The 72,089-nt window shown below is 41.0% G+C and overlaps 3 protein-coding genes across 5 annotated transcripts in view; all 3 read right to left on the bottom strand.

Annotated features, from left to right (window-relative positions):
* Positions 1–17,765: 17,765 nt before the first annotated feature.
* Positions 17,766–27,350, bottom strand: dok3 (docking protein 3). The gene is made up of 6 exons (XM_084085605.1): positions 27,078–27,350; positions 24,462–24,770; positions 22,842–22,929; positions 21,856–22,043; positions 19,934–20,300; positions 17,766–19,426 (listed from the first exon to the last, which is right to left on the bottom strand). Exons 1-6 carry the CDS (start codon positions 27,132–27,134, stop codon positions 18,879–18,881), a joined length of 1,557 nt encoding a protein of 518 aa, XP_083941731.1. The 5' UTR covers positions 27,135–27,350; the 3' UTR covers positions 17,766–18,878.
* Positions 27,351–27,482: 132 nt separating this feature from the next.
* On the bottom strand, positions 27,483–45,473 carry ddx41 (DEAD (Asp-Glu-Ala-Asp) box polypeptide 41). Its single transcript, XM_084085604.1, has 17 exons — positions 45,312–45,473; positions 43,541–43,636; positions 42,009–42,159; positions 41,107–41,181; positions 40,831–40,891; positions 40,602–40,738; positions 40,013–40,085; positions 38,209–38,362; positions 37,510–37,646; positions 36,372–36,534; positions 35,925–36,056; positions 34,081–34,152; positions 33,558–33,654; positions 31,903–32,052; positions 31,714–31,785; positions 31,316–31,426; positions 27,483–28,125 (listed from the first exon to the last, which is right to left on the bottom strand). Exons 1-17 carry the CDS (start codon positions 45,348–45,350, stop codon positions 27,989–27,991), a joined length of 1,857 nt encoding a protein of 618 aa, XP_083941730.1. The 5' UTR covers positions 45,351–45,473; the 3' UTR covers positions 27,483–27,988.
* A 7,251-nt stretch (positions 45,474–52,724) lies between these two features.
* The window catches only part of LOC311065351 (uncharacterized protein), a 22,136-nt gene continuing 2,771 nt past the window's right edge, over positions 52,725–72,089 (bottom strand). The window contains exons 2-9 of one of the 3 annotated variants that reach the window (XR_014602826.1): positions 68,768–68,927; positions 67,278–67,421; positions 66,078–66,182; positions 63,452–63,655; positions 60,809–60,934; positions 57,353–57,611; positions 54,198–54,344; positions 52,725–52,740 (exon numbers count right to left, since the gene is read on the bottom strand). Coding sequence is in view for 2 of the 3 variants with exons in the window: in XM_084085653.1 (XP_083941779.1) it covers positions 57,372–57,611; positions 60,809–60,934; positions 63,452–63,655; positions 66,078–66,182; positions 67,278–67,421; positions 68,768–68,927 (979 nt within the window). In the remaining variant the exon portion in view is untranslated. Of the gene's footprint in view, positions 52,741–54,066; positions 54,345–57,333; positions 57,612–60,808; positions 60,935–63,451; positions 63,656–66,077; positions 66,183–67,277; positions 67,422–68,767; positions 68,928–72,089 lie in introns of those variants that run through there. The other 2 variants (XM_084085653.1, XM_084085652.1) reach the window with 2 other exon arrangements.

Genomic DNA, 72,089 nt, shown 5'->3' with positions numbered 1-72,089 from the left:
AGCAGAGACAAAATAGCAGTTTCATGCTTTTGGTAAAAATGTACCTTTGAGAAAATTACGTGAACAAACACGGCTGTATTTGGGCAGGTTGTTGAACGTTAAATCTTTGTGTGGTACAGCTGAGATCCAAGCCATACTAGTCTCTTCTCTTTAATACATTGTTAGCCTCACACTGTATTCAATCTTGAAGGGGAGAGCTGCGACATGTGAACAGCTTTCTCATAGACCAGCCACACATGTACAGTGTGTACTGATCACTATGTAGTCGGCAAAGAAGTTAATGTTTACAAACACAAACCACCGTCATTCTCTAGTCTTAAGCACGTCTCTATGTACAGTTTGCCTCCCAAGGGGCTGGACCATCGGAAAAGGGGGCGTGGTTAACTTTTGGTGACGCAACGTTGTTACAGTCTATGGGCTCTGGAGCAGTGGTGGGAAAAGTACTCGCATTTTTTACCTAAGTAAAAGTATGTAGAAATACTTCTGTTATACTTGAGTAAAAGCACAAAAGTAGTGGTATCAAAATGTACTTAAAGTACCAAAAGTGATTCAGTCAATATGCAGAATGTCCCGTTTCAAGTTTTCAAATGAATACAAATATTTTGAAAATAGCAGATCTACAAGCTCACAAATAATGCCTCTTTCGATGCATTGTGAGCTTGAAGATCTGCTATTTTCAAATGGCCGAAATGAATAGGGCTAAAGTGGATGTAGGTGTTGTAATAATAATCAAGATATACAATGTAACCAGTAACTAAAGTTTTAAAATAATTGTAGTGGAGTAAAAGTACAATATTTGTCTCTGAGATGTAGTGGAGTAGAAGTAAAAGTTCTGAAAATTTGAAATACTCAGTTAAGTAAAAAGGAAATACCAAAAAATTGTACTTAAGTACAGTAATTGAGTAAATGTACTTAGTTACTTTACACCACTGCAGTGAACTGAGCAGGCTTCATTAATGTCGAGAGATGTCTTCACCCGCCCAACAAATAGCTGTCTGTTTGTCGACTGTTACAGGAAGGCTCTGGACGGGGTTATCTCAGGCGATTGTCTGTCAATTTCCTGCAGCCTTTATGCGTGGGGACGCCTTTTCCAAAGAACCCTGTCAGCCACTGCAAAGGTTCATTTAACGTGGTGTTGTGGCATTTGGCATCTCTGTATTCAGGACCAAATGACTTCAAACGGTGTTCTTTTGTCTCCATCTAGTGGTGTCCAGTGAAATGTCTGCATTTTACAGCTTTGCTTAGCTTGGTTAGGGTCCAGGGTCCTCATGACAGGGGTCTGCAACGTTTTCAGCCCAATGATCCCCTAGCTGAAAGAGAGATGAAGCAGGGACCCCCACTACATACTGTATGCCATTTGTATTTTCATAGATTTCATACACCAACACCAAAACTCTTTGCCAAAAATAACCGATCTACAAGCTCACAACGCCTTGCAGCGCCAGGCGTTGTGTGAGCTTGTAGATCTGCTATTTTGGCTTAAGTTCTCTCCAGAATATGGATAATAGGGTTCAAGGAGGCGTTGTGAGCTTGTAGATCTGCTATTTTTGGCTTAAGTTCTCTTCAGAATATGGATAATAGGGTTCAAGTGGTTAATGTAAAAAAAAAAAAATACAATCACGCAAAGATTTGGCAGCCCCCCTGTAGTAACTCTGAGGACCCCCTAGGGGTCCCGGACCCCCTGTTGAAGACCCCTGCTTTGAAATTAAATGACAGTCTTTTAATTGTGCATTTATTTATTTTTGAGTATGTCAGTTATGAGAATAACCCTCATAAAAGCTCTTAAAAGGCTTTTGACACCCTTAATCACTATTTTGATTGATAAACTAAAAGCATATCAGTGTTGATACATCAGTGAGCTGGATGCAATCCTATCTGGAGGGGCCTGCCCTAGGTTCCATTTTAGAAGCAAATCTTTCCAGTGATAAAATGGCAACTAAAGTAATAAAAAAAAGTCAACCATAGAACAAGATTTTTGTACAGGATCTCCTCTCTGGTCAGTAAGAATGCATTGAAGATTCTGACAGGTCACTTCGACTGTGCATGCACCTCATGGTACCATACGACCACAAACTCAGGCCTTAAAAACAAGGATCCAGACATGGCTCAGGGTAGAGTAGCCTACAGAAACTTGCAATGGGCCTGGTCTACAAGATAAGCTACACCGCAAAGACAACCAAGTACCTGTCAAACTACTTAAAAAACGTCAATGAAGTCCATAATCACAACACCAGTGGGAGCGGCACTAATCACGTTCAACCCAGCTTTGGCTCAAACGAGGGGTTAAATTTGTTCTCCTGCTATGCCACAAAAAAAATTGGAACGCCCTACCAACAGTCGTAAAGGAGTGTAAATCCCTACTCTCCTTCTCACTTACAGATGGCTGCAATTTGAAAACTGGCCCCTGTAAAAGTCAAAGCCTATTTCGTATAATGACTATAGAGATACTGTGTACCGATTTGCGTGATATTTGGACAAAATCTGTAGGAGTACTGTCAAAAAAAGTGTTTTGTAAAAATCGGCCTCCTGGTGGCGCTATAACAGGCCCATGTGAAACATTTGGGCCAGAGGTTCTCCTCTGGCATCCAGGGAATGTGTGTGCCAAGGGGCAAACCCACTTAGCTGGAATTGAAGCTCACGTTCGGGTTCTCGTTCAGCCTGCTGTTCCTTTTAATGGCACAGCAGACATCACTATTTCACCTTTGGTGGTCAATACATTATAATCCCAATAGAGGTCTGAGGTTTTGGGTGAACTTCTCACTTGATTTTATTACCTTAGTAAACCTTTTCATAAACACTTTTTTATTTTAGAAAAATCTGAAAACTTTGGAATTATTGAAAAAATCTTCTATTATGGAGGTCCCTGGCACAAAAGCATGTTTGGGGGTTCTTTGCTTGAGAAACACTGCCCTGTTAAACTTACACTTAAGATTAAATATAGGCTTCTGTAGCCATTCTGGATTCAATGTAAAATGTTCTTCCACTTCTGACAGCTTCAAGGGGCCCTGGGGTCGACATGTCTGGGGGTGTTTATTCTTCTCTTGATGGCATCATGGGTCCCCACCAATGCACTGCCTATCTGCCATATGGTGTGCTAGTACAAAAAGAAACTCATTTCCACACGTATACTCTCAGCCTGTCATGCATATAGCAATAATAACACTAATAATGACTTTATTTATGAAGCACTTTTCAAAACGAGGGTTTACAAATGCTGTGCTCTGCTGACAGTTACAAACAAGCAAATAGCCTATAGGCTAAGCTACTGAAAAGGCACACGCTACAAAATACTAATAAAATATTCATGAAAACAATACAAACTGTTAAATAACTGTAGGCCTATACTGTTATATACCATCTGTGTCTTTAGACCACCATATGAGGGCATTAGATATAACTCTCCATAACATTCAAAGCCTAATATTTAAAAAGCCATAAAGTTACAACCTTGCATAACCCAGCTGAGCCAACAGGGGCTAATTCTTTAGGTATTTTTTAGCAAAATGTTCTCCTTGTAATAAGCAATGTTACAGCACAATATAGAGCAAGTATGACACACACCAGGGTAGCCAGGGTAGCACAGTAAAATAATCAGTGTTAATTTATCCATTTCTTACTTTGACAGTCTATAAAGGAGGACACCAAATTTGGTTAAATGTGTACACTCTTAGAGTTAAATTAACACTGAGGGTTTTACTAGTGACATTTTTGTTTCAAAAAGGTCAGTGACCCCACCCAGTGACCCCACCGGTCTCCCACAGAGCATAACAGGTCGCACACGAGTCCCTCAGACCCTCTGGGGAATTTAGAGATGACCCATGACTAGCATTGATTTGATTCCTCAAAGTGTAAAAGAAAGACAGGAACAAATAAAAAACACACCTGACAGATAGAGATATAGGCATAGCTGGCTACTACTCGAGTGAAGACATTTAAAACCACATTTTGAGTCAAACACAATAATAGCTGTCCTCACCCTCGAATGATAAGGGTCATGACTCATTGATTGGTTCTTTCTGGGGGTTCACCATTGTGAGCTTGTTCGGGCGTTTTGAAACGCATTCGATCGTTTAATGTAGGCTATGCAGTGGTGGAAAAAGTACTCACATTTTTTACTTAAGTAAAAGTATCAAAGCTGCAATGTGGCAATAGGCCTACAAGCAAAAGCTTACTTGAGTAAAAGTACAAAAGTATTGGTTGGTATCAAAATGTACTTAAAGTAAAAAAAAAAGTAGAAAGTACTCATTATGCAGAATGTCCCATTTCAAGTTTTCAAAAGTATAAACATCTTTTGAAAATAGCAGATCAGCAAGCTCACAATGCGTTGCATCTGATGCATTGTGAGCTTGTAGATCTGCTATTTTCAAATGGCCGAAATGTATATAGGGTTGAAGTAGTTAATGAATGTTTTGTAATAATAATCAAAATCTACAAAGTAGGCTAAGTTTTCAAATAATTGTAGTGGTGTGAAAAGTACAATATTTACCTCTGGGATGTAGTGGAGTAGAGGTAAAAGTACTGAAAACTGTAAATACTCCAGTAAAGTAAAAAATATCTCAGAATTGTACTTAAGTACAGTACTTGAGTAAATATACTTAGTTACTTTACTTAGGCTAAATGTGCCTAAAACATTAAGAGTTAAGGCTAAGTATCATTTTATGTCCCCCATAAGGGGCTATAATGCCCTTTCCACTTACCACACACGATCGTCAGAGCAATGCAATAGTTGGATCTCATTAGATAGCTATTTAAAAGTTCATCAATTAGCCTTAGTTTCCACGGCACAGACAGATAGGCCCTATAACCACGACTTACTGATCCGTTATTTTAACAAGAATATGACTCCCTTGCCCAAATTAATGAGGCCACTAATTTCCCCCATTTGAGTTTGAAACCCCAGCATTAAGCAGTGGTGGAAGAACCCATTTATAGGAGCGGCTGCGAAACAGCGAAAATGTCTTTCGCTGTACTGTGATTGGCTGATTGGCTGTGACGCCACTCACTTAAAAAAAAATACTTTTTTAAAAAAAGTGAGCTTCCATCACTGTGATGACCACTGTTGTTTTTGAGCACCGAGCGGTGCAAATATACAAGTGTCACAGTAAAGGGTCTGAATCTTTGCAGGATAAGTATTCAGGATAAGGATTGCTGTGATTGGCTAGCGAGACACATTATTTACCCTCTGGGAGTTCAATTAATGTTAATTACCTTGCTCCGTCAGAATTCAATAAACTTTCATAATGACAATGAAAAGTTAAAGGACAACTTTGGTTTTTTACAACCAAGGTTTATATTTTAGCTTGTAATTAAAGTAAATTAAAGATGAGTGTCATTTTTTTTTTCATTTACTGCTTTCTATAGTTTTGGCAATTTTCGTGATATTTTTTACAGTGGGCGGGGGCATTCTGTCCGGTGGCTAAATATGCCTTTTTTACACAATAAAAAAGGTCCTGTGGTCTTTGATGGCCAGATGTGAGTTATTGGGGGCTAGAAGAGCTACTGTAAATAATAATAAAGAAAACACCGGGTTATTGTGTAAAAAAATACATATTTAGCCACCGGACAGAATGCCCCCGCCCACTGTAAAAAAGATCGCAAAAATTGCTAAAACTATAGAAAGCAGTAAATTTAAAAAAATGTACACTCATATTTTATTTACTTTAATTACAATCTAAAATATAAGCCTTGGTTGTGAAAAACTAAAGTTGTCCTTTAATCCTACCAGACGTGACTGCCCTCAAGTTGTTGCAACATTGCCTTGTGAAAAAACAAAATCCAGCATGGCAGCCCAAACAAAGTTGGCCATGGAAGTAGATATGGACAACACTTGTTGTCGATGTAAGCATAACATTTTAGATCCCTTTACAGAGTTTAAAATGATCAATTCCACCGGAGTTTGGGGGTAGCAGTTAGCACATAGCAGTGACCGAAGGTACTTTTGTGCCTTGAATATACTTGAAAGGCAGAGAGTGACATGGTTTGTTTTTTTGCCTTGAAAACAATGAAAGCCAGACAATGTTGCCATACTGTCTGAATGAGAAAACACGTTCTTTATTTTATTAGGACTTTATTAGGGAATTTCCCTGGAATTATTAAGATTTTATTTTAAAGACATATTTTAGTTTGCTCAAGACAGGATATTTAAATTCAATATTTTGATTACATTACATTTTATGCTGCAGATAAAATGATCTGATCGGGGGCAAAATAAAAGCTTGCCGCAAGCTGGTATAATATCATTGTCTCGAAATAAATTTACTATAAATGTATTTATTTAAGTAAAGATTCCTCAAAAGTGTATAAGTATACTGTATAGTAATTGAGTAAATGTACTTAGTTACTTTATTACACCACTGCTCACAAGAAGAAGCACCACCGTTTAGCTTGGGGTGCAGGGTGAGGATAATTACAGGCCAACATCAAGGGGTTCCCTGTTCCTCCTACTGCATCAGTGTGCTGTCTATTGTGTAAAAAAAACATGGCACCGGGCCTATTGTTTCAAAATGAACATGTCTTTAATTAAAAGAGCACCAGGCACGGACAAGGTAAGCGTTGATGGAGCAAGGAAAGAACCCCTCATGTAGCCCTCGGTGAATAAGCCTACACTATAGGCTTTTATTATATAAGCCCCACCATGTGTCTATGCAGACCTTATGAAATAGATATCTTTAAACAGGTATCAAAATAGTTAAAGTTAAAGTACTTAAAGTAGGCTACCAAAAGTAAAAAGTATACTTATGCAGAATGTCCCATTTCACAAGTTTTCAAATATTTTGAAAATAGCAGATCTACAAGCTCACAATGCCTCATGAGCTTGTAGATCTGCTATTTTCAAATGTAGTAGGGCTGAAGTGGTTAATCAATGTATGTTTTGTATTATAATCGAAATCTACAACGTTTTCAAAGAATTGTAGTGGAGTAAATACAATATTTGAGATATAATGGTTATGGACGGTAAAGGGTAAATGGTGCATTTATATGGCGCTTTTATCCGCTTATATCCAAAGCGCTTCACATAGATTGTGCATTGGAGTAGTAGCCTAATGGTCTAATGGAGTAGCCTAGAAGTAAAAGTACTGAACATTGCAAATACTCAAGTAAAGTAAAATACCTCAATATCTTTGAATATATATATTTTTCTAAGTTAACATTTCTTTTCTTTTTTTCTGAGGGTCCCTGCACATGCACAAAACATTTTCAGAAGGGGGTCTTTGCGGGCAAATGTATATCAATTTAGGGGTCCTTAGGGCAAGAAAAAGGTTGAAAACCACTATAGTGCAGTGGTTTTCAACCAGTGGTCCTTGGGGGAGTACCAGGGGGTCCCCAGCAAAATTAGCAGTAATCATTTTAACTTCGTTTTGGCTATTCAAAAATAGCAGATATATACAAGCTCATAGCGCGGCACCGGAAAAAAATCTTCTCTTATGGGAGTCCCTGGCATATCTTTTCAAATGGGGGTCCGCAGGCTAATAAGTGTCCATTTGGGGGTCCTTGACATGAAAACGTTTGAGAACCACTGCTATAGTGGGATCTGAGGAGGGAGGGAGGGAGGGCGGTTGACCTTTGAAATGTTCCTCACACAGTCACACCTCCTCCTGCTCACACGCCCCTCCACACAGCAGATGGGGAGTGTGTCCCATGTCCTCCCCGGCACCGGGCTGTTGCGCTGCCTGGCAGAGGGATGAAATATTCATGCTCCCAAAAGCTAAATGAATGGGACGCCCCGCCACGAGGAGCGCGTGCCGATTTATATTCAACTAAAGACTAAGAGGGAGGCCTCATTAAACTGCTGACGGTGGCGAGGAGGGTCACGGTTGGTTGGCTCATATACACCAGCAGTGGCTGCTTTTTTTTTTTTCTTCTTTCCCCCAAGCGTGTGCGACTGTGCGCACAGGCACGCACGCACACACGCGCGCGCGCGCGCAGAGAGAGAGAGAGAGAGAGAGAGAGAGAGAGAGCGAGAGAGCTCTTATTAGAGGGATAGAGAGAGAGAGAGAGAGGGGGGGGGGTGGAGAAAGAGGGAGAGAGAGACAGACAGACAGACAGACAGACAGACAGACAGACAGACAGACAGACAGACAGACAGACAGACAGACAGAGGGAGAGAGAGAGAGACAGACAGACAGACAGACAGACAGACAGACAGACAGACAGACAGACAGACAGAGCGCGCGCAAGAGAGAGAGAGAGAGAGAGAGAGAGAGAGAGAGAGAGAGAGAGAGAGAGAGAGAGAGACAGACAGACAGACACACAGAGCAGAGACAGAGAGACAGAGAGAGAGAGAGGGATGGGGAGGGAGGGAGGGAGGGAGGGAGAGAAAGAGAGAGCAAGAGAGCGAGAGAGGGGGGGTGGGGAGGGAGAGAGAGAGAGAGAGAGAGAGAGAGAGAGAGAGAGAGAGAGAGAGAGAGAGAGAGAGAGAGAGACTTACGGCTGAATACGTCTGTGGGTGCCAGTTTGATCATGTCGACATTATCAGTCGTTGTGTCTTGTGTGGTTTGGGACAACCTTTCTCATAGTCATATACAGGATGATGTGTTCTAGCCTATAAAGGCTAATGAGTGATTAGTTCGCGTGTCACTTTATGCAGCGTGAAAGTTGAATTGTCCCAGAGAGGGACATATGGGAGACGAGAGCGTGACACGGCCTCTGAGAGGCAGCCAAGAGACTCAAGCAGAGAGACACTAAAGTTGGACGGTCAAAGTCATCATTTTAACATAATAGGCCTATAGCCTGCATCACTTTCTATTGGGGTTTTAACTAATTGCAACTTGATTTTTATTTTTGGAATATAGGGTAATTGATATAGGCTAATGGAATAATTTAAATAATTGATTAGGCTTACTGTTGGCTGACTGCTGTTGTTTTTGTTATCATTGAGGGAAACCATGATGCCCATGTTTTTCAGTTTCAAGGTGTTGTAACTTAAAGTGGGAGGCCTACTTTTAACTGATCTCCTTTTAACTGCCCCCCCCCCCCCCATTTTAATTTCCCTGAAAGCATCAAAGCATCTCATTGCAACACATTGAGAGCTTGTAGATCTGATATTTTCAAATAGCCCAGGTTGTGTAGGTTTAAAGTGGTTAAAGGGATATTTCACTTTCAAAAAAACTTTTGGTCATTTTATGGTCTACTCAGGCTTTAGTGAGCCCTCCAGACTGTTTTTAAATTGCTTTATTCAGTATTTAGATATTTGATATTCATTTTACCAGCCACACCCCCTTCCTATACAAACCCATTATAACTTAAAACTCAATTTTTAACCTGTTTAACCATCAAAAACACCCGTCCTTGGTTCTGGTGACTCACCATGCCCTCCTAATGCGTGAGGGGGCCGTGTTTTTTTGATTACTTTTTTCATTTATTTTTAATATTTCTTTTTGGAAAATGAAAAAATTAAATACAAAAAATATATATTAAAAATAAATGAAAAAAGTAATCAAAAAAACACGGCCCCCTCACGCATTAGGAGGGCAGGGTGAGTCACCAGAACCAAGGACGGGTGTTTTTGATGGTTAAACAGGTTAAAAATTGAGTTTTAAGTTATAATGGGTTTGTATAGGAAGGGGGCGTGGCTGGTAAAATGAATATCAAATATCTAAATACTGAATAAAGCAACTTAAAAACGGTCTGGAGGGCTCACTAAAGCCTGAGTAGACCATAAAATGACCAAAAGTTTTTTTGAAAGTGAAATATCCCTTTAAACTGATTTTGAGGCTTTATTAACTAACTTTGTTGGGGAAGCACCCTCAAGGACCCCTGAGGGGTCCCTGGTCCTCACTTTGAGAACCACTGCTATCAATGGTGTAAAGTAGCTAAGTACATTTACTCAAGTACTGTAATTAAGTACAATTTGATTTACTTTACTTGAGTATTTCCAATTTTCAATACTTTTACTTCTACTCCACAAGTCAAATATTGTGCTTTTACTCCACTTGAAAACTTTATTTACTAGTTACTTTGCAGATATAAATCATTACATTATAAAACATACATTAACCACTTCAGCCCTTTTTTTATACCTAGGCTATTTGAAAATAGACGATCTACAAGCTCACAACATGTTGAATCGCAACACTTTGTGAGCTTGTAGATTTACTATTTTCAAACATTTTAGCACTTTTACTTCCGGTACTTTAAGTATTTTGATGCCAATACTTTTGTACAAGTACACAGGCCTTTTACTTGTAACAGAGTATTTGTATATTGTGGTATTGCTACTTTTACTTAAAGGAGTAGTTCACCCAAAAAATGACATATTTCCTATCAATTACACACAAAGCATTGAATTCATGGAGATTTTTTTTTGTTTTTGTCGCAATCCTAAGCCAATAATTTGATGATAATAATAAAGTAGGAGACACAAAGAGTCTCCATTGTGTCTCCTACCGGTTACATTAGGGTCTTATTATTATATTGGCTTAGGATTGTGACAAAAAAAAACTCCATGAGTTCAATACTTCATAGGGTGTGTATACTTGATAGGAAATAAATCATTTTTTGGGTGAACTACTCCTTTAAGTAAAATATCTTCTTCCACCACTGACTGCTATTAGACGTTTTCTCATGTGGAGTGGCTTGGCTTCATTGCTAAATGATTCATAGATTGCCTGCAGACAACTTATCAGTTATCCGGGTTCTCCCACAGACAGGTGGATCCCATGCCTGGCCTCACACCTGTTGCTTTTATTATTCAGCAAATACTCCGCAAGAGGTTTACTGCTTGAGAGCAAACTTGAACTTGTATTTCCTTGCCAGGTCCAACTGCAATTAAAACCATATAGTCGTTTAATTTGCTCTATAAAGCCTATTGGAATTGGAACTCAATTTGTACCCAGTGGAGGTCTTTAGAAAATATAGAACTTTAAATTATTTTATAATGTATCCAATATGTGCCTATATTCCTAATAGCCACAGTCGTTGATTTTCTTTCAGTGTTTTTATTTGTATTTCATCTTTTTTTATATCTAAACAAACCAAAAGTCTGCTTCAGCATAGGCTCAGTGGTGGAGAGTAACTAAGTACATTTACTCAAGTACTGTACTTAAGTACAATTTTGTTCTTCCATTTGTTCAATGATTTTACTTCTACTCCACTTACTACATCTCAAAGGCAAATATTGTAATTTTACTCCACAATAATTATTTGAAAACTTTAGTTAGTTACTTTGTAGATTTTGATTATTATTATAACACATACATTAACCACTCAGACCTATATACTTTGGCAAAAAAAAAGTAGCTCACAGCGCATGAGCTTGTAGATCTGCTATTTTCAAATGTTTTTTATTTGAAAACTTGTTAAATGGGACTTTCTGCATAATGAGTACTTTTACTTTTGGTACTAAGTATATTTCAATGCTAATGTAAGTTGTACCTTTATTCAAGTACATAGTGAATACCGGACCTTTACTGGTAACAGAGTATTTCTATATTGCAGTATTGATACTTTTACTTAAGTAAAAAAAATGTGAGTACTTTTTCCACCACTCCACTGCATAGGCTATTTTATTGCATACAGACTGTATCATCTTCTGGTTAGGATAATATTATTAATATTACTGGTTAGGTTATATTATACATATAGTGTTCAGTTTTCTCTAAAAACGCCTATTCATACACTTTAATGAAATGTTCATTATTAGACTAATGTTCACCCTAAACAAAGCTTCAATAACATTGAGACACTTTTAAAACATGGACACCACACATTGGTCTAGGGCAGTGGTTCTCAAACTTTTTCATGTCAAGGACCCCCAACTTGACACTTAGTAGCCCGAGGACCCCCATTTGAAAAGATATGCCTCAGGGACCCCCATAAGAGAAGATTTCTACAGCTCTAGCAGTGATTCTCAACCATTTTAATTTCAAGGACCCCCAGTTTGACATGCATTAGGCTACGGACCCCCATTTACTGGCATTTCTATCTCTGGGACCCCAATTTATAGTAAAATAAATGTTAATTTAACTCTGAGAGTGTACACATGGAACCAAATGGACCCGTTAGGGTCCATTTGGTTCCATTTGGACACTCTCAGAGTTACAGACCCATAAGGGTCCATTTAGTTCCTAACTATCCATCATTTATCTGGGGACCCCCTGGAACTCCCTCAAGGACCCCTGGGGGTCCCCGGACCCCACTTTGAGAACCAATGGTCTAGGGGACGCGGCTAGATGTGTAACAATATTGTGATTGAGTTACAATGAATGCACAATGGACACAAAGCTTTGTGTCCAATTGTCTTCTGATGGGATCAAAGAGAAGTCAGTGATTGGCTTCCTATCCGTGCTAACAACCTGTGACGGTGCACTGAGACATGGCAGGGCCGCCCACAAGCACTGATGGAAGAAATACTCGGATATTTGTTTTACTTTAAGTAAAAAAGTATAAATGTAGACAACAGAAATAGCCTTACAAAGTGAAAGTCCGGTATTCAAAATGTAAAGTACAAACGTATGGGCATCTAAATGATTAGTCTTAAAGTATAGGCTAACAAAAAGTAAAAGTACTCATTATGCATATGAATGTCCCATTTTGCACGTTTTCAAAATGCATAGGCTACAAATCTTTGGAAAACCGCAGGTCTTGTGAGCTTGTAGATCGGATATTGTTTTTTCGTTTTTTTTTTAAAGCTAAAATATAGGGCTGAAGAGGTATTGCAAAAACATATTACATGTTTTGTAATAATAATCTAAATCTACAAAGTAACTATACTAAAGCAAATAATTGCACGGGTGTAAAAGTAATATTTGCCTTTGAGATGTGCAGTGGAGCTGAAGTAAAAGTGGTTCAAAATTGGAAATACTCAAATAAAGTTAAAAAGAATATACCTCAACATTTCACGTATAGGCTACAGTACTTGAGTACATGTACTCAGTTACTTTCCACAACTGGCCCAGAGTCACACACACTATAAAGGATGGGCACACTCGCACAACAGGACAGTTGGCAAATAGAACTTGGTGAAGAGAAGTGGTTGAAAAGAGGAATCAGCGAGCCTTCACTTTCTGTCTCATCTCTCAGACTTGATCGTTTCTTTTCTCCTCTTGCTGGACAACTGGTTCTAACTGACCATGATGACGGCCAAAACTCAACTCTCATGCTGGCCAGATTACCCGGAGGATTTCAGGCCAAGGTTATAATAGTTTTGCATCTTTATTATTATTATTTTTTTTTTTACATTTTTTAAATTCGTTTTTAAAACTGGTTTGCAAGTTTAGTTCGTTTTTATTTGGAGAAAATACTTAGTTTGCTTTATATTTTATTTTTAGTGTTAGTTTTTAACACTGAAAATGTAAAATGGATTATTGGTCAGCAAGTCAGACATGGCAAAAATAGCAGATCTACAAGCTCACCATGCATTGTGCTTGTAGATCTGCTATTTTTGAAGATTTTTTGACAAAGACAAAAACTAAGGACATGTTCTCTCTATGATTTAAGTAGCTCCAATCGGAACCTCTCCCTCCGCTGTATAGCTCCAAGATGAGGTCCCGGGCGACTGCCGGGACCGGCAGATGACGACACCGGCGAATATTGACCAATATGGTTAATTCTTACCTTTTCCCGCACATCGTATGCAAAAAGTAAAGGTATTTCCACCTGCTCTCAGATGTTTTACATGTTAGCGGTCAAGACATTAATACCGACGGGTTGAAACAAGCGTTCAAATCACTTTTTTTAGTCAGCCTGTGGCCAGTCAACCCCCGTCAGCATGCGCTGCACTGCTCCCGTTATTTGCATTGGGAAAACATGGCACAGGTGGACTAAAAAAGCCATTTAAACGCTTGTTTCAACCCGTCACTTAAAATGTCGTTACCGCTAAAATGTTAAACATCTGAGAGCAGGGGGGGAATATCTTAACTTTTTGGATAGATGTGGGGGGAAAGGTAAGAATCAACAATATTGGCCAATATTCACCGGTGTCGTCATCTGCCGGCACTTGACGCTGTGGAACCTCATCTCGGAGCAGTGGAGGGAGAGGTTCCGAATGGTTAATGGGGCCATGATTTTAGTATGGTTTCAGTTAGTTTTGTATCATTTTTCTGTGAGGCCTTGATTTAATATTCTTTTATTATTAAATCATTCCAGTTCTAGTTTTAGTCATTTCGTTGCTTCTAGTTCAGTGGTTCTCAAACTTTTTCATGTCAAGGACCCCCAAATTGACACTTAATAGCCCGCAGACCCGCATTTGAAAAGATATGCCCGGGACCCCCATACGAGAAGATTTTTACAGCTCTAGCAGTGATTCTCAATCATTTTAATTTCAAGGACCCCCAGTTTGGACATGCATTAGGCCACGGACCCCCATTTAATGGCATTTATATCTCTGGGACCCCAATTTATATCCTAAACTCAATGTTAATGTAACTCTGAGAGTGTACAAATGGAACCGGTTCCATTTGTACACTCTCAGAGTTACAAACCCATAAGGGTCCATTTGGTTCCTAACTATCTATCATTTAGCTGGGGACCCCCTGGAACTCCCTCAAGGACCCCTGGGGGTCCCCGAGCCCCACTTTGAGAACCAGTGTTCTAGTTAACTATAATAAACTTGTTTTCAGGCTCTTGGATCACGCGCAGAGCCTGGCGCACCACCAGCACGGCGACTCCAAGGCCTGGATCACCTCTCCGTCGGCGGCGCGCTCCACCATCAACGCGATCCGCGCGTATTCCTCCTCCAGGAGAGACGTCGTGACGCACGGATCCGTGTCCCTGAGCGGCATGAAGACGCCCTCCGGCGGCCTCCTCCTGACACCCATCATGTCCACCATGGAGGAGATGGAGGACGAAGAGGAGGAGGCGGACGCGGAGGAGGAGGACCATCATCATCATCATCATCATCATCCTCACGGTGCCAAGACGCACGGCCCGCCTCCCAAGAGACACCGGCGCGTCGCGGCGAACGCCCGGGAGAGACGCAGGATGCACGGCCTCAACAAAGCCTTCGACGAGCTCAGGTAGATTAGATCACAGTGGTTCTCTAACTTTTTCATGTCAAGGACCCCTAAATTGACACTTATTAGCCCGCGGACCCCCATTTGAAAAAGATATGCCGGACCCCATAGGAGAAGATTTTTACGGCTCTAGCAGTGCACAACCATTTTAATTTCAAGGACCCCCAGTTTGACATGCATTAGGGCTACAGACCCCCATTTAATGGCATTTATACCTCTGGGACCCCAATTCATATTGTAAAACCAATGTTAATTTAACTCTGAGAGTGTACAAATGGAACCAAATGGACCCGTTGGCGTCCATTTGGTTCCATTTGTACACTCTCAGAGTTACAGACCCATAAGGGTCCATTTGGTTCCTACCCATCATTTAGCTGGGGACCCCCTGGAACCCCCTCAAGTACCCCTGGTGGTCCCCGGACCCCACTTTGAGAACCAATGGATTAGATTACAGTGGTTCTTTAACTTTTTCATGTCAAGGACACCCAGAATGATATGTATTTGGCCACGGACCCCCATCTCAAAATATTTTGTTCGAGGGACCCCCCAGAAGCAAAGATTTGAGTTTGAAATGTTAGCTTTAAAAATATATATATGTTCAAAGATTTGCACACATGTTCACGATTTTTCAATATAGCAGATTTACAAGCTCATAAGCTCAATAGATCTGCTATTTTTGAATAGCCAGAGTATAAAATATGGATAAAGGGATTAAAATGACTGTTTAGCAGCTAATTTTGCAGGGGACCCCTGGTCTCTCTCTTTTTAAATTTTAAGTAATTAGTGGTTATTAATATGGCTCTTTTATTGCTACTTTTAACTTTTTAATGGATTCTATGTAAAGCCTGATAAAAGTGTCAAACTCCCAAAATCCACCAGAACACTGGAAATGACATCTACTCTGTTAAAAAAAATCCGGGGACCAGACCCCCCACTTCGGGGCGTGGTCTTGCCCCCCCTGAATAGAAAAAATCTCCTGTTATCTGACGGTCTGAGGTTGGCAGGCTGGGTAACACACACCCACCTTACCTATAAAACAAAGATGCGTAAAAGTTCTCCTTCTACAGCACTGCCACCCAAGTGTGGAATTCCCTGACACCATCCCTTTAAAACGGGCCTGAAAATCCACTTTTCAGGAGGCCAAAGGGGGAGGTAATGATCACTTCTCCCTTGGAAAGGTGTCCACCCTCCCCTTTTTTTCTACTCTGTGTAGGCTACATGTAGTGGTTTATATTTGCTATTATTGTTTATGTTATGTTGATGAATTGAATACATAGGACCACAATGGGAACAAGACCCAAGTGTTTGACTGTACTCGTGCTGTTTTGCATTTCTGTCTAATAAAACATTCAATCAATCAATCAAAAGGAGCGTCATCCCGGCCATGGAGAACGAGAAGAAGCTCTCCAAGTACGACACCCTGCAAATGGCGCAGATCTACATCAACGAGCTGTCGGAGATCCTGACCGGCGTGGTGCAGCAGCAGCAGCACCACCATCACCAGGAGTGCAGCAGAGGAGCATCTCCCCGGGAGCATCTCTCCGTCTCCTCCTCCTCCTCCTCCGTGGACAAGACGATAACCTCCACGAGAAGTTTGATCCAGAGCTTCTGTCCAACGGATCCTGACGTTTCCTTCTCCGCGGTGAACTCTCCGCAGCAGCAGATCCCCAGATCGATGCTCATGGAGTCCTCCTCCGCCTCTGTCGGACATCACCTCATCATCCTCACGTCGCCCACGCCATCCGACCTGGGGTCGGTTCGTAAGAACACCGCCTCGTTCTCGAACGGCAGCGACTCGGAGTCGTCGCATCTCAGCGACGCGGAGGACTGTCTGAATGGAAGACAGTGACCTATGACAGTGACACTGTAGTGGACTAGCCTGTTTATAATTAACAGTGGTGGACAAAGGATAGGATACTCAACCCCATGTATGTACACTTGAGTCAAAGATACTCCTCAGACAGGCAATTACTCAAGTGAAAGTTGCTCTGTCAAATTTTGCACCTGAGTTAATAGGCTTATTGCCTATACTTGCTTTTAAACTATCCAAAAGTACAAATGACAAAGTAGGCCTACATATTGTTTTTAATACCAATGCATTGCTGTAATGTAATATAATGTAGGACCCGCCCCCCCAAAAAAGAGCAAAAAAAACAACAAACAAAACATAATAAAATACAAATAAAATCTATTGAAGATATCCCAGATTAAAAAAAAAAAAATCAGTAATGGTGAAAATAACAGATCTACAAGCTCATAGCTCATAGACCCTCCCTAGAAATGTCAAAAGTACAATATGTGTCTTGAAATGTATAGTGGGGTGGAAGTCTCCAAAGTATCCAAAAATAACTCAACTAAAGTACAGATACTAAGACAAAAAAGTACTTCAGTAAAGTGCTCAAGTAAATGTACTTCGTTACTGTCCACCACTGATAATTAATGATGCCTTTTCAACAACATTGTCTGTGACTGTGCTAGATGTATAGGCTAACGCAGTGAAACCAAACTGTAGGCCCTATGCATAGTATAGTAGTAAAGTTGACCCATTGATTATGGCACTGGTTTTCAACATGGGGTCCGGGGACCACCAGGGGTCCAACTTGACCCTTACAGGCCTGTAACTGTGAGGAGTTTGCAGTGTAGATTGGGGATCCCAGAGTTTTTTTTTATTATCAAATGGGGCGGGGGGGGGGGGGGGGGGGGGGGTGGTCTAGTTTTGATAGAAATGATACACCAACAAAAGAAAAAGGTAATTTCAAAATTAATTTGCTGATGTACAGGTACATCATCCAGACATGAACCTTCAGAGCCCTCATTGCACTTTAAACCTTTTAATTATTACATAATTAAGTAATTATTATTATAGTAACTTGCTATGGCCCGCGGAGCCATTATGCTAATTGAAGTCAGTGAGAAAAACTAACTATTTTGATATTTATGTATATTTTATAATTTTATATGGACTGTTTTTGCTACAATAAAAGCTACACTTGAGTTTAGACATGGTTTCCATTTCTTTGTGTTCAAATGAGACACTGTATTTCAGTGGACACTGCATTGCATACTCTTTACTTTCACACTTGCAAGTGCACATTTATGAAACATATGAAGCCGCAGCAAGTTTGGACTTTTAAACAGCATCGTAAAGCTACACATCCACCTTCAGTTAACAATAATAATAAAAAATTAAAAACGTGTTCAAACTCCTGCTTTTGCTTTCACCTCCAAGTATAATGTGATATAATATAGCTATTAGCTAAAGAGAGTAGGCCTATTAGCCTTTTCAACACATTCATTTTTACAGGCAGATTTACAGGCAAACGGACATGTTCCTCATGAAATAGTAACATCAATTAACTCACAACTTATTAATTCACAAACATTTTGTATTGATTTCCTGCAGTTTTGGATTATCACTTCATGTCAAGTCTTCCATTAGTAATCATCAGTTCATTATGATGTTTAAGGCTGCATTTCAAAAGCAGCCATGTTATTTTACTATACACAATTAAAGATGGATACCAAATGTATACTTTCAGGCAGCACATTTTTCAGTTTGATGAATCACAGACATGACATTTTATGCCATAGAAATACAAATAACATTCAAATAAATAGCATTAATTTTGACTGATTTTGGTTCCTTAACTTTTTTTATGATTCAATTGATGATCAGTAGTGAAATCAACAGTAAGTGCTAAGATGTTAAAAAAAAAAAAAAAAGGACAAAAAAGAAGGAAAAAGATAATACTAATAATAATGCATTAAAATCCTCAGTGTTTATTTATCTCAGAGTGATATGTAGGTTCCAAATGTTTCATTTGGGTAGAAGTTAAAGTATTTCTTACTGTGTGTAGTCAGTTATAATGACAATATTTTACATTTACACTATGTCAAGACAATGAATTATTGTGGTCCATCTCGGGTTTAATAGCGAGGCAACATTGGCGGGTCATCCCCCCCAGAGGTCAGAGGTGGCTGGAGTTTTGCCAGGTCCTTAGAAATGAGTTGTGACAGCTTCTGTTTAAAACTAACAGAGATCTCTGCAGGGGTCACAGCAGAGGGCGAGACAGCCTCGTCTTCCTCCATCTCCTTTGTGTGATATTCCCCCAGAGGAGGTTGCGTCTGTTGGACCACGTCGTCCTGATCCTGGTGCTGCTGCTGATACCATGACGGCTGGACCTGGCTCTTTACCGGGGCCCGGCGCTGGGGCTTGGCCGGGCCCCTGGGACATGATGAGACAGCCTGGGGTTTGGGTTGAGACGAGAGGCAGGAGGAGACGGGAAGCTGTGAGCAGGGCTCAGGAAAAGTCACAACGGAATAGAGGTCTCCCTCGGACTGGGCGGGATCCTGTTGCATGGCTTGCTTCCCCCGTAGGTTGTAATAATCACTGTCCTCCTCGATGGTGTCCAGGTTTAGGGAGTGTACGGAATTCATGGAATCGCAGCGCTCGTCATCGTCACCGTTATCTATTTCTATACAAAGAAATGACTGACAATGATAAGTACCAATAATCAAAATAAATAATATGCTATGGCCAAATCAGACCATATCCTATTCAATTGTATACTTAAAGGAGCTGTTCACCCAAAAAAATACTTATTTTCTATCAATTACACACTCCATGAAGCCTTGAATTCATGGAGATTTTTTTTGTTTTTGTCGCATTCCTAAGCCAATAATTTGATTACCGGTAGGAGACTCAAAGGAGTCTCTTTGTGTCTCCTACCGGATATGCACCCGGTCATCAAATTATTGGCACAGGAATGCGTCAAAAACTAAAAACTCTTCATGAATTCAAGGCTTCATGGGGTGTGCATTTGATAGAAAATAAGTAATTTTTTGTCACATCGTGACATGTAGTGAGATTCTAGATTTTTCAACAGATGAATTAAAACGATTGGGACGATTATGCAAAATGAATTGTGATTATCTCAAATAACTGCGATCAGGCGATTATGTAATAATTGTGACAGGCTTACCGGTGAGATGAGGTGGTCTCTGCAGATCGGGGAGGGATGAGCTTCTGCGGGTCAACGCAGAATGCGGTCCAATTTGCTCTATGGTAGAATAATAGTCTGTCACAGGCTCAACAGCCCGGGGCTTGGCGCCCGGAGGGGGGTCAGGTCGGCTGTTGTTGGTCTTGTTTGGTGGAAGGACAGTAGTGGATCTAGTGTCTGGAACATTCTCATAAAACAAGCGTTTATGGATGTTGTCGCTGGCTGTCTTGTCCTTCACTAAGCAGTGCTCGGTTATAGCCTGATAGATCTGCACAGCATTCTGAGACAGGAAGGTGAACAGGCCTTCCCCTGAATCACAGCGGTGGCCTGCTTCAAAGCTGAATCCCCCCTGCAAGCAAGCATACACAATACATCATACACAGCGTTTCTTTTTTTTAACAACGCTGTTGCCAACAGCCCCCCCCCCCCCACCCCAAAGGTTAAGAATCACTGCAGTAGACTATCATATCTCCTTCGATACAAACAGAAACGAGTCACCAGACACTTCTCTTCACCTGACAGCGAGGAGTTTCACAGGGAGGGCGTAACACACGTGGATGTTCTTTGCCAGTTCCCCTCCACATTGAACAGGTAGGTACCCTAACCCAGTGGTTCCCAAACTGTGTGCTGAGGCTAACTGGTGTGCCGTTGGACAAGTACAGGTGTGCAAACACACAATGGTCCAATTCCAGGTGCGGAATGTTGTGACAATCATGCATTATTATTGCAATACATATATACACATTTACAAATTTATGAAATAGTTATAAATATTCTTTAACACATTGAACGCCAGAGGTTAATCTCATAATGTACTCACCAGTGCCAAGCTTTTATTGTTTTTTTTTGTTTTCTTCATGTCGCCATAGACCCCGCTAAATCCGGTAAAAGATCGCGTTCATTTGGTTCGACACAAACACGGGATCCGTGTGAAGCGAGCAGTGAAAACAGCGAGCCGATCCGTTCCTCCATTTTGAAGTTACAGCCTATAACGTTAGACCGGTGGATGCGGTGAGCAAAACCACAAAGGAGATAATCGACTTCAAAGTTGATTCCTAGACAGGAAACGGATGCGAGCGAAAAAAAACGGAACCAGTTTTATTTCGTTTCCGGTCGGCCCCCGGAATCCGGAAAGTGCACTTTTTCGAATTAACATGGGATTTCAATATGTAAACAGTTCGCGTAGATCTACGCGACTGGCACGCTGCGGCTTTAAATAGGTTCGCGTAGATCTACGCGATTGGCAGTCAATGTGTTAATTACTATATCAGTACTTTTTCCACTCTCATTTCCTAATACAGAGGTAAATTCCATACCCTAAAAAATATATTTTAAAAATTTTCAACCGTATTTCAATTAATAAATATTATTTTATTTTTTTCCTAGCTAATCTACGAGTTGTAGATAGTATTGTAGATAGCTTTTTCTGGTATGAATACACTGTGAGCCTTGAGATTTTGACTTGCCCATTGGAATATGCTGGGGCTGGACACACAAAAAAACACTACCCTTACCAACCAGTAGGAGTCACTAGTTCAGCATCAATGAACACAATGCCCTGCCAGCTTCCCACCCACAGAAACTGGTAAATGAGTTCACCAAGTGCCGAGCGCCCGGCCAAGCCGAAGGGAGGCATCTATGCCATCCCGGGAAAATCTTGCAAAATGCTGGACTGACAAATTTCTTGTGCACAATGCCTGGTCTGCACACTTTTTCTTTTTACATATCTTCGGGTGGAAACCATATATTTTTTGTTTTGGACATATATATATATGTCCAAAACCGTTACTTTTCAACACACGGCCCACCCATCTGAAACTGCATGAAAATGCTTTCAAGAACCACTGCTTTAAATCAATATGGACACACTTTATGTCGAGGTCAAGGGCATTGGAGACCTTTACCTTCACTGGTCCAAATCTGCGCAGGAATCTGTAGGGCCAGTGGTAGAGGACGTGGCCAGTGAGCGGGTTCAGTAACATGGCAGCGCTTTCGTCTGTGGCGAACACGTACACCCCAGATAACTTACACCTCCTGGACGCCTCCGTGGTCTGGACGATCACTTGGTACTGGCCTGGGGCAAGGGTCACATCTACAGCACACGAGAGGACAAAACTCTACCTCAGATGTAAACACAACCTTTACATATAATATAATTCTTAATTTTTTTTTTTTCAAAACAGCCCTGAACACTCATCTATCAGGAGACAACAAGGGGAGGTAAACACAATTTTCTCATAGAAAGGAGGTGACATTCACTGCCGACATTTTCCCTTTTCTCCTTTGTACATAGTGTTTAATATATGTTAATTATATACATTATTGTTATGCTATGTTGATGAATTGAATACATAGCAATGGAAACGCTCTTGTTTTTGAAAAGCAGCCCCACAATAGTGAAGAAAAGAAAACAGCTAAAAGTGCATTGAATATACAGATACAACAAGAGAGATTTAAGAATGTGTTGCATTAAGCTATTTTCCCACAGGAACTCAAACTGCTTGGGCTGTCTGGATTAACTTTTTGGAATTGTAATCTGCGTGCGAATATTAAAGAGAAACACATTTGGATAAGTCAGAGCTTGCTGACTAATACTTTGTGGCCTTCATGTTTGAATGAATCAATGGCTATAGCCACGGCCAGAAGCTGCTCACATTTTCTGCTGAAGTCACAATCGTTTGATGCTATGGCAGTTAATCCTTTTTGCCAAACATTTCCTTGCTCATTCTCCTGAAACAGGGTATTTATATTAAGTAACTGACGATAGCTTATCATCATAGGCAAAAAAGAATGAGTCTAGTTCAAAAAAGCATATTAGGACACAAATGTCCTGTTGTGAAAGTGCACATTGAGTGCCAGTGTTGACAGTTGTTCCGTCAAAACAACATACCTTCTTTCCAAGAGGAGTACAGGGAATTGTCCTCCATGGACAACCTATCCCCTCTCCCCTGAGTCCTTTTGTCTGTTTCTCTAGGACCCTACAGCAAACACAGCAAAGGGCATTGTAAACAAGACACGTCACACAGTATACTGTATTGCAGCCTTATCACTGGTTTATGGCATCAGTGTGGTTAGGAGCAAGCAAAACGGGGAGCTTGTGCAAGCAGAACAATTGGAGAAGTTAAAAGTAGATATGGTCTATCATAACTTCCTCATGGAGCTACCAACTTCTTGATGTTGGTTCACATACTGCCACCCACTCACACATGCAAACAGACAGACACACACACACACACACACACACACACACACAGAGGGACGACCAGGCCCCCCCCCCCCCCCACACACACACACACACACACACACACACACACGATACAGTTAGATTGGGCATCTGAGAGGTCTGGGGCCTGGGCATGTGGTGGAATTGGCAATTCTTTCCAAAATGTGAAAACAAATGGACTGTCTCTGCTCCACATGTAAAGTGTCTTGAGACAACTTGTTGTGATTTGACACTTTAATAAAATTGAATTGAAATGTATGCTTCTGCAAATGGTCTGAAATAATGTAAAGTATACATGATTTGAACATGCACGGTACATGATCATTATCAGACCTAAATTTCCTTTCCAACTTGCAATAATGACTGGCTATCCCCAGGTTTTGTAACAATTGTTGAAATATTAGGCCTTAATGTGTAGGGTAGGTAGGTAGTGTAAGTGATATTTTTAGGTATTATTATTTTGTTTGTTAAAAGGTTAAAGTACTATATTCTGATAGTAATCATTGCTCCAGAGTGTTTGTTCCGTCACAGAGGTCTCTCCAGCTCTTAGTAAACAGAATATAAATACATTTTCAGGTAGGTGACAACCTTTAAGCCAATCAGGAGAGAGCACTGAAAATGCATTTTCTGTTTAATAAAGAGCTGGTGAGACATGGGAGACTCCTTTTACTGAACAAACACTCTATAACAATGAGTACTATCAGAATATAGAGCTATTTAACACTTATTTTAGCCAAAGTAAATCACTTACCCTACCTTTAAATTACAAATGTTCAAGTATGTTCAAATCACATCCACTCTACCTTATTTCAGACCATTTTCCAAAGTATTCATTTATTCTTTATTTTGTTAGATTTTAGAAAGAAATGTGCAAATTTAACATTGAGGTGCCCAGACTTCTCAGGTGGCTACTCTTTCAGTTACCAGCACACACACACACACACACACACACACACACACACACACACACACACACACACACACACACACACACACACACACACACACACACACACACACACACACACACTGTACCCTCTGCACAATGCAGAAGCTGCACTACCCATTACTGTAGAATACACAAGATTAACATTCTTTGGTAACAGCAAACATAATGAGAAATGAAAAGAAAATTAAAGCGTTTCAGGAGCTTAATGCTCTTTCTGGTTTTCTTTCTCGTTCAAAAGCTTGACTGCCCGGGGGGCGACAGCTGTCTCACAGCCTACTGCCAGTGGTCTTGTGGCAAAATGTCATGTACTGTGCGTTAGTCAAACAAATGTGTAGTACCTGGAAGGCGACCTGACAGAGTGCAGAGAGCCAGTCCTGGCACGTCTCCGAGGCCAGGGTGTAGGTCCTCAGGGTGGTTCTCAGGTAGAGAGCGGTGCACCCTCGCGGACAGGCCTCCTCGGGAGCAGGGGTGACACTGGTGCAGTCACACAGACGCACCACTCTCCTCTCTGCTCGCTTCTGCTGGACAGTCATCATCTGATGGGAGATGATGTCACTGTTGGACGCGTTGAGGTCATACATCTCCAGGCGGCCGATGCCCGTGTTGCTAGGCTGGAAGAGCACCATCCAGGTTTTCTTCCACGTTTTCTTTAGCGGACAAAGAGCAGGTACAAGAGTAAAAACACAAAATCATAACCTCTCTGGGAGACCGCCAGTTTACTCCAATAGGATTACATTAAACCTTTAATACCTATGACTACATGGCTAAATAGCCTAAATGTATTAACGCATTCTACGTACATATCTACTATATGCTCTACTATGGGCACACACTATGTTCATTTGCCCATTTCAGGCACAGAGGGACAGGCTAGATATTGGGCTTCCTTTATACCATCGTTTATATTATCCTATTATTATTAGTGCTACTCTCCTACTTATACTGAATTTTTTCTATGTATATATCTTTGTTTCATCCTTACTGCTGTGCTGCTAACTGAATGTCCCTCGAGTCTGGATCAATAAAGGTCTGTCAATCTATCTATCTAGCCTGTATAGCCACTAGGCATCGGTGAGTCCAAGAATGTATATTCATTCAGAATGGATGTAAATCTGATGGTAAAATTGTTTATCACAAAGAACTCAAATATTCCCAAATACATTTTCGCTGAATCATCATTAGAACTGATTAACTGATATACAGTACTCGTTTTTGTCGGTTTGAACCATCAACACCGTATGTGAATTTTAGGTTGAAACAAAGTGGTTAAATGTATATTACTTTACAATTACATGAAGGCCAGTGGCCAGCGGGCACTGGGCTACTCGGGGACCACGCAAGTAGGGATCGATGTGAGGTTATGCAATACCTCTCGTTGTACCTGCTGTCAGTTTACTCGCTGTACCCGTCGTTAGAGTACCCAGTGTGGTACCCGTTTCCACAGTACTAACATTAGATATTACAATCAATGGGTTATTTATAAATGGGCAACAGCCTACTAGGGAACGATGCAAGTTAGGAAAGCCGTTTATGCATTACCTGTTGTATTTGTACAGGTCATACCCGTTCTCTGAGTATCCAGTGTGGTACCAACTACTATACAACTGATCGACTAAATATGCAGATGTAGGGATCCCTGTTTATGTCGGCAGAAACTGCTGATGGCCTGTTGATGTACATTGTACAGTAAAGGGCATACGTGAATGGAGTCCATAGTGAATGGAGTTCCATTCTACATGCTAGCACTGATATTGGTGCAGTGGCACAGCAAAGCTTGGCCAATCCGTGAAGCCAATTGGTTGGCAAGCTCGTTTGTATCTTGTAGATCTACACAGTACTATTTTCAAAAATATCTCGGAAAAAAAAAAGAAAATGCTTGAATTATACATCTTGTATGGCGGTTCCTGACTTCCTGGCACAAAATATTTTCAGATTTTGACATGAAAAGGTTTGAGAACCACTGATGTAAATGATTATTACTCTCCATAAAGTCCCAGTCATTCTAGACACAATATATATAAAGTAGAACCGAATATAACCGGGCGCCACTTCTCCATGGAACTCAATGGACGCCCCATTACTTTGAATGGCAAGCACGTTCTTGATAGCACCAGTAGCAGCTGATTGAGTTACTTTGAAAATAAAATTGAGATGTCAAATGCTTGAGAATTACAAACTTGACATGGGCCTGGAGTCTGACACTTCAGGCCTCAGCAATTTAAAAATAGCCATGTGAGCTTGTAGATCCATTTTTGATTTAGAAAAATGAAAAAAACTGACATGCCCAAAATAGAGACTCTAGAATTAATGCCGTTATCTGACAAAATGGTGGCCGGCGTGAAAACAAAAGTAATGAAAAATTGTAGACACTAAGAATTACTTGAAGACTTACTTATAAAAATAGGATTTCTGATCATGTACTGAGGCTAATTCTCAGGATGTTATAATAGTTGACCAAAGAATGTCGAGTAATGAAGTCGGAGTTATCAAAAGAGAAAATATGTGGCTTTTGGAACATAGCCCTTCATAAATTATTCAAAGGAGTGAAGTTATGGAAGGTGATTTAACTTTCTCTCTTTTCAATAAATCCCTAAGTAGTAGTTTCAGTATCCTATTAAAACTTTGGATGTGGATATACTGGCCTGTCAGAGCTACAACGTTCTGTGAAGAAATATTATGAATCACTACCAACATTTATGGCCCTTGTCAGAGGCCTTTAAAAAGAATAAATGATATAATGTATTCCATCAATCTCTCTCTAAACCTTTTTTTTTTTTACTTGAAGGCTAAATCATATTAAATTAGCGTAAATCCATTCATACCAAGAGACTATGCTCACTCACACACATACATACTGTGTAAGTGTAAGCCACAAAAAAATGAATTATTCTTTTTAATAACTGGACGGTAATAATCAAACCATCGTTAAAAAGTGCAGTATTTCAACAGCTCACCTTTCCAAACTTGACCCCCTGAAGGTACAACATCCCCTCCTTGAAAATGACATCCATGACGGCTGTTCAATCTCCCTTTGTGAGAGGTTTCTCGGTCCACCCCAGCAGGTAGACTGCAAGATGTTTCTCAGTCCAGTTAAATGTTCAGTAATGACGCTAGCCAGGATGTTAAATGCGTTGCGTTATCTGAAGATCTCTGCCACAAAATAAAACCCGTTTCGTTTTCGTCAAAAGACAGTTGGTTCCATTTCTGAATGTCCTTCTGAAAAGGTACAGGGCAAGATGTCAGCAACCTGACAGCTTACCACCGCAAAAGGAAGACGAAACAATTTCAGTTTTATGACTACTTCCTCATGCGGGACACACTTCCCTTTGCATCGCTGTGCTCGAGCACTTCAGCAACACCCTTTACCAAAAGGACACCGTGGGTGTCGTTTTATTTACAATCACATGACAGATGCATTTTACAAAAGCAACACGTATTCAGAATAAAAGTACGGGAAAACAGCGAAATAAAATGACGATGTTCTGCAAGTTGTACCTTGGAAGAGTTCTTTATCTTGCAGAGCAGACCTGTGAAAATACACTTCCTTTGTCCGATGATGCAGAAGACAATACAAATTCCTCAGAGTTGTCGGTTTCTGGAGTATCGGTATTAGTATCAGTAAAACGTCCTTGTAAAGAAATGACCTCAAAGTGTTACGCCGGAGTTCTACTTTGTTGTACCACCCCAAACATAGCCTATATAAAAGCTCACAATGTGACGTGTTGTGAGCTTGTAGATTGGCTACTTTGGTATCAGTATCAGCGAATTAGCCATGTTAAGAAAATCCCTCAAAAGTCTTAGAAATGTCTCAGTTTCTCATCGAGTGTCAGTGAATCATCCATGTTAACAAAATCCCTCAAAAGTCTTAGAAGTCCATGGAACTGTGAGCCAGATAGTCCTTGCGTCCAATGTTGGTCACCTGTTTGGTCTGCATGGCTTCCAGCTTGGGACAGTCTGTAATACGATGACCCAGACCACCACAGAATGTACAGCCTCTCTCCCCTGTGAAAGTAATGACAAACAGCATGTTAAGACAGGAACCCAGGGCTCTTCACACACACTGAATGTGGTGGGGTTGCACGTGTTCTCAGAGCTGGACTTCAATTAATTTGCATAAAAGGCTAGAGAAAAAATAAATGAAGTGAGTGTGACATGAATATTTATATTTTATACTCTCTCTTTTGGGGCTCATTTCAACAAATGGTTATGGGGTTATAAGCATGTTTAAGGGGGTTCCAAATGGAAGGTTTGAGAACCACATGTCTAGCGCATTGTAAGAGTGATAGACATACCGGTTGCTCAGCTGATGCCACTTCAACCTAAGTACTTAAGAAGTGTGGTTTTGTGTGGGAGTTTCACTTACATGTGGTAGGATGTGCGTGTTTGTGTCCGTTTAAAATTGGTGGTTGTGACTTAGTGGGAGGATGTGCGTGCACACCCGTGTGTGTATGTCTTATTGTCCATCAGAAGAAAACGTAGTCATTGTTATTTGTGTTCTACACTTTTAGATCATGGTATTTCCACACGTTTCCTATTGCAGTAGTTCAGCAGCTGCACTCATTTACAGGGCGTTAGCGATTATTCTATAGAGTCATTTTTTTTATTTTCTTTACTTTGTTGCACCCCATATCATTTGTATGACTCCCTCTATCTGCACTAGCCTGAAAAAGACCCCACTCCCCCGCATTCTCATTACTGTGCAACCCTGGCAATGGAGTGCTCAGTAAAGCCACTACCTCAAACAGCACACATCTCTCACACACACACACACACACACACACACACACAGAGCACTAAAACCTCACCTACACACTGCGTCCATCACACATCCTGTTGATGTTAATACTTTACGCTGTCAAGCAAAACTGGCCAATCGACACATTTGTCTGCATATTATTAACCACTTATGCACGTTTACCCACTGTCATAGTCACCATCCTCATTCTGGGCATGTCATTATAGGCGCTCACAAGTTAACGTGATGTAACACTTGTGGTTACACTACACACTTCTGGGTGTTTTTCCGCTGAATGTATGCCCAGTGATGTGAAATTCTAAGTCATCGTTTCGCGACGTCAACACTTTCTGGAACGATACACAAGTCATAGTGTATTTGTCTTTTTTTTTGCCCCACATCAGAATAGGATTTTTTTTTGTGTACTTTTTGTTCTGACGATGTCTATTAGTAGTTATTTTTACATTCCATGTTGCATACCAATGTCCCTAAATATAAATTCTAAATAATAATGTATGTCAAAACTTTTGATTTAGACAACTCCTCATTCAAAGAGATGTTATCTTGTTAATCAGAACTTACTTCCTGGGTGTGCATTCCCACAAAAGGTGCCTGAGTGAACAGACCTCTCTTAACCACTTAAAAGGGGAATTTTGGACCACGGTTTAGGGTTATGATGTTATGATGAATGGTACAGTAGAGAAATGTCATAGCTCCATCCCGGGTCCCACACAGCTTAAAACGTGCGCCAATAGGCAGGGGTGCACATAACTGGTGCGCAGGTGCGCATGCGCACCCAAAATAAAAAATGCGCACCACATCAGGCGACGCGAGGCGCTTTTGCGCACCAACAGCTGGGGCAGGAATTTCCAAGCTTTTATTTTTTAGCAAAAATAAAAAATAAAAGCCTGGAGATCGAGGCTAGGAATTTACTTCCTGAAGCCACACTCACACAATAACTCTAAAGCAACCGTCGGCCCCATGTACAGCCATTAGGCACAGGGGTAGAGATATGACTCGCGTCGCCTCGCATTGCCTCGCTGCGTGCACGCAGCCAGCAGCGGCTGTTAGAGGCACTCGTCACCGATGATGAACGCACCGTAATGGTGCAAAATATGCCGTGAACGTCCCAATCTGGCGGATAAAATCAGCGCAGCAGCACAGGGCACCAACCTTGGGGGCTTTATCTAACAGCGTGAGAAAAAAAAAACGGCGAAAATTTAGAAGGAGAGCGTCCTTTTTTTCTCGCCCCCCCCCCCCCCCCCCCCGTTGACAAAACTGTCCGGTGGGCACCGTGCTGAACACCCCCCCCCCCCCCCCGTTGACAAAACTGTCCGGGCTGAACCCCCCCCCCCCCCCCCCCCCGTTGACAAAACGGGACGGGCGCCATGCGCACCAAGTCACATGTCCAGGTGCTCTTCTGCGTACCAGACCTAAAAAGTTATGTGCACCCCTGCCAATAGGCCTTGCGTTAGATCGCGTATTTGAATAGCTTTTTTTTTTTAGATCTGACGTTCATAGTGACAGAACACTATGCAACCGAGAAGGGAAAAAAACAGAAGTCTCGCTAGACGAGATTTCAATCTCGTCTAGCGAGACTTCCGTTTTTTTCCCTTCTCGGTTGCATAGTGTTCTGTCACTATGAACGTCAGATCTCTCTCTCAAAAAAAAAAGATATTAAAATACGCAAAATAATGGAAGGCCTATTGGCGCACGTTTTAAGCAATTCCCCTTTAAGGCTTAAGTCATATATATTATTCTTCATTATGATGTCATGTGGGCGGATATAGCCGATCTACAAGCTCACAACCCAATGCGTTGTGAGCTGTAGATGTGCCATGTTTGCGTATGCCCAAAAATAGGTTGAAAGTGGTCAAAGAGACTGTCTTGGCACTGCATCACCAGGAAAAGCAAATTCCTTGCAACGCTTTCGTAGAAATAAGGCAAGTGTTAAAGCCAGGTGTAAAAGGGACCAACCAGTGTTTACTGATTGTGATCTAGACCAGTGGTTCTCAAAGTGGGGTCCAGGGACCCTCAGGCTTCCTCCAGGGGGTTCCAAAAGGACCCTTACAGGTCTGTAACTCTGAGAGTATACAAATGGTACCAAACGGACCCGTATGGGTCCGTTTGGTACCAATCGTACACTCTTAAGGTCCTTACACACCGGGCGACACCGGCGAAAATAGCGAATATACGCAAAATTCGGACTCGTTCCGAATAATTAAAAGACGCTTTTTCGCTTCGCTTTTTCGCTCCATGTACGGAGCCATTGACTTTATAAGGTTTAAAAAAAAAACGCATTATTCGCACGAAAAAATCGCCCCGGTGTGTAACAACCTTAAGAGTTACGGGGGTCCTGGAAATGAAGAAGTTTGAGAAGCACTGATCTGGACTCAACAACAGCAGTTAGACCGAGAGGAGAGACATTAGTGAGGGAGTTTGAAGAAAGAGGCTCACCTCCAATGTCCAGCATGGTCTCGTCTCCCGTCTGCAGCACCTGGAGGACAGGCGGAACCTTCTGCTTGGCCTCGATCAGCAGGGCTTTCAGATCCATCAACACAGACTCATCTGGGGTCAAACGTACAACACGTGTTCAGAGCCCAACAATACGACATTGAATTTATTGAAATTGTGAAAATCACCATTTTGTATTTCACCGCTGTCGGGTGGAAAAAGTAAAAAAGCTTGTGGATCGGCTATTTTCACTGCTTTTGTGCGACACTCTTGTATGATGAAGTAGGCAGGGCATGAATAAATGCACGGAAAAAACATGAAAAAAAAGGAAATATCGAGATACAAGGTTTCTGCCGGACACTAATGATTTGTATGTTCATTTTGTGTTTGTCTTTTCTCACCGCAGCCTTTATTGATGAAGGTTGTAGCGATACCAGTTTTCCCCGAACGTCCTGTCCTTCCAATTCTATGGACTGAAAACGAAAACACCAAAATGTTTTATATCAAATTATGGGAAACTCAAGTTAACATACATTTTAAGCATTTCCTGGCATCATCCAATACTGATCACACAGACAATATTCTCTCACCGTAGTTTTCTATCTCCTCAGGCATGTCATAATTCACCACATGCTGTATAGCTGGGAAATCCAGACCCTTGGAAGCAACGTCTGTGGCGACTAGGACATCTTTCAACCCCCCCTTGAATGCTTCTATGGCCTTAGTTCTCTCCTCTTGATCTAAAGACATCAATGAACATCACATTGTCATTTACAGTGACAGTGTCATATTAATGAATACACAGATTATTTGGACACATACATCTGTGAAGCAGGACAGGGTGTGACATACATGGTTTGATGACATCTGGTGGTAATGCTTAGCAACTACAAGGAGACATATTAAGGCTCTCTACTAAATCAGGTGATTCTGAAGTCACCAGCATGACCCCAAATTAACATATCAAATAGATCATGCGTTTCCAGTTCCACAGTCTCAAATTAATTAAAAATATATAGAGATTGAACACACTAAGACATTTAAAATTGTGAGAAGACATCACACATGTATTGACTGTCATAAAGGTGCATGCACTTGCCATCGAGCAAGGATTGGACGTCAAAATCTACAGACACACATTCAAATTTGTCCAGATCACAGATGGTCATTAAAAATCTAATGTTTTACATAAATATGACAGCACCGACCGGTCCGAGGTTCAACTGGGAGGCAACAGATTTGAAGCCTAAACCCCAGCACATGTCCATGGTGACCAGCACTCTTTTGCGGACACCAGCGCAGATCTTGAATATCAGCCCCCATGGCACAAATCAGGGTTGTAAAGCTCAATACATGCTCCTTCTGTCGGAAAAGATCCGCTTTGGAAGGGTTTTCTGAGCTAGTTTCAGGGAGTTCGGACATCTGGAGGTGCAGGAGCGTCCGAAAAAAAATCTGAAGCTTTGAATGACGTCGAAATGTAGTTATATCCCCTCAGTTTCCGGGGGGAAAAAAGTTAGGACGTTGGAAGGAGCAAGTAGTGCAGGCTTTAAATCTTCATTTGTGTTCACGTTATTGGTCGCATGGGGGAGTAAAGGTCTAATTTAACCTGAGCCTTGAATAGTGAGAAACATTATCATCAAACTAATGGTGTCTGGCTGTCTGTTGCTGGCTATAGACCATTAAAATGTCTACTAACTACTCCCAGAGTTCAAACAAAACATGCTGACGCAGTGGTTAGTCATTATGCCACACACAGTAATTGGAACAAACTTCCCAAGGATCTGAGCCTTGTGCCATCTTTGAATACTTTCAGATCAAGGCTGAAAACTTTTATGTTCTCCACTGCATTTTATTTTTAACATTTCAGCTTACGGCGGTGTCTTTCTTTTTTAAGATGTATCTTATTATTTATTTCATTTCTTTTGCCTTTTGTGCTTAAATGCCTTTTTGTGTTATGTAAAGTTGTACCTTGAATTGCCTTTGTGTCGCCTTTTATTTAAATAATTCATATTTTTTTAAATCCGAGTTATTATTTATGTCTGTATTTTTATGCTTTTAGTTGCCTTTTGCATTTATCCACATCAATACTGGCCCTATATTGGGAATGTCAGTCAAAACCTTTCCAAAATAGCACAAAGAAAAAGCTGATCTACAAGATCACAACACATGGTGATGCATTATGAGCTTGTAGATTGTCTATTTTCGCCATTCGACACCGTAGTAATAAACGGAAGCTTCTTCTTACCCTTCCCTCCGTGGATGGCCACAGCTTCAACTCCTTTCAGTAGCAGATACTCATGGATGGCGTCCACATCTGCTTTCTTCTCGGCAAACATCAGCACCTGCCATTATGAAAGAGGAACTATCTGAGTTTCACATGTGTATGTGTAGGTCTGTCACAATTATTACATAATCGCAATTATTTGAGATGATCGCAATTATTTTCCGTATAATTTTTCCATTCATCTGTATACATTTATCTATTGAAAAATGTTTATACATTAAAAAAAAATTGCAGATTGGCTATTTTCCCTGTTAAAACTAAACTTTTAAATATGCACATTATTTATTTTGATTACATTTTTTGTTTACAAAGAAATGTAATTTAGATTTATGTTCCAATGTTCAATGCCAAAACCACAATTAAATAGTTCATCACAATTATTTGCATGACAATTAATCAGCAAGTAAAATGACATGATCGTCATTTCATGACAGCCCTAAGTACGATATGTGTGACTTTCATTACATATGAGGACATTACTGACTGGTGGTGGTGTTTTCTGGAGACACTCGAGCAGGTAGACCATCTTGGCTTCCTCTTTGACGTATTCCACTTCCTGCACACACACACACACACACACACACACACACACACACACACACACACACACACACACACACACACACACACACACACACACACACACACACACACACACACACACACACACACACACACACACACACACACACACACACACACACACACACACACAGAATAGTTTTAAATCCAGTGGATACATAATTTTCACACAAAAAAGAATCCTGCTGTTGGTTTATAAAGCAATGAATAGCTTTCAGGGCCAAAATACATTAGTTATCTTGTTCTATATTGTGACCCATACAGACCTATCAGGTCACCAGGGACAGGTCTGCCTTGTGTCCCCAGAGTTAGGGCAGGTACACACTATACGACTTTTAAGTGGTCGGGGGGTTATCTGATCGTTAAGCATTTCACACTACAGGAGTCTATTTCTTGAAATCGGCTGACATATATTGTTGTGGTTTTCACTAGAGGTGCTGCGATCAAGGTTTTTGCGATCTGATCCGATTCCGATCAGGCAGCATCAAAACAGATCCGATCCGATTAATTCCGATACGGCACATAATAGTCTCTAAACTGTCTATCTAAAATGTTGTATTTAAAAAAAAAATGTTGCTCTGTAAAGCACTTTGAGCTGCATTTATGTCATGAAATGTGCTATATAAATAAAGTTTATTATTATTATTATCTAATGTTGACCCCCCCCCCCCCACACACCTCTTGGTCTGCACACCGCTCAGAAAAAAGAAAAGAAAAGTATTTTGCTGCGTGTCTGAATCACTTTATCTTTTATCCCAAATGTGTCCCCATCAGTCTAAAGAAGAGCCTCGATGGACAGCTAGGCCTACCAAGACGCCATCTAAGTTTCCCTTTTATGTAGGCATTGTCTTTTTTAATAAGACGGACAATAATACATCCTGTGGGTTAATGATTAATCACCAGGTTCGAGAGAGCAGTGGTGGAAAACGTAGTCACATTGTTTAGTCTTATCCAACGATAACAAAATATTCTAGTTTTGGGTCTGAGAGTCTAAATCTCATCAAATGGTGGGAATGGGATCCGTGGCTTAAATGTGGAATAAATAATGGACCTTCATATGAAAAAGGTTGAAAACCACTGGCCTAGAGGAGAGGGGAGAATGAGTGAGGAAGAGACGGACAAAAACGTCAGAAGAAAGTGGCTGTCTCTAGTCTACACCCTCCCCAATACCGGTTAGGGTTGGCAGTGACAGGGACTATACAGTATATAATATCGTCTCTGTCGGGTTGAAACCTCATAGAGCTTGTAGATCTACTTTTGATGCTTTTGTGTGACGCTGTAGGATGATGAAGATAAGAAGGGCATTCATTTACACCACTGCGAGAGAGAGGCTGGTCGCAAAAGCCAGTGTTGTTAATTCAGCCAAAATCATTTGCGTTTCAAATGGTATTGTTTGATCGGCTGGTGATATAACTTAACAGTCAAAAGGTATTTATAAACGTACTTGTGTGGATGACGGTGACGGAGAATTTGAATGAAGTCTGGATCAGGACGCGCTACACACTTCTGTGTTGCTTGCACGGACTGTGTGTCAGCCTGTACAACATGTGGCGCCTCTCTCTCTCCGTTTTATTTGAACCTATTCTTATTTTTAATTGTAATCAAATGTCCTTATAAAATGTGTCTTAATGTTTAATGTTTTGTGTAAAGCCCTTTGACATAAATAAGACTGCAAAGTATATTTATCTGTATAGCACATTTAAACTACAAAGTTCAAAACGTCTTCCATTGAAAAGATGAACATACCTGGATGACATCCAAACTGGCAGCACCTGCTCTGCCAACATTTATAGTGATGGGCTTAACCAGGGCACTCTTGGCAAAGTTCTGGATCTTCTTGGGCATGGTAGCACTGAAAAGCAGGGTTTGTCTCTGACCCTAAATAACAACAAATATAAAGTTATAACACCTCCCACGTCAATTCTGCAAGGAGAACTTTGCTGACATTTAACGTGAATCCAATTGTTCTTTTGTGATCATCTGTGAAAATCTGACATAACATATCTCAGTGTGTTGTGTGTGCCAAGAGCTCATGCAACACAAAATTCAGAAATATGGAGATGCAAGGTTTGTGTCCGATATATTTATCCTTTGCACCCCATAGGGAGGTTGTGGGGGGGATGAAAAACAGGCGCAGAAGATCACAAAGTATAATCTGACCTGGAAGCAGACCATCACAAAGTATAATCTGACCTTGAAGTAGGAGAAGATGGTCCTGATGTCCTCCTCAAAGCCCATGTCAATCATCCTGTCGGCCTCGTCCAGTGCCAGGTAGCGGCAGATGTCCAGACTGATCATCTTCTTCTGAAGCAGGTCCATCAGTCTGCCTGGGGTGGCCACCATCATGTGGACGCCACTGCAGGAGTGCAACAGTTAATCCAACTAATCCATAATAAAAGATAATGGCTCGGTTTATAAAACAATCGATAAAACCATTTCAAAAATAGTGAAATTCAGGGTTTAGCGATGTATGTAGCCACACGTTGTGAACTTGTGAATCAGCTAATTTCACTATTTTTGCACGACTCCGTTGTGCAGCTAATTATAAAATAATGCATAAGCGCTTAATTAATTAATCGATTAATAAAAGTAAATGATAGAATAACCGATATAGTTGCATTAAGTAATCAATAGTTGCAACCCTACTCTACTGTTATCCTGCAGGACACAAGGACAGATAACATCTCTGTACGGCTGCAACTATGCATTATCTTCTTAGCGATTATTGTATTGATTAATTGAATAATCGTGCAATGACGTGCAGAGTTTTTAAATATATATATTTTTTCTCGATATGACTGAATCAATTAACCACTTAGCCCTATGTTATACTTCATCACACGACAGTTTTGTTAACATTACAACAAACGTAATCACTTGACAGGAATGTGCAAGGAAACATCTGTGACAAACATTTGGAAGATCCATCTGAACCCATTTAGACCTGAGGCCAATTTTAAAAATGCCTTCTAAATCCTAACCAAGTTTTCTAGAAAACTTTACATTTTTATTAAAACATTTTCTTTTTAAAAAGCATTTTGCTATGTACAAAATGTACGTACAAAATTACACAGATGCTTTCCTGGTTTTTAAAGATAAAACATATAGGCTTTCCAGGTCTTAATGGGTTTTAATAATGATCTTATATACAAAGATAGAAGCCTCAGTATTTTGCCTGGAGTGTTTTGGCTGGAGACGGTCCACAGGGGCCAAATTCCTCCACGACACCCGTCAATCTCAAAGCACCTGACTTCTTATTTTGACGCACGCGTCACTATAGATATTTACCACCAATGCTACAACTTCATCCAAGGGAAAACAAAGCACTTACTGTTTAACCACCTCCATCTGATCCTTGACAGACATCCCTCCGATGCAGAGGGCAGTACGTAGCTGTGGCGCTCCCTCCTCCTCCAGGAGTTTACAGTAATACTCGATGATGCCGTGGGTCTGCCTCGCCAACTCTCGCTGGACAACAAAGGGTGATGGGTGAAATAAACATTAGGTTACATTAAGTTCTTCTGATGTTATCATGGCTGACATTCATCATGGCCCACGGGAGCAAGCAGCATGAAGATTAGGGGAAAGAAAGAAGAAAGATTTCAGATGCTGAAATCAAGGTTTTAGTTAACGAAGTAATGAACCAAAATAAATAGACTTGCCGTCAATTCTGAAACAAACTGTCATTCTTTTTTAGTTAAGATTTTGCTCATTTGGGTCAATACATCAATCCTTTTTCCATTTGGTGGCTGGTGTTTTATTAACAGTTTTCCTGTGCTTAAAGCACGTTCAGTGCTATACGAAATGTACGCACATTATTATGTATAAGTACAAAATGATCAATGTAAAACTTTGCTTGGAAACAATGGTACAGATGGTTTATGGACATTTCTGTTGACAAATGAGAGCCTTGCAGATTTCATTCATTGACTTCGAGACATTAAGCATGCTTTACATCATTGACCTATATAAAGTGAAGTGTGGATATGTAACATTTTAAGCTGCAGTCATCAGAGTGGGTATGTCTTACAGATGGACAGATGATGAGTCCATAAGGACCTTCTCTCTTGCAGAACGGCAGCCTTTTCTCCTGCTCCAGTGAGAACATGATGATGGGCAGAGTGAAGACCAGCGTCTTTCCTGAACCAGTGAAGGCGATGCCGATCATGTCCCGGCCTGACAGACTACACACACAAACAAACAAAGAAACCTAGTCAATTCATGAACAGCATGGGCTGTGTCTGCCTTGAAGGCAGTATGGCATCAGTGTAAAATGCTGCCTGATGGGGTGCATTCATTTGGCTGATTTTGAACGCAGCATCAGGATGTCCTTCTATTGTAATATTTTATGGCATGGCTCTGTAGGAGGCTAGCTTTCTATGAGAAGGTGGTCTGTCTGTAGCCAAATTCCTATAGACCACCGAAGTCCTGACGTCACTCGTTCATCCCCAGGTTCGTAAAGTAATTTCGCTATGGAGAATAACATTGGGTCATCTTAGAATCGTCTCATATAAGAATTGTGGTCCAAAAATAAAAACAACTGTCTCGGCGATATTGTCAGGGAGGCGGTTCTGTATAGTTTATGATAGTCAGTCACTTATATTTGAAACGGTCTGTTTCTGGCGAAAATTTAACTAATTCGGCGGAAGTAACATTATCGTTTTCTCACCGTCAGTTGATGCTTCATATCCATAAGAGTCAAACCGCCGGGGTCATTTGTTTATTTTTGTAACACAGTTCTTATTTGACGCAATATTAAATACGTCTATGGGATTCAGAATGGGGGTGGAAAACTGCGAACCAGGTAGACAAACAAAGGATGCGTAAATTACGTCAGACTTCGGTGGTCTATACCCCAACTACCACACTCGCTCACTAGTCCCGCCTCCGAGCGAGGAGGAGAGGATTATATGAGAGTCAAGCCGGCTGGACTGACAGTCACATTCAAATTCCTCACTCCTGCCCGCTCATTCACCTGCATACCATGTTGTATATTAGATGCTGTATTTCTCATACAGTATATGAGCAGTTTGACATGCATTCTCGCACAACAAACAGCATGATTTAAATAAATGAAAATCAACCCATTATTTAATGTGCTGCATCAGTTGCTTTGATCACTGTTATTCAGAATATACATTATAAATGCACTTCAGTATCTCTGCAATTTAATCAAGTGGGGCACTTTCACCCTCAAACCGTCCAACACACGCATGCAGGCACGTTACTGTACGTTTACATTTTAGGATACGAGCATGTAGAACAACGTTGCATTGGCTCCAAAACATCCCTTTGAAGAGTGTGAAAGCACAATGCTGTTTTTTTTAGACCCCATCTCCCAGACAGCGTTCCTCCCATAGCCCGAGGAGACAGTCCATCCAATAACAGAACAGGCAGTCAACACTTCCGGAGAGAGGACGAGAACAGGCTGAAGCCTACACTTGATGTACCCTCACTGTTTGACGCTCCAAGCGGCTTGGAGAGCCCACTCCCTCTTTAGTCTCGGCTCCACCAAAAGCAAATTACCATTTGGGGCAACACTATTTCCGGGTTAAGCTGGAGGACAGAGAGTGGAGTGAGCAGAGATCGTTGTTGAGAATTACCAAAAGTCCCAACTGTCTGAAATCTGAACAGAGATAACTATGGCTAATGTTAGCTGCCAAGAGCAGCAGTTATATATACCGAATGAGTCGCCAAAGCGTTACTTACAAGTTCATGACGAGCTTCCTGCCTCCACACAAAAACGGTGCCTTTAAAGGACGGTAGCTTATCTCTGTCTGAAGCACAACCCAAATATTCAAAATGAGATCGTACAGAAGTAGAGATATACTCACATTGTAGGAATTCCTTGAATTTGTATGGGTGTGGGGTGCACAATTCCCTTCTTTTTAAGCCCTTTCAGGACAGCTGCAAACAGAAAAATGTTTTCAGTACCAAGAGTATCACTAATGTGGCACTATAGACGAATCCATAGAGCTCTCCCCTGGCACAATCATAATTTTGGTCAGAATGCACACCGCAGCAGGAGTCTGACACCGCAGTGCTCTGTGGATTCGTCTATAGGCATTATAACAATCATGTATATGTTTTGGTCTAGGGCTGGGTGATATGAACAACAAATAATCACAATATATTTTACCTCAATATGAACATTGTCTTTTACATTTTCTAAAATTGCTAAAATAGCCAATCTACATCTAAAAGCTTTTAGATTTGCGATTTAAGCATAAAATAAGGCAATTTAAACAAGGAAAAGAGAGCACCTCTGCCATATCATGATGTGCATAATCCCAGCCCTATTTTGGTCCACTACCCACCTCGATTATTCTTTCCCTAGATTCTCTAGCTAGCACAAGCTGAATCGATACACAACCAGAGTGGGGTTCTGGTTTTTCATTTGTGGGTATAGTGAGTGGTAATAACCTGGTGGAAGTTTCATCTCCCTGAAGCTCTTGATGGGTGCAGGGACTCCATCTCCATCCACCAGGATGTGGTACTTCTTCCTGACGCGGTCGTGTCTGGGGCCAGGCATGTTCAGGATGTAGCGCGGAGCCTTCCAGCTACACAGGACATACAGTCAGGTTAGAGGACAAGTTCGGTGTTGTTCTCGCGATTTTCTAGTCATCAAAGGTCGTTTGAGCTTATAACTCACCTAGTTTTTATGGGATCATCATAGATGATGCCTTTGGCCATCTCCTTTACGGACATCAGAGCTGAGGGAGAAGTAGTTTCCGGTAACTCATTGTGCAAGCTTTCATGTTTAGCATGTTGAATTCATCAGAGTAAATATGATTATCAATCAACTTAATGCTATCCATAACAAAACAAGGATAAATCAATTAAAAAAAACACAAACTTTGTACAGAACCCACACGTAGTCATGCACAACAACACAATTGCAGTCTAGTTCACGGCTCTTTCATTGTACCTCTGCCCTCCGCAACACTCTCAAGAATCTTTTCTTCTTCCTTCAGCTGCTTCTCCTTGGCTGACTCCTTACGCGCTGTAAACAGACAGATGATATACATGACTGCAATTTTCAAAAATTCAAAAAAGATTTAGAATCTTTTTGAAACATTTGGGAGTCCCTCACACAAAATATTTTCAAATGGGGGTTAGCAGCAAAATACCATGGAATAAAGCAAAATAAAATCTCAAGACTGAAAGTTTAATGATGATGTTTAGGTATTATCATTCTAAACCTATGTTGCTGCTGTTCCACAATCTACATACAGCCAACCAGATAAAGAAATCAAAGATTTGGGGCATTAACTTTTGCTTCTATTGTTAGTTTGATCACTTCAAATACTCTTTCATCTTAAAATAAATAACTAACAACCGAAAATCGCGGATCTACAAGCTCATAACATGTCGCAGTGTGATGTGTTGTGAGCTTATAGATATATAGATCGGCCACATGTTGGCTTCTGTGGAATCCAAATGACTGAAATCAGTCATGGTGACAGAACTTGAATCCATGAAACTTGAAACATATGAACTTGGGGGTCCGTGACATGAAAATGTTTGAGAACCACTGGTATAGACAGTATAGTATAGACTCTATACCACCGTTTCCCAAACAGTGGGGTGGCGGATCAATTTGTATGGGTCACGAGTAAATACCCCTTTATTTTTTGTTTCGTCCATTTTGTTTCTCATTATTATTTCAAAAGATTTCCACAAAAATACAAATAAATTAATTAATTAGAGGTAAGATAATACGTTGCATATTCGCGACATGTTGTGAGCTTGTAGATCGGCTATCTTCACTAGTTTGGGTCCCGGGGAGACGTCAAGCGTCAAAAACGTTTGTGAACCAGTGCTCTATACCCTCTGCTTTCTCCTTGAGGTGCTGGTGCTGGTCCAGGAGGCTGACGTTGGAACGAGGACCCAGGCCTTCATCCTCGTCCCTCTGCTCTCCTCCGCTGTCTTTCTGCTCTTCCTCCACGGCTTTCCCCCGCAGACGCAACATTTTCTGATGCTGTGCAAGATGCAAGAATCACATTATACATTTAACACATTCCCTGCCATTGACGGAGATCTCCGTCAAAACAATAATTATATATATATATATATATATATATATATATATATATATAATGTTTTCACACAGAACCAGGAGATAACGTGATCCAAAGATTTACTGCTCCATTCACTTCCTGGTTAAAGTATTAGGAAAATATTCTGTATCTCGGCTCCTGTGTTTTACTATCAGGGTTCCCATTTTTAACAATGAATTTTCTAAACTTTTCCATAACTTTTCCAAAGTATCTTACCCCATTTCCAGGACTATAGACGGATTTCCGCGCGACGTCATCACAGAGCAGAATGCGCAATCTGCGCATGCCCGGGTGAAAGGCGCGTTCGAAAATACAGCCCTGAGCAGCAGTGAGCGCACTGGCCAATACAAACTAATAGGCGAGTGTGCTCCGGTGCGTAATTTCCAAACGCACCCATAGGCTTCCCCCTCCTCTGCGCGGTCATATTCCTCTCATGTTTACTAACAGGAAACCCGTCTATAGAAATCAAACAAGGGCAATAATGAGACTCTTAAACCAGTGTGCTATCAATGCCCCAAGACAGACTCGAGCGAAGGTGTCACGTGACAAAAAGAACAGATCTACAAGCTAACAACGCATCAAGTAGCACTGCATGTTACCACAGTTTACCAATCTTTCACGTAATGTTAGACAAAAATAATGTATTTCGTTGCTGTCGGGCAGAAACCTCTCATCTCCGTATTTCAACTTTTTGTGTTTTTTTGTAAATCATACAGTGTCACGCAAAAGTCAAAAAAAAAAATCAAAAGTAGCAGATCTACAAGCTCAAAACGCGGCGCGAAGCGACGCGTTTTGAGCTTGTAGATCTGCTACTTTTGACATTTTAGAATTTGACTCCTGAAAAGTAACAGTTTTGGACATAATAGGTTTCCGACCGACAGAGACGATAGCTTTTCCAAAACATTTGATTAATTCCAAACCTTTTCCAGGCCTGGAAAACGTTTTTTCTAATTTCAAAATATTTCCAGGAATTTCATGACCGTGGGAACCCTGTACTATGTATTTTTGGCGAAACATGCTATTTTCAACTGGGTATAACAAGCGAACGGGAGGTCGCGATGACATATAGTTTTTTTCTTCACAGAAGCACAGTGAAACCCTCCGTGATTAGCAACCATCACGGGATCGATCATACTGGAGATAAATATTCTGTGGTTCTTGAAAGATTAGACAGAATACTTTAAAAATGCTGGCAGAAGCTACAGCCTGTTTTAGAAAGCCCCTGACAGTGAATGTGTTAATATGACAGCGGCCTTGTGTCCTGTCCTCCATCCATTATCGTCATGTTATTTTTGTACTTGCCATTTGCTGTTTTCTGATCTTGACAGGGACGTATGGAACGTAATCGTCATTCTCAGACGCTCCAGACCTCTCCTCGTCGTCCTCCCCATGGGACCTCTGATGTGGATGAAACACAAACATGATGAACAGGATGATGGGGTCACCTGGGCCCTGATGAGAGGCGTCTTGACAATGTATACTCGGTATTAACCCATTGAGACCTGAAGCCGATTCTACACGTCTCCTAAATCTCAACAGTATTCTGAAAAACGTATGTTTCTATATCAGTGGGGCTCAAACTTTTTCATGTCAAGGACCCCCAAAATGTTATGTATTTGGCCGCGGACCCCCATCAAAATATCTTGTTCCAGGGACCCCCCAGAAGCAAAGATTGAGTTAAAAATGTTCGCTTTAAAAATATATGTATTCAAAGATTTGCACACATTTTCATGATTTTTCAAAAATAGCAGATCTACAAGCTCGTAGCGCGGCACTCGGTGCCGCGCTATGAGCTTGTAGATCTGCTATTTTTGAATAGCCCAAAGTGTAAAATAATGCTGTTTAGCTCAAATCTAAAAATGACACAGTTCCAGGTCTTAATGGGTTAAGAGTGGGCGCCTCAGAAGTCTGGGCACCTCAATGTTAAATTGGCTATTTCTTTCCATAATGTTAAAAAAATAAATAAAGAATAAATGTGTGCTTTGGATAATGGTCTGAAAAAAGGTAAAGTATAAATGACTCAAACATGCTTTAATTATAGTTGACATGTAAGGCCTAATATTTCAACACTGTTGCTACAAAACCTGTGGATATAGTCATTAAGAGTTATGACATACACAATAAGTTGATGGGTAGATTCTAGATCTGAAAAGGATGTACGGTGTTCATTGTTCAGATCATGTATACTTTACATTATTTCAGAGGATTTTCCAAAGCATATTCATTACGTTTTCATATTTGGGGGAATAAAATGCCATTTTCACATTGCCTGCCCACTCCTCCTCCATTTGTACAGTACCAGTGTTGCTTGGCAAACAGAGCAGATCTACAAGCAGTAGTGCAAAGTAACGTAAGTACTGTACTAAAGTATTATTTTTTTTTTACATAATATACATTACTTGAGTATTTCCAATAATTTTATTCCACTACATCGCAGAGGAAAATATTGTACTTTTACTCCACTACAATTATTTGAAAACTTTTGTTACTAGTTACTTTGCAGATGTAAATTATGATGTTATAGGACATACATTAACCACTTTAGTCCTATTTTATACCTGGGCTATTTGAAAATAGCCGATCTACAAGCTCACAACGCGTTGCGATACGACGCGTTGTGCTATTTTCAAACATTTTAGTACTTTTACTTTTGGTACTTTAAGTACATTTTGATGACAATACTTTTGTACTTTTACTCAAGTTAATTTTGAATTCTGGACTTTTACTTGTAACAGAGTTTTTTTATATTGCAGTATTGGTACTTTTACTTAAGTAAATAATTTGAGTACTTTTTCTTTGTGGATTTAGATTATTATTTACATGATGTAAAAGCACAGAAAATTTAAAAAAAATACTCCAGTAAACCTCAAAATTGTACTCAAGTACAGTACTTGAGTAAACGTACTTAGTTACTTTACACCACTGTAAATGTAGACGTTCAACAAGAACATAAGCCGCGCTGAGCTGAAAGAGCAACATTCAATAACATCCGGTCATCACGGCTAGGCTAGGCTGGTAGCGACATGCTAAGCTAACGTGGCTAACAGCTTCGTAACGGTAAACTGTCTTTTACCTTCCTGGGTCTGGTCTCGTCCTCCATTATGGTCTCCATCCTCTCTGTCGACGACAATGAGCTGCTATGTTGTTGTGTTGGGTCTAAAGTGAGTTAAATGGGCCTGTGAGTGTGTGCGTGTGAGCTGCGCAGCATGTTTACTGAGAAGAAGCATACGACTCAGTGACGTCAGTGGAAGTGTTGCCAAGTTTTGCGAGAGGAACTAAGCAAGCAGGCAGTGTTGCCAGAGTTTGTGAGAGAAACAAGCAACCAGGTCTAGGAAAACCATGCAGCCCAAAAGAAACGAGTCAAACGACTATGGGCCACATGAGCACTTTAACATAATACATCAGCTATTTGAAAATAGCAGATCTACAAGATCACAACGGGGAGCCCGCCTTGCGGCAAGATCAAAGCGTGTCGTTACTCTCTTTTCTACACTCTGGTCTGTACGGGAAGGCTGCAGGGACACTCTTGTGTGCGTGGTCAGTCAGTGCCAGGCCTGTTTGAAGATTGTCGATCACGAGATTGTTGGTTGGTTGTTGTTTTTGTTTTGTTTTTTGCTTTGCTTTTTGTTTTTTTGTTTTCTTCCCGTTTTATTACATAAAAACAAACACAAAATAAAACATTTTGCCCATAATAAAGACAGAGAAATGTGTGGGGTGATGTACTATATATTTAAAATACATAAATAATATCAACAAAAGTGAAATGTTCAATCAACAGTGATAGCTTTTGTTTAAAAAAAGTTCATTGTTAAAAGGGTAAAGCTCTGATACTGGGTTTCAAAAAGATCTAACAAATACACACGCACACGCACACATTTAGATTGTTGCCCATAGAGGTATAATATAACTATAATATAAAATGTTTCTCAGCAACTCTGGGGGCCTCTGGTGTTGCCTAGAGGTTAATAGAGGTGGTTTTATACCACACTGCCCTCTAGTGTTGACACCCAGAATACAACCTGGGCTCTTAACTCTTCCAGAACATTGAACCATGGTTCTAGCCATAATACACATGCAGTCATACACCAACATTTACTCAAATAATATACCATTGTTGTTTACTATTCATCACATGTATTTGCATATACCAGTAATCATTTAATGCCAAAGGGTCTGTGAATTGATTTGTAATTTATTCAGATAATGTTTGAACATGACAAAAAGAATCAACATCAGTGAATGTTATTTAACATGGAATATCAAACCAAAATAGTGATTACTTCATAACAAGACAAAATGGGAGCAAAAAAAAACTCTCATTAATAATCCTCATTTGTCCCATGAAATTAATTGTAGGAAGAGGAGAACATAATGGTAAAACCATTTATTACATAATAGTCTAATTGCAATTATTTGAGATAATAGTATTTTTTGGGGGGGCATAATCATCATAATCGTCATAATCATTTCGATGTTGAAAAATGTGCATATATTTTCAAACCTTTTCAGAAATAGTGGAAATAGCCGATCTCAATAGACAAGATAAACATTTGATTTGAGGACAAAGCTTAGGAGCAACACTACTGGCTTCTGATGGTTCTCAAACTTTAAATTCAAGGACCCACACAACTCTCAAGAGTTACAGACATATAGGCGTCTATTTGAATCCTCCTCAAGGAACCCTGAGGGTCCCTGGACCCCACTTTGAGAACCACTGAGTTATATTATTTGCATCAACAGAACAGTTTACTTTTTGAATGCTGAGAATGTTGACCTTCAGATTTAAAAAGAACACACAAAAAAAAAAACAGTACAATTATGACAATGATGACAATTATTTCCACAGAGGTGGGCACCTGTCTCCTTCATCATTACAAAACCAAAACACAAATGCAGTATTGAGGGGCTGTGTGAATGTGGTCTGGTCTCTGTAGATGAGAGTCATGCTGTCAGAGACGATGTAGAAGGACAGAGTACCTGCACTGTGATCCAGGTACACTCCTAGTCTGGTAGACACAGAACAGCCTGGGATTGACTTTCTGTAGTTGAAATTAATACAAGCATGTGGCCTACACCGTGAAGACCAGGCTCTGTATCCACTGTATCCAAATCCACTTTCATTAAAGAATTCTGTTCCAAATTCAACTTCAATTACATGGTATCCTGTTCTGTAGGTATCTTCGACTGATTTTTCCACCCAACTCTACCTCCCAGTAACTGCGTCCAGTCAGAAACTCTCTACTCTAAACATAAAACCATTTAGAGAATCTCCGGGTGAAGGGGATATGATTTAGGGGTGTGCCGATATATCGTCCCGCGATATATCGCGATACGTTTTCGCGACGATATGATACGACGATTTTTTTTTTTACACCAATCAAAATAATCAGGCATGCAAACAGCCCGAGGTGAAAAGGGTGACAACATGTTGTTTTTTTTCGGGTGAGGTGTCACACTATTGCCCTATTTGGATTCAAAACGGCTGAAAAGCTACAAGTTTGCATGTCTGAATAATGCAAAAACAGAATTATTTTTTTGCATTTCCTTTTTTTCTCCCCCATTTATTTTCATAATAAAAAAAGTGCGTATCGTATCGTATCGAAATCGTATCGAAGTTGTGAGCCAAATATCGTATCGTATCGTTTCGTGAAATTAGTGTATCGGCACACCCCTAATATGATTGTTCTTCAGTCACTGTTACTTTTCTGTTCCCATTAGACAGAGTCAGGTTTTCGGCTGCTGTGTTTGGATCCAGTGTGATTGGAACTGCATATTGTAAGAACTCAGCTCGGGTCTTGGGTTCAAGCTCCCTGTGTGTCCACTGGGGCTGAACACTGCTCATAAGAGCATGTATCAAAGTAATTACAAAGAAAAGGATCACTACAAATGCCCTCTTTATTCTTTTTATTTTGATATTGTCCTCTAGTTGATTTTGGGTCTTGGGTTCTGGCGGCTTTGACAGTAAAACATCCACTCTTTTCACCGTCTCTGAGACGTGTGTCGCTTCCTCTCTAAGATTGTCGACTAGTTCGTCCCTGATCTTTGACACCGCCACAGTCACGTCTTCGAAGGATCTCTGAGGATGGACATCGCTGTTCACTGGGTGTGTAGCTTCGCTGATCCGTGAGAGGGAGGTGTAGCTGTGTAGAACATGCACGTGATCCTCTATGTGTGAGAGCTGCTCCAGCTCAGCATGTCTCCCCTCCAGTTCAGTGACCTCCTGCTCCACGCGCTTCCTCTGTTCTTCAGCACGACTCACTTCACGTTCCTGCTCGTCTCTGATCAGCTGATAGTGGTGAGCTTATTAAAGACGGTGTCACCGTACTCCACTGCTCTATCAGCCGAGTGATTTATGTTCTTTATCTCCTCGTGAAGCACTTTTGCGTCTTTCTCTCTCTCCTGGATTCTCTGCTGGAGCTTCTGCTGCTGGCTCATATGAAACCTTTTCTGTCTCTTATCTCGTTCTGCTGCAGCTGAGATTATATCATGCCCTTTGTGTTCCTCCATGGAGCACAGATAGCAGATACACTGCTGATCAGTACGACAGAAAAGCTTCCTCACCTCGTCATGACTAGAGCAGATGTTCTCCCGAAGCTCGCCGGAGGCTTGGACCAGCTTGTGTGCCTGTAAGGCGGGGGATCGATAGTGAGGCAGGAGGTGGGCGTCACAGTAAGAGACCCGACACTGAAGACACGTCTTCACAGCTTTCTGGCTGCACTGTGGACAGCTGAATGTCCCTCTTTGACCGTCCAGATTCCAGTATCCCTCAATACACCTACTGCAGTAGTTGTGTCCACAGGGAACACTCACTGGATCCTTCAGTAGATCCAGACAGATAGAACAGCCTAACTTTGCCTGGTCCAGTACAACTGCTTGCTGCTGCTGCTGTGCCATTTTACTGCGTACTGTCTGGAAAACAGGTAGAGGGCAGTTTGGCTTCTTTTCCCAAATCCTCAGAGATCACATGACATGGGAGGTTCTTCCTAGGTGCACGTGTGTTTGCGCGTGCGTGCATGTGTGCGTGCGTGCGTGTCGCCGCGTGGGAGAGAGAAATATTCACCCTGTTGAAATATGAGTCAGTCGTTTAATAAAAGATACGGTGAAATGTGTCTTTCTCTCCCTCTCTCACTGAAACGCCCCCACAATAGAGGTGAATAACTAGGCTAGTGACAATGGCCCAAAAAAATGGAGGTACCCCTACCGGAGTTAGAACCAAACACAACATAGTTTTTCTTCATCTCTAAGGCCTCCCATACATGAAATGGATTGTTGTGTAAAAATATTTTACTGCAAAAGTGGTGAAATTGATATATAAAGTTATACACCCCAAACAAAAAATAAAGCCTGGCCGTCTGGGGGTTGAGGCATACACACTCATGTAGATTCACAATGGAAGCTCTGACAGGTTTAAAACTTTGCATAAATGAAGTCAGGACATTCCTCTACATTCTAAAACAAGACTGAATGTCAATATCTGAATGTAAATAGGAGATACAGTCATTTGAACACATACCTACATAGGCGGAAATGTAAATCTATGTAGAATGTTCTCTTTACTTTGTAATGACTCTGACATGGATTGTCATAGCAGGACCTATGAGGTGTTGTTTGAAAGGTGTGGTTCAACTGTAGCTTTAATACTCATGGAGTTATGTCACTAAACATATATGGTGTCCCAAATGGGGAAAACATGAAACAGTTCTAATGAAATCTACAGTATCACACAGATTAGTTTTATTTTCAATTCACTTATCAAGGGTGGAAAAATATTAACAAATTCACTCGAGTGGAAGTCCCAACAATGTATGAAATGTCCCAAAGTTGAGAAATTGTTAAGATATTTATAAAATATATGCAACTTGAAATGCAGGCCTACAGTAGAACTATTAACAATTATTTGGCAAATCTGACTGAGGTAAACCAAGCTCAACCTATTTGATGATCAAAGTTATCCTCATAACAGCAAGTCATTCAATTCTGTAGAGTATATAATTTAAAAATGTGGTTACAGGTTATACTAGTATGGCTCCACCTGCTCTATCTGCATCGTATTGCCTACATGGACTTCTTCATAAACTGATAGGTAAATCATTGCAAATATTTTGGAATGTGAAAAGATGAGAAGGACCTTGCCAAATCAAGTAGCTAGCTGGAGAGTACGGCCTAGCTTAAAGTTCATTTAGTGTAACAGAGCCTGTCCAGTAGATTACATTGACAATAGCAGCACACAATAGCCGTTTCACCAGATTGGAACAGAGCCTTATAGTATCACTGGTAACAATATGTTTAGTGCACATATAGCCTAACAATAGTTTACTTACAACATAGATACTGTTCAAATTCTGAAGTGTTTCTTTCTCTTTTTTTGTTTGTTTTTTTTGTTTACCAGAATGGAGTGTGATGAACAAACATGTCAATATCTGATCACATCATTGTATCATCCTTGGTAAACATTCAGAAAAAGTAAAGAAACAAGATCCATATGACAAAAAGCCCACAGCAGGAGGTCTTCAAATACTAAATGTTGCTCAACAGACAGATACAGATGAGATACTTTCCTTCAAAAATAATGGTATCTTAGAGCAAACACTACCTGCATCAGGCTCATCAAGAAGACTGAGTAGGGTTAATACAACATTGTTTAACATACGGAAAGATTGTTTCATTTGTGGGAAGGCCATACAAGACAACATCTGACATTAAGACTGGGACAGGTACAGTAAGAGTACCAGAGACACGGTCTGTCATGCAGTATCAGAAAGGTTGATTGTAGCCGGATGTCTTTGTGTATGATGCCAAACATCATAACATCTCTAAACAAAATATAGCAGTTGCCAAACTGAAATAAAACAAATAATCAGAACAGCAGACCAGTACCTTTGACAAAACTTTTATTATGCTCACTGAAGTAATTGACAAAACAGTTTTTTAAAGATATGTAAATGATGACTCTAAACTAAGGGTTATGATGACATACTTAAGAAACTGGTCCATGCTTTGTCTCAATATATCTGCAGCTCTATGTAGTATTTGCCTCTCAGAGAGATCTTGACTTGTGATAGTCTCTCTTCAGTGCGGACTTGAAACAGTCCAGTGTTGGCGCCTGGCGAATCTCCATGGGGAGAGAGTTCCAGAGGGCAGGGGCTGCCACACTGAAAGCTTGATCGCAGAGGGTCCGCTTATTGCTGTGAGGGGTGGTGAGGAGCCCCAAGTCAGAAGACCTCAGGTTCCGCGCTGGGGAGTAATCCTCGAGGAGGTCTGACAGGTACCGTGGGGCTAGGGCATGGAGAGCTTTATAGGTGAGGAGGAGCAGTTTGTAGGTGATGCGGAATTTAACCGAAAGCCAGTTGAGGTGTTTGAGGGTGGGGATGATGTGCTGCCAGTGTTTAGTGCGGATGAGCACTCTGGCAGGTCTGTCCAGGGCAGGTCTGGCAGGTCTGTCCTGTCCAGGGCTTTGTTGGGGAGCCCAAACAAGACACCGTTAAAGTAATCCAGGCGGAAGGAGATGAAAGCGTGGATGAGGGTCTCAGCAAAAGAGTCTGAGCGTGACGGCCGGAGTCTGGAAATGTTCTTGAGGTGGAAGAAGGCGGATTTGGTAACAGATTTGATGTGGGATTGATAGGAGAGGGTAGAATCTAGGATGACACCCAGGTTGCAAACCTCAGGGGATGGAGAGATGGAGCCGCCATCCACATGGAGGATGAAATCACCAATCCTCTGAAGCTGCGCCCTGGGACCCATGACCATGAGCTCTGTTTTGGGTGCTGGGTGTCGTCAGCGTAGCAGTGGAAACGTAGACTATGGTGGCGGATGATCTGACCAAGCGGGACTATAGATGGTGAAAAGGATGGGACCAAGTACAGAAGCCTGTGGCACACCATGGTTTACTGGGGCTGGGTGGGAGCTGGATCCATTTATGGAGACAAACTGTTGCGTGTTGGACAGGTATGAGTGGAACCAGGAGAGAACGGATCCGGTGAGTATGAGGTGGGTGGAAAGGCAGTCGAGGAGGATGGAATGGGAGACGGTGTCAAAGGCTGCACAGAGATACAGAAGAACCAGGATACTGATGTGGCCTAAATCAGCAGCCCTGAGGAGATCGTTAGTGATCTTAATCAGGGCGGTCTCGGTGCTGTGGTGGGCTCTGTAGCCAGACTGGAGAGGTTCAAAGAGTTCATGGTTGGACATGTGCTGATGGAGCTGTGCAGCTACTGCTCTTTCCAGAGTCTTGCTGAGGAAAGGAAGGTTGGAGATTGGCCGGTAGTTAGCAAAGTCATCAGGGTCCAAACCAGGCTTCTGGACAGTCTCTGTTACACTAAATGTAACTTTAAGCTAGGTCACTCTCCAGCTAGCTGATTAGCTACTTGATTTGGCAAGGTCCTTCTCATCTTTTCACTTTCCAAAATATTTGCATAGATTTACCAATCAGTTTATGAAGAAGCCCATGTAGGCAGGCAATATGATGCAGACAGAGCAGGTGGAGCCAAATACAATAGTATAACCTGTAACCAAATATGTTAAATGATATAAACTATACAGAAGTGAATGACTTGCTGTTATGACGATAACTTTGAGCATCAAATGGGTGGAGCATGGTTTACCTCAGTCAGATTTGCTAAATAATTCTTTGTAGTTCTACTGTACTTTTTCTTGTTGAAGTTGCATAATATTTTAAAATGTTCTCAACTTTGGGACATTTCATACATTGTTGGGACTTCTACTCAAGTGAATGTGTTAATATTTTTCCACCCTTGATAAGTGAATTGAAAATAAAACTAATCTGTGTGATACTGTAGATTTCATTAAGACCGTTTCATGTTTTCCCCATTTGGGACACCATATATATTTAGTGACATAACTCCATGAGTATTAAAGCTACTTTTACACAATTGATATTGCTGGATTCAGTTGAACCACACCTTTCAAACAAGACATCATAGGTCCTGCTATGACAATCCATGTCAGAGTCACTACAAAGTAAAGAGAACATTCTACATAGATTTACATTTCCGCCTATGTAGGTATGTGTTCAAATGACTGTATCTCCTATTTACATTCAGATATTGACATTCACCTGTCAGAGCTTCCATTGTGAATCTACATGAGTTTTTATGCTTCAACCCCCAGACGGCCAGGCTTTATTTTTTGTTTGGTGTGTATAACTTTATATATCAATTTCACCACTTTTGCAGTAAAATATTTTTACACAACAATCCATTTCATGTATGGGAGGCCTTAGAGATGAAGAAAAACTATGTTGTGTTTGGTTCTAAGTCCGGTAGGGGTATCTCGAAAACTAAAGCCCTTTTTGGCTGTTTGTCACAGGCCTAAACAGTTTCAGTGGAAGACTTGAATTCAACTTTTTTCGGACGACTACTACTCTTGACTCTAATGTGTACATCATGATCAGATGTCCAAGAATGAGAACTTAATGCACAGCACCTTCTTTTTGTTTAGCACCTTAAGAGCCAGGACAGTGGATAAAACATATATCTGGAACTGTCACGGTTTAAATAGTAGCACACTGCAACATAAGCCTGACGTTATGTTTTCACCCCTGTCTGTCCGTCTGTCTGTCTGTGTGTTTTTGAACATTTTTGAAAAATCTTGAAAGTGTGAAAACTACTGCTTCAGAAGGAATTTGTAGAATTGGCCTCAGGTCTTCATGGGTTAAACTCCACCCCACCTTTACCAGCTGTGAGTGTTTCTAGATTGTGGTATTGCCACTTTTACTTGAGAAATAAACTTTTAACTACATTGTGCTCAACTCTTAACCATGAACTTCTCTCTGGGGTTAGAATGGACCCTTATGGGTCTATATACGGGTCCATTTGGTTCCATTCTGTACACTCTCAGAGTTAAATGAACACTGTCTCACAGTGTAGATAGATGGGGGTCCCAGAGGTAAACATTGTATCAAATGGGGGTCCGTGGTCTTGATGCATATATATATATATACCTTAATAAAAAAGAAAATGCAGAGAATCACTGGTTTAGTAGAGCAGTGGTTCTCAACCTGTGGATCAGGTCCCCGCATGATTTGGGGGGTGGAGTTCCCAGATGACAGTGAAGTGACAATTTAAGGCCTTTTAAGACGTTTTAATACCTAAAAAAAAGAAAGAAAGAAAAGACTATTACTGCATCAACAATAATCAACAAACTATACTATAAAATGGTCAAACATTGGCCACATTGTCAAATAATATAAGAAAGAGGCAACATTTTGGAAAATATATATGCGAGGCGTTGTGAGCTTGTACTGTAGATCAGCTATTTTCACAAAATTTATCTGTGGAACCAAGTCAAACTAAATTGAATGCCTCAACTCCTATTCCAGGTGCTTATCAGGGTGTGTGAGTGGGGGTCCCCAGTTTAAATAATATGGGGGCGGGGGGGGGGGGGGGGGGGGGGGGGGTCACGGCCTGAAAAGGTTGAGAACCTCTGGTTTAGTAGACAATACAACATTAGAAATGTCAACTCTACAACTGTGAACTTGTCTTCAGGGTATTTTTTACTTTACTGGAGTATTTCCAATTTTCTGTACTTTTACTTCTACTCCACTACATCTCAGAGGCAAATAGTGTACTTTTACTCCGCTACAATTATTTGAAAACTTTAGTTACAAGTTACTTTGCAGATATACATTATTATATTATAAATCTTACATTAACCACTCTAGCCCTATTTTATACATAGGCTATTTGAAAATAGCCGATCTACAAGCTCACAACACATCACAATGCGACGCGTTGTGAGCTTGTAGATCTGCTATTTTCTAACATTTTAGTACTTTTACTTTTGGTACTTTAGGTATGTGTGTGGCTCTTGGTCACTGAACTGTGAGAGTTTGCTATTTCCGTTCAAGGTTAAGCTAGAGGTTTCCTTTTTTTTCTTCTTTTTTTTTTACCTCATGTTGCCTTAAATTCCAAAGATTCAATTAGAATTGAAGTCTGTTGTGAATCTACAATATTGTTGTGTTTGTGGCTGTTGTTCTAAGTTGTGTCAGGGAGGCTGTATTAGTTCAATATGATTGGCTTGGTGACAACACCTTTGCCTATGTAGGCCTGTTCCTCATTGCTTTCTTTCTTTCTTTCTTTCTTCCTTCCTAGTTTTTTATTTGCTGCTGCTTGTGTTATATGCTAATGTGGTTCAGGTTGATGCTCTATTGTCGTTTTTGGAATTAAAGGCTGTTTTCAATCTACATGATGTCTGTTGTGTTGTGGCTGCCGTTTTAGGTTGTGAGTTGTAACGGGATGGCTGTATTGGTTCCTATGATTGGCTTGGTGGCAACACCTCTGTCTATGTAGGCCTTTTTCTATGTTTTACCCTGGTTCTCCCTATCTGAGCCTTCACTATCACTGTCACTACTTTCAAATGCCTGTGTAGGAATGAAGGTGATGCTGCAAATATGCCAAATAGCACTTGGAAGTTGGGAGGTCATAGAAGGTTCAAATAGTTTTAAGCTGTGTAAAAATACAAATACAAACTCAAACTAGGATTAACTGCCTATATATCTATATACTTTATATTTAACTATCTATGAATATTACAGCTCTGAATGGAAGGACGGCAACCTCTGAAAGTCTAATCTAAAAATGACAATACAAATGTTGCTCATTAAGGAAAATAGGAGCGCTGCATGGGTCTGATCATGCACAACAACAATCAGGTGCTCAGAGGTATATCATAATCAATAGAAACACACCGGAAATGTAATGTCATTTTAATGGAAGAGTTGAGGAAGAGTAACAGAGTTGATTCTGCTGACACATCAACATACATGAACCCTGTCTGTCTGTCTGTCTGTCTGTCTGTCTGTCTGTCTGTCTGTCTGTCTGTCTGTCTGTCTGTCTGTCACTATTATAACTTATTATGAATGCAATACATAAGATATCATTCACACTATATACACGATATAGCCTACTATATAACAACTATGCTTTCTTTCCTGTAATTTGTTCATCATTTCATGATAACATAATCATGTTTATAACTTATGGGAATACTTAAACCACTTATGTTTTTCTCTAACACTCTGTGACGCCCTAAATACATGGCAGTTTTCTAGTTTTAGTTTTTGTCGCATCCCTGGAATTCCAGGAGAGGAGATCAAGGCTTCCACAGGTCAGATGAGATTCTTTGGAAATAGCAGATCTACAAGCTCACCACGCGTCGCATCGCAGCACGTTGTGAGCTTGTCGATCGGCTGTTTGTATATAAGGTTAAAGTGGTTAAACTGATTTTGATGCTACTGTATATTGACACATTTGGCCGGGGACCACCTGGAACCCCCTCAAGGTCCCCTAGGGTTCCCCGGACCGCACTTTGACCCCTGGTTTGATTGCATAAATTGTAAGGACAATTAGTAATCTAGTATGTATCCTACGTGGTTCTCAGTGATATCATGAAGTAGAACATACATTTGATGGATGGACATCAATTCTTAATGAAATTACAGATGCACGTGCGTGCGTGTTCATATGATTTATTTGTGTCCATCTATTACTGTGTGCATTTAACCGTGTGTGTGTATGTGTGTGTGTGTGTGTGTGTGTGTGTGTGTGTGTGTGTGTGTGTGTGTGTGTGTGTGTGTGTGTGTGTGTGTGTGTGTGTGTGTGCGCAGTGGTGGAAAAAGTACTCAAATGTTTTACTTAAGTAAACATATCAATACTGCAGTAATGCAGTACTCTGTTACAAGTAAAAGTACAAAAGTATTGGTATCAAAATGTAATTAAAGTACCACAAGTAAAAGTACCAAAATGTTTGAAAATAGCAGATCTACAAGCTCATAACGTGTCGTGAGCTTGTAGATCGGCTATTTTCAAAATATGGCTAAAGTGGTTAATGTATGTTTTATAATGTAATAATTTATACCTGCAAAGTAACTAGTAACTAAAGGTTTCAAATCATTGTAGTGGAGTGAATTGTGTGTGTGTGTGTGTGTGTGTGTGTGTGTGTGTGTGTGTGTGTGTGTGTGTGTGTGTGTGTGTGTGTGTGTGTGTGTGTGTGTGTGTGTGTGGGTGGGTGGGTGGGTGGGTGGGTGTGTGTGTGTGTGTGTGTGTGTGTGTGTGTGTGTGTGTGTGTGTGTGTGTGTGTGTGTGTGTGTGCCCGCACATGCACAAACACAGGGGCACTATTCGTGGTGCTTTGGACAGAGTGGGTGGTGTTGTTTTATCTGTAGCTGTGGAGGAGGCGCTCTCTCTGGGCCACTTTGTGCTCTCGTGCTGCCACCCGGTGGCTGCTGGTCGTTGTTGCAGCGGTGGATGAGCACAGGGTGCTCCTGGGACGATGGAGGAGTTCTCTTCAGCAACAAGCGCTGGAGGATCTGTTTGTCCGAGCGCTCCCGTCTGAAGTCATCCTCATACACCTTCAGCTGCACGGAGGAGCACAACAGAACTAAGTACATTTACTCAAGTACTGTACGCAAGTACAATTTTGAGGTACTTTTATGTTACTTGATTCTGTCAATTTCTCAATATTTTATACTTCTACTCCACTACATCTTAAAGGGATATTTCACTTTCAAGGTCATTTTGGGTCATTTTATCGTCTATTCAGGCTTTTGTGAGCACCCGGGACAGTTTTTAAGCTGCTTGATTCAGTATTTATATTTTTGATATTCATTTAATCAGACACGCCCCCTTCCTATAGAACCCATTGTAACTTCAAACTTCATTTTAAACATGTTAGATTTATCGAAAACACCCATAATTGGTTCTGATGACTGATATTGTCCTTCTAACACATGTTTTTTCAATGAATCTTTTCATCTATTTTTTTTTTTTTTTTTTTGGAAAATGAAAAAAACCTAAATACAACAAAATAATTAAATTAAATGAAAAAAGTAATCGAAGAAACCCGGCCCCTCACCTATTAGGAGAGCAGTATGAGTCACCTGAACCAAGGACGGGTGTTTTTGATGAATCTAAGTTTGAAGTTACAATGGGTTTGTATAGGAAGGGGGCGTGTCTGATAAAATGAATATCAAATATCTAAATACTGAATCAAGCAACTTAAAAAACTGTCTTGGGGGGCTCACAAAAGCCCGAGTAGTCGATAAAATGACTTTATTTACTAGTTAGCAGATTATTATTTTGTAAAAACATGCATTAACCAATTAAACCTCATTGTATGCTTAATCTATTCGCAAATAACACCATTAATAATAGTAATAATAATAATAATAATAACAATAATAATAATAAATATAGCTGCAAGCAGCGATAATACGGGGCCAGTGAATAGAGAGAGAGAGAGACATGGAAACGGAATAGATTGAAGAGAGAGAGAGTGACATGGAAACAATAGATTGATGAGAGAGAGAGATGGAAACATAATGGTTTGATTGGACATCTCAACCTACTGCCATTAACAGGATTCGAACTCTCAACCTTCAGACTAATAGGCTGCAACACTACCTATAGTGCTATAGCTTTGTCCAGGCTGATATTGTCTGTTGAAGATCATAAACTCTTGCCTTCTTTCATGAACCAAGCCCCTGTTTCACTAACACTAAGATCACTCGTTCACAAGCCATTTACCAATGAAGAAATTGTACATCTCCTCAGAACCAAAACTAATGAAAGTAGCCGATCTACAAGCTCACAAACCATGAAAAGTTGTGAGATTGTAGATCAGCTATTTTCAGAATGAAGTATGTCATACGTAAAAAACGTACTCTCAAATAAGCATTTCAGGTTATCTTTACCATTTGCACATGTATTCATTGATACAGTCATGTTGTTTGCAATTCAACTTAAATTAAGTCTACATCAAGTGAGGCTTGAACTGGCGACCTTGAGATTGTGAGGCATTCATTTAAGGGAGACGCCATTGGCCCAACAGACAAGTAACTGTGAAAAAGGAGATCACACAGATGATACAGTTTCACACAAATAGCTGAAATCCTGGGTTTAAGTGTTTTTCAAACTGCTCAAAATTGCGGACAATCTAAGGGCGGAGCTTAATGGTCAAATCGATACGTGTGTTCCTCATGAGTCAAGGCACATGTGTAAGCAAGTTTCACGACTTTCGGCCAAACGAGGCATGACTTATGCCTGTTTAAAGTCTGCATTTTCAAAAAATTGCTATAGCGCCCCCTTTTGGCCAATTGGAGTAAGATTGGTTTCAGTGATATTTGGAATGACCCTGTACATTTCTGCAAAGTTTCAAAGAAATGTGAGTCTGCATGTATGTTTTAGGCACAGATGAATAATTTTCATAAAACTGTAATAGTTAAAATCTATGTCCTCCTGGGATTTTTGAGCAATCTGCACGAAACGTTTACCACTTGAACTTTGGACCTCTGCCTACAAAAATTTCCAACGGATTTTCCATAAGTGAAAAAATGCAGAAGTTAGGAGCCAATGACTGTTTTTCATATAATTCAAAATGGTGGGAGATCTAAAGGTCAGAGGTCAAAAGTCAGACCACGAAAGTTGTCGGGCATGAAGAGACGCATGTGTGTATCGAAGTTTCATGGTTGTAGGTCAAACAGGGCATGAGTTGTACCTGTTCAAAGTTGGCACTTTCAATTGAGTGCTATAGCGCCACCCTTTGACGAATGAGTGTGAGAATTATTTCTTGGTAGTTTTTCATGAGCATCTACCATATGGCCGAGTTTCGTAAAAAGCGTATGCACGGTTAAGCCAGAACTGGAAAAAACAAGTATTTTTCAAACTGCTCAAAATTGCGGAAAATCTAAGGGCGGAGCTTAATGGTCAAATCGATACGTGTGTTCCTCATGAGTCAAGGCACATGTGTAAGCAAGTTTCACGACTTTCGGCCAAACGAGGCATGACTTATGCCTGCTTAAAGTCTGCCTTTTCAAAAAATTGCTATAGCGCCCCCTTTTGGCCAATTGGAGTAAGATTGGTTTCAGTGATATTTGGAATGACCCTGTACATTTCTGCAAAGTTTCAAAGAAATGTGAGTCTGCATGTATGTTTTAGGCACAGATGAATAATTTTCTTTAAACTGTAATAGTTAAAATCTATCTCCTCCTGGGATTTTTGAGCAATCTGCACGAAACATTTAGCACTTGAACCTTGGACCACTGCCTACAAAAATTTCCAACGGATTTTCCATAAGTGAAAAAATGCAGAAGTTAGGAGCCAATGACTGTTTTTCATATAATTCAAAATGGTGGGAGATCTAAAGGTCAGAGGTCAAAAGTCAGAGTGTGAAAGTTGTTCAGCATGAGGAGACGCATATGTGTATCCAAGTTTCATGGCTGTAGGTCAAACAGGGCATGAGTTGTACCTGGTCAAAGTTGGCATTTTCAATTGAGTGCTATAGCGCCACCTTTGGACGAAAGATTGTGAGAATTATTTTTTGATCGTTTTTCATGACCATCTACCATATGGCCGAGTTTCGTAAAAAGCGACAGCGCGGTTCAGCCAGAACTGCGAAAAGTGGCAGAAGAAGAAGAAGAAGAAGAAGAAGAAGAAGAAGAAGAAGTGACAGAATACTGCCAATAACAATACGTGTACAGAGCAGAGCTCTGTCCCCGTAATAACACCAAATCTATTTGCAAACAACATCAGTTGATGACTTTTTTTGTACTCCCACCTGTTCATGCAGCAGCGCCACCTGTTGGCGCATCTCCTCCCTCCTCTTCTTGAGCCTGCGGTTCTCCTGCAGGGTGTGTTTGTGGTCCGCATGCTCCGTCTGGTAGTCCGCCTCGTACACCTGGCTCTGTGTACACACAACACCGTGTCATAATGATAAGACAGTAAAAAAAAAAACATATGGACGAAGGGAGCAGTGACATCATCCACTGGTTTCTACAGCAGCGGTTCTCAACCTTGTTCATGTCAACGACCCCCAAAATTGACACTTATCAGCCCGCGGACCCCCATTTGAAAAGATATGCCAGGGACCCCCATAAGAGAAGATTGTTATGGCTCTATAGCAGTGATTCTCAACCATTTTAATTTCAAGGACCCCCAGTTTGACATGCATTAGGCTACGGACCCCCATTTTATGGCATTTCTATCTCTGTGACCCCAATTTATATTGTAAAATCAATGTTAACTTAACTCTGAGAGTGTACAAATCGAACCAAATGGACCCGTTAGGGTCCATTTGGTTCCATTTGTACACTCTCAGAGTTACAGACCCATAAGGGTCCATTCCTAACTATCCATCATTTAGCTGGGGACCCCCTGGAACCCCCTCAAGGACCCCTGGGGGTCCCCGGACCCCACTTTAAGAACCACTGTTCTACAGACCTGGCTGGAAGGGCAGCGAGGGTGGGTCTTCACCCGGTACACCAGTAGAAGCACTAGAAGCGTACCCTACTTAAACATCAATTTTAAAATGAATGAGGTTAGACATAAGGTCTGAGGTGGTGACACTTTGGTAGGTCCACATAGCAGCAGGTATGTACATGAGATTAGACATTAGGTTGCAAAAGTGTATCAACGCATTGTCAGGTTCACTATCACATAGAATAGACCACATAGGGGGATAACATTCACAGGTAAAAATCCACATGGTAGATCCAGGAGGAAAAGGAAAAGTCCATGGTCAGCCTGGTGACCAGGTGGTGGTCAGGCTTTGTTTGACAGTCTGATGGTGGCCGGTTCGAAGCTAGTGGTTCCTATACCGACTGTCCTTTGTTAGATGTCAACAGAACGTCAATACGTCGCTAAACACAAACTATTTTGGACATGTCACTATAGGCAGAAATCCTTAAGATTGCCCATTTTCAAACATTTTCAAAACTAGTGGATGAGATCAAAATGTTGTGTTGTGGGCTTGTAGATCACCAATAGGCTCTATGCACAGCAGCCATATTATCACTTCCTTCACAGGTGTTACCAATGATACTAATGAAGGCTCTGTTCCATTTAGTGTAGCACAGTGGTTTCCACGACCCCCACAACTATGAGAGTGTACAAATGGAACCAAATGGACCCTTACGGGTCCATTTGGTTCCATTTGTACACTCTCAGAGTTACGCACCTGTAAGGGGCCATTTGGAAGCCCATGAGGGTCCCTGGACCCCAACTGTAGACCCACTGGTGTAACAGAGTGTTTCCAGTGAGCCAACATGCACAATATCAGCACCCTGACTCTGTTTGACCAGAATGGAACAGAGCCTTCATTAGTATCATTGGTAAAACCTGTGAATGTCTTCATAATATGGCTGCTGTGAATAGAGCCTATTAGTGCCACACACTCATCCACCGACGTGTGTAGGCTACTGTGTACCCGTTTATGAGTTGCTGAAATTACAACCAACCACTTGGTGGCGCAATTCACCATCTAATCATCAGCTTGGCAGAAGCCAGCCAGCCAGCCAGCATGAGCAAGCACAATATCGTAGCTGTCAGGTGGAAACCTTGTATGTCCAAAACCGTTACTTTTCAGGAATTGAAACAAAACAACCTGTGTTTCAATGGATCCAATGAAGTTATTACTCAGTCAGAGGCTCTCTAATACAGTTCAATATCTATAAAATCCACAGAGAGTTATTAACCACTTTCCAAAGTAGCAAAAATACCCGATTTAACGGCAGACAAATTATGCAAACACTCAGATCTGTTTTTCTTTTTGGAAATAAAACCAAATGAGAGAAAAGAAGAACATAATGCAGAAAGGAGCAAAAAAAAAGCCGATCTACAAGCTCACAACGCGACGCGATGCGCCGCGTTGTGAGCTTGTAGATCCGCTATTTTCAAATAGCACTTCATCCATTTTGAACCCATCTTCATGAACAGTAATTGGTCCTCACTAATGCTCATGATAAGAGAGCAAATGTTCTGTGTACTGTGCGTCTCATTGGTGGGTAGTGGATAGTTCAGAAACCTGCCTACCAGTGACATCATCGACGGGGATTGCAAGCTACGGGAAACTACAGCCTTTCTATTCCTGGAAAGTTGGCATGCTGAAATAGAAGCCATTGTTCTTGCATGAATTAAAAATGTATGATGTGTCCTGTAAACTGGTGGCACAAAATGAGTCCACTGCCCACACAGAGAGGGGGGGGGGGGGGAGAGATCTCTGATTCGTCTATGGCAGGGAATGTGTTAATGTTTCTATCGTTCATAAAATCACGCTGAAAGTGATCCAAAGGTAAAGAAGAACATAATAGCTATCGCCATCGTTATCGTGCTGGGTGTGAATGGCCCTTTAGAGTGGACCAGTTATCTGAAGATACGGGTGAAAATGGGTGAAGTGCTCCTTTTTAAAGGAAACGGTTATCACCTGGCATCTAAGAGCTTCCAGCTGCTCCTTCAGGTCCTCAACCTCTCGCTGGCTGTCTGTGTGCGCCGCCGGCTCTCCACCACCGGGGGCGCTGCTGCTTCGGCCCCGGAATGGATGGCTGGAGGTTTGCTGCCCGGGGCCAGAGTCAGGCCCTGCGGGGCCACCTGGCGGCCCGGAGGGTGGATGCAATTCTGGGGCACCTGCCTACGGGAACAAATAATGTGAGCTTGTAGATCGGCTATTTTCACTACTCTTGTGTGACACTCTTGCAGTGGTGGAAAAAGTACTCACATTTCTTACTTAAAGGTAGGGTAAGTGATTTTCTTTGGTTAAAATAAGTGTTAAATATCTCTATATTCTGATAGTGCTCATTGCTATAGAGTGTTTGTTCAGTAAAAGGAGTCTCCTTGTCTCTCCAGCTCTTTATTAAACAGAAAATGCATTTTCGTTTCAGTTTCAGTTTAATTTCCAATTTTATCCAATCAGGATAGGGAACTCAATCAGCATATAGATTAAACAAGTGAAATTGGAAGTGATGACAAAAAAAATTAAGCTTAACACATCGGGTGCCAGCATTTTTTCATAACAACTTACCGTGGGTGCCAGCATTCTCCCCATTGACTGCGCTTTGCTGTTTAATGTTTCCGCGTGCGTTACAAGCAAATCCACGCAAAAAAAAGCATCGATTCATGTTCTGCCATGAGCCTAGCTACAGGCTGGAACCATAACATTCCCCTCGCGGGTTACAACGGGGGGGGGGGGGGATCGCGCATCGCGCATGACCGTTTTTCCCCACAGGAAACAAATTCGGAGATATAGGCGTTTCAAAGTAGGAAATAGACAGGAACCGGATGGGGGAAAAAAAAGTGTTTCCGGTGAGCGATCTGGCACTTCCTTCGCAGGATTACAATGGGTGCTCCCAGAGCTGCTCTAGCCCCGCCCGCGCGGAGAAAAACGAAAAAAACAAAAAGACTGAAATCACGGTTCAGACCGTGAACGGCACCGAAGCTTCGGAACCGCCACTATGTAAACACACGGTTCAGACCGTGTTTGGCACCCGATGTGTTAAAAATGGGTACTTTCTCCTGATTGGCTGAGATTTTGACACCTACCGAAAAATGTATTTTCTGTTTATTAAAGAGCTGGAGAGACGGGGAGACTCCTGTTACTGAACAAACACTCTATAGCAATGATTACTATCAGAATATAGTTAACCTTTTAACAAAATACTTTTTGTTTTAACCAAAAAATATCACTTACCCTACCATTAAGTAAAAGTATCAATACTGCATTGCAAAAGACATTCAGGTTCTATCAAATAAGTATTGTTTATTATTTTAACATTTATTTTTATTGTTCTAAATTACTTGGGAGGCGTCCAACCTGAAGCTAGGGGGAGACAAATCTCCCCCATATGTATGAAAACATGCATGAAAATAAACATAAAAACAGAACAACAATTCAAATACTTTTTCACACCCCCTCCAAGAATCCCCCCAAAATATATCTCTAATATATATATATTAATATCTAATATAATATATCTATAATTCGCCCAGGGTCCGCTGAGAGTTGTATTGCGGTCCGGTCATGGACCGTGGCCCGCCTGTTGAGTACCCCTGCTATCATTTTGTACCTGAAAATGTACTATATTCTGTTTACTAAAGAGTTGCAGAGACCCCTGTGACCGAACAAACGCTCTGTAGCAATAATTACTATCAGAATAGAGTTTTGTATTAATAATCAAAATATGCAAAGTAACTAGTAACTAAAGTGTTCAAATAATTGTGGTGGAATAAAAGTACAATATTTAGATCCGAGACGTAGTGGAGTAGAAGTAAAAGTATTGAAAATTGGAAACACTCACGTAAAGTAAAGATGCCTCAAAATTATACTTAACTTAAGTACAGTACTTGAGTACTTAGTTACTTTCCACCACTGCTGAAGAGTGCATGTGGCTGATCACCTGCTCAGTAGTGGGAGTGGGCGCTGCTTTGAGTCGTCTGCCGGAGCTATACGCAGGTTTCACTTTTGAGTGAAAACAGGAAGGGGCCTAGTATAGAGCCCTGGGGGACCTCCGGTCCACTAAGTATAGGGTTTAGTGGTTGACCATTACGTCATACTTGACTGACTTGACTCAGTGACTGGCTGACTGACATAAACACACGCTGGGTTGCAGTGGTGGAAAGTAACTAAGTACAGTACATGTACTTAAGTACTGTACAATTTTGAGGTATTTGTACTTTACTGGAGTATTTCCAATTGTCTGTACTTTTACTTCTACTCCGCTACTTCTCACGTTCTCAGAGACAAATATTGTACTTTTACTCCACTACTTTTATTGAAGACTTTAGTTACTAGTTACTTTGCAGATATAAATTATTATATTATAAAGCATCGCAACGCGTTGTGAGCCTGTAGATATGCTATTTTCAAACATTTGAGTACTTTTACTTTGGTACTTTAAGTAGCCTACATTTTGATACCAATACTTCGGTCCTTTTACTCGAGTAAATTTTGAATTCCGGACTTTTACTTGTACCGGAGTACTTCTACAATGCCGTATTGATACTTTTACTTAAGTAAAACATTCAAGTACTTTTTTCCAACACTGGTCACCACTCACCTGGTCGTTGTGGAACCTTCTCTCCAGAACTCTGATGTACTCCTGCAAGTCCTGGTTCCTCTTCAGCTCCTCCATCAGAGACTGCTCATAGTAATCCTTGGCACACTGTAATCCCACATGCAGTTACATTCGTGTATATCAGTGTAGACTGCTCATAGTAATCCTTTGCACACTGCAATGCAGTTATAGGAAATACCATCAGTGTACATTATAGTTGTTGTATCACTTATATGCCGATATCTCTTTTGGCTCATTTGGCTGTCCAGTTGTATCACTTTTAAACCCATTTTTCAGTGATTTTTTTTCCGTAGTACTGCACTTTACCTTGGCAGGGCAGTAGACAAGTAAACAAGTATGATACACAACACAAGCAATCATAAGTAGGTCTAAGTCACTTTGGGAACTAACGGTTTCCGAGCCATGCGGCCCTAAGGACAGGAGCCTACACCTCCTGTTTCTGTAGCGGGTCCATTTGGTTCCATTTGTACACTCTCAGAGTTACACACCCGTAAGGGTTCCATTTGGAACCCCCTCAAGGAACCATGAGGGTCCCTGGACCACACTTTGAGACCCACTGGTGTAGCAGAGTGTTTCCAGCGAGAACAACAGCAGCACCCCTGACTCTGTTTGACCAGAATGGAACAGAGCCTTCATTAGTATCATTGGTAACACCTGTGAAGGAAGCAAAGAGCTGCTGCTGTGCATAGAGCCTATCCAGCCCGTGACGCTGAGTGCCCCGCACGGAGGCTTTGGGTCATATTTTAGTCCATGGCAGTGGACTCCCAAATTGATATGTATTTGGCCGTGGACCCCCGCCTGAAAATATGTTGCGCCAGGGACCCCCAGAAGCAAAGATTTGAGTTCAAAATGTTCGCCTTTTTAAAAAAAAGATTGAAAGATTTGCACAGATTTTTCAAAAATAGCAGATCTACAAGCTCGTAGCGTGGCACTCAGTGGCACTCAGTGCCACGCTACGAGATTTTTTTATTTAATTTTTTTATTTATGAGAACGAGAATTAAATAACGTAACCCTAACCTAACCCTAACCCTAACCCTAAAACCAAAATAAAGTAAAGGAAAAAAAGTGCCAAAACCCACCCAAACCCGCACATATTTCGACCCGAAACCGCAAAAAAATCAGCCCCCCTGGCTATTAAGTACTTCCCGCGCGCCTGTGTGTGTGTGTGTGTGTGTGTGTACCTGTATGTGTTCGAGTCGTAGCAGCAGTCTGTTGTTGAGGTCTTTGAGGACAGAGTTCTCGCGCTCCAAGGACTCCACTCGGTGCTGCAGGCCCAGCGTGGCGTTACGATACACCTGGTCCCAGTCCTCATTCAGCTTCATCAGCTGCACACAACATCATCATCATCATCATCATCATCATCAGCATCAATCATTGACCAATCAGAATCGAATATTCAACCAAGCCATGTAATAAAGTGAGATAGAAACTTCACTTCAGAGACTGCAGTTGACTGAAGTTGTCTTTCCAGTTTAAACTTCAATACAGATTGATATTAAACAAAGAAAATGCACTTTGTACTATTGAATGTACTCCGGTACTTAAAGGGACACCTCACCCAAAAAAAACTTTGTTTCAATGGATTAGTCACCCCATGGAGACTTGAATTCATGGATATTTTTTTTTTTTTTTTGTCTCATTCCTAAGACAATAATTTGATGACCGGCAGCGGTTATGGTAGGAGACACAACGGCTCGTTGTGTCTCCTACCGGAACCGCTGCCTACCGGTCCGCTGGTCATCAAATTATTGTCTTAGGAATGAGACAAAAACAAAAAAATATCCATGAATTCAAGTCTCCATGGGGTGACTAATCCATTGAAACAACGTTTTTTTTGGGTGAAGTGTCCCTTTAAGCACACATTTTACAGAGCAACTTTCACTTGCTTTGCTGTTTTTAACCTTGCTCTGTTCAGCACTTTGTAACTCTGTTTGGAAAGGTGCTATACAAATAAAATGTATTATAATTATCATTGTGCGTCTAACTGACTAGATGCCGCGCGGCTGCCTCTTAAAGGGTTAAGGGATGAGTTACGAAAAGCCCCGCCCCCACCTGCCTCTGATTGGCCAACCAAACGTCCCCTTCTGTGACGCACGCGGATGCTTGCCTTCTCTAAAATGGCGCCCGAAATACAGCTGCCTCGAGAGCCGGAAGAGGCTTCATATGTCTATGGGCTTGGTAAGCCGACTGTAATGTCCATAGCTCCTGCTATAGGCTCTATGCACAGCAGCCATTTTGGAGAAAAATCGGGCCTCTTCTTACTTCCTTCACAGGTGTTACCAATGATACTAATGAAGGCTCTGTTCCATTCTGGTCAAACAGAGTCAGAGTGCTGATATTGTGCATGTTGTCTCACTAGAAATTCTAGTGGGTCTCAAAGTGTGGTCCAGGGACCCTCATGGTTCCTTGAGAGGGTGTAACTCTGAGAGTGTTCAAATGGAACCAAATGGACCCTCCCGGGTCCATTTGGTTCCATTTGTACACTCTCAGAGTTATGGGGGGAAATTAAAAAGTTTGAGAACCACTGTGCTACAAGAAATGGAAGAGCCTTCATTAGTGTCATTGGTAACACCTGTCAAGGAAGCAAGGAAGGGGCCCAATTTCTGTCCAATATGGCTGCTGTGCATAGAGCCTATTCTCAGTCATCCATGATCATGCAGGGTTGTGGTACCTCTTTATTGACCCGGCGGAGCTCCGTGTTCTTGTTGAGGAGCAGAACCTTCTCCTGGTCGGCCGAGGTGATGGACATGCTCTCTGTGATGAGGCTGAGACTGGACTGCTCCTCTCCTCCGCAGAGCAGAACCTCTGCCATGGGGCCTGCATCCTCCACCCTGCACAACACACGCAGCAAACACATTTACCTGAGTAAAAGTACGAAAGTATTGGTATCAAAATGTACTTGAAGTACCAGAAGTAAAAGTAGTAAAATGTTTGAAAATAGCAGATCTGCGAGCTCACAACGCGTCGCGATGCGTTGTGAGCTTGTAGATAGGCTATTTTCAAATAGCCTACTGTAGGTATAAAATAGGGCTAAAGTGGTTAATGTATGTTTTGCCTCTGAGATGTAGTGGAATAGAAGTAAAAGTATTGAAAAGTACAAATACCTCAAAATTGTACTTAAGTACAGTAATTAAGTACATCTACTTAGTTATTTTCCACCATTTCAACACACACACACACACACACACACACACACACACACACACACACACACACACACACACACACACACACACACACACACACACACACACACACACACACGTAATCTCTTGTCAGAAACGACAAGGTACTTTTCGACGCCCACTTATGAAAAGTGCACTTACTGAGAATCTAACCAGAACCATTATGAACGCCCACACCCACACACACACACACACACACACACACACACACACACACACACACACACACACACACACACACACACACACACACACACCATGTAATTATGGCAGCTATCCCTCACACACTGTTCTGACCCGTAGCCTGTGTCATTGCTACATTTTATATGCAGTCAATCTTGGTCTCGCATAAATATTTAATGTCATTATCAGACAGAAAATCGTTAGACCATATACTCGTTTTTGGTACACACTAGTGGACTTAGTATGGAGCCCTGGGGGACCCCAGTCAACTAAGTATAATGGGCTTTTAAGTGGTCATGCTCTCTGTCCTAAATGCACATTATAGAAACTAGAAAAGGGGCTTTTATGTATTCTGAACCGGTCCCTCAGCAAGGAATTGTGTTATGGAATTGTGTATGTGGTATCTGAACCCCACAGACTTCACTATGTTCTGGCAAAGGTTCTATTGCTTTTGTAGTTGCCAACAACGCCATATTGTAGTCAGTTTGACGTTCCAGAGGTGTGTATCTGTTGTATATTTCATATAACATGTACTTTATGTAATAGTGTAAATTATGGAATACTGTGTGTTATGGAATACTGTACGTTCAGAATGACTTGAAACTCAGTGAATTAATTTAGTTAATTCTTTTTTTCTTTTTTATCCCACAATTTTGTAACCCAGTTATTTCACCCAGTGCCAATTGCCTATGTAATCCTGGGCGCTACTCTCCCTCTGCCAACCTAGGGAGAGCCCAGACAGAGCTCATGCCTCCTTCAATTTGATTTTTTCAAAACATCTTTAACTCAAATCTTTGCTTCCGGAGGTCCCTGAAACAAAACATTTAACAAACGTTCGCTTTCAAAATACATATATATATATATTCACGGATTTGCACACATTTTCACGATTTTTCTAAAATAGCAGATCTACGAGCTTGTTGTCGATCTGCTATTTTTGAATAGGCAAAGAAATCTAAAAAGATACTTTCCCGGTCTAAAATGGTTTAATTTCACTTTTACTTCTCCGGCCAAACCAAATCCCCAGGCAGGGGAGAGAGTACGGCTTTGGAGGCCAGCAGGGGATTTATTCGTAGAACGTACAACACCGTAGTCGAGGTTCGCATTGGGTTTTTTGAAGGCCTCACACTGTGTCGTTCACAAACAAAGACAATAGTAGCTACCACATTAAAGTCACAGGAAATGGTAATCCGCCTTGCCTCTCGTCGTCGCCCCCTGCAGGGACTCCTCCATGAAGGCACGCCCACCCACTCTGTAAAACTAAACGATGTGGCTAAACGCTGCTGTGTGTTGTGCATTCTGCTCGCACAGTATTACGTGGTGTGTGTGTGTGTGTGTGTGTGTGTGTGTGTGTGTGTGTGTGTGTGTGTGTGTGTGTGTGTGTGTGTGTGTGTGTGTGTGTGTGTGTGTGTGTGCGTGCGTGTGCGTGCGTGTGCGCAGTGGTGTAAAGTAACAAAATACTGTACTTAAGTACAATTTTGAGGTACTTTTACTTTACTGGAGTATTTCCAATTTTCAATACTTTTACTTCTACTCCACTACATCTCAGAGGCAAATATTGTACAGTTATTTGAAAATAGAAAACTAGTTACTTTGCAGATATAAATGATTACATTATAAAACATACATTAACCACTTCAGCCCAATTTTATACCTAGGCTATTTTCAAACATTTTAGTACTTCTACTTTTGGTACTTTAAGTACATTTTGATACCAATACTTTTGTACTTTTACTTGGAAAAAAGTACTCAAATGTTTTACTAGTAACAATACTGCAATGTACTCTGTTACACCACTGTAGTGTGTGTGTGTGTGTGTGTGTGTGTGTGTGTGTGTGTGTGTGTGTGTGTGTGTGTGTGTGTGTGTGTGTGTGTGTGTGTGTGTGTGTGTGTGTGTGTGTGTGTGTGTGTGTGCGCGTGCGTGCGTGCGTGCAACTTCAAACGTGTCATGTCAAGGACTCGAGAGCGTGTTGTGCTTAAGAGTCATAGAGAGTGCCGTTCAAGGCACTCACAGACGCTTTACAAAACAAAACAAATAACATTATCAAAAGCACAACGTGAGTCATTTTGGATTTGATGGTGAAGGCCAGTGTGTAGAGGTGAGTGTTGAGGGAAAGAACAGAGAGGATGGGGGGCTGCTTTGCTTTGGGGTGGGTGGGGAGCGATTGTGATACTTGTTCATTATGAGATGAGTCACTTTTCTTGTAGACTGTAAGCGAGGTCATTTGTCGCTTGCTTGTCAGTATCAAACAGCAATGTTGGAAACAGTACTCACATTTTTTACTTAAGTAAAAGTATCCATACTGCGGTGCAACTGCAAGACATGCTCTGTTACAAGTGAATGTCCGGTATTCAAAATTTGCTTGAGTAAAAGTACAAAAGTATTGGTATCAAAATGCACTTAAAGTACCAAAAGTCGAATGTACTCATCGTGCAGAATGTCCCATTTCACAGGTTTTCAAATGTATAAAATGTCAAAAATCTTTTGAAAATAGCAGATCTACAAGCTCACAATGCATCGCATCGTTGTAGATCTGCTATATTCAAATGGAATGTATATAGGGCTGAAGTGGTTAGTGTATGTTTTGTAATCAAAATCTTCAAAGTAACTAGGAAGTAAAGTTT

The sequence above is a fragment of the Gymnoscopelus microlampas genome (assembly GCF_963454915.1).
Source record: "Gymnoscopelus microlampas genome assembly, chromosome: 18".
Lineage (NCBI taxonomy): Eukaryota > Metazoa > Chordata > Actinopteri > Myctophiformes > Myctophidae > Gymnoscopelus > Gymnoscopelus microlampas.
Note: the sequence above shows the minus strand (reverse complement) of the source record. Positions and strands in the feature narration are given on the sequence as shown.

Bases quoted from the DNA above. Each gene is read 5' to 3' on its own strand.
- dok3 (XM_084085605.1), bottom strand. From the start codon at position 27,134: ATGGATGTCATTTTCAAGGAGGGGATGTTGTACCTTCAGGGGGTCAAG. The intron at 24,771-27,077 runs GTGAGCTGTTGA...TGTCCGCTAAAG, and splicing joins AGGGGGTCAAGTTTGGAAAG to AAAACGTGGAAGAAAACCTG. The intron at 19,427-19,933 runs GTAAGCCTGTCA...TTCTTTGTATAG, and splicing joins GAGACCACCTCATCTCACCG to AAATAGATAACGGTGACGAT.
- ddx41 (XM_084085604.1), bottom strand. From the start codon at position 45,350: ATGGAGACCATAATGGAGGACGAGACCAGACCCAGGAAG. The intron at 43,637-45,311 runs GTAAAAGACAGT...CATCCACATCAG, and splicing joins ACGAGACCAGACCCAGGAAG to AGGTCCCATGGGGAGGACGA. The intron at 42,160-43,540 runs GCAAGTACAAAA...CATCTTGCACAG, and splicing joins AGATCAGAAAACAGCAAATG to CATCAGAAAATGTTGCGTCT.